This window comes from Phoca vitulina, unplaced genomic scaffold, assembly GCF_004348235.1.
Source record: "Phoca vitulina isolate PV1807 unplaced genomic scaffold, GSC_HSeal_1.0 scaffold29, whole genome shotgun sequence".
In the NCBI taxonomy this organism is placed as follows: Eukaryota; Metazoa; Chordata; class Mammalia; order Carnivora; family Phocidae; genus Phoca; species Phoca vitulina.
Window position 1 is genome coordinate 2,630,095 of NW_022589732.1, and position 72,089 is coordinate 2,702,183.

Here is a 72,089-nt window from a genome sequence, read left to right on the forward strand (position 1 = left end):
CAGATGCAACCCGATTTTAATAAGGGGAGTTTATATTGGATGTGGACATTTATTTTTGTCTGATGTCTAATTTCTGTTCTTTCATCTTGTCAAGGGAGTCCCTGAGGCTAGCCATTACACTAATAAGACAACTGAGAACTCTTCATAATATATATGTTTTTTAAATATAGCCCTTATCTGGCCATTGACAGGTAGGATCTCTTAATAGTAACTCAAACCAATAAGCCTTTTAATGGCTTAACCAAAGACATAAAAGGTGTCCAGAGAGGTCATAGATGACACAGCCCCCATGATCCACAAGTTTACTCCTAATACGAGTCAAAGAAAGCAAAGCCCTTCATCGCACAGGTGGTAAGGCTGATGCAGTGAAATCAGTGTCTCCAGTCTCCCACGAAAATGTGAGATGCCTCCACTCACAGACCCACTAATCTGTGACACCAGGAAGGTGCTTCTGGAACTTTCTAGCAATAACAAGCAACAAAGGTTGAGACAACAAAGGTTCCTATGTGGGACTTGACAAATGCCCCTGAAAGCTGGCATAGCCAAACCCAGAGAGAAACTAGGACCCCCAGTCTATTTGATTGATCACCAAGGTGCATCTCAGTAAGTGTACTCTCCGAATGGTGGATACCGCAAAGAACGTTCTCCCTGGTGAGAAAGCCAAGCTCTTAGGACATAGAACAAGACAAAAGGAAAAGTCTAACAGCTTTATTTAAGCCTTGGATCTCTTGGAGCCACACTAATACCTAAAGGGATGTGCCACGGGGTGGGAGACTGTGTGTGTATGTTTTTTTAAAGATTTTATTTGGGGGCACCTGGGTGGCTCAGTCACTGGGCATCTGCCTTTGGCTCAGGTCATGATCCCGGAGTCCTGGGATAAAGTCCCACATCGGGCTCTCTGCTTGGCGGGAAGCCTGCTTCTCCCTCTCCCACTCCCCCTGCTTGTGTTCCCTCTCTCGCTGTCTCTCTCTCTGTTAAATAGATTAAAAAAAATTTTTTAAATAAAGATTTAGGGGCACCTGGGTGGTTCAGGTGGTTGAGCGTCTGCCTTCAGCTCAGGTCATGATCCCAGGGTCCTGGGATTGAGCCCCACATCAGGCTCCTGGCTCCAAGGGGAACCTGCTTCTCCCTCTCCCTCTGCCTCTCCCCCTGCTCATGCTCTCTCTCTCTCTCTCTCTCTCTCTCTGTATCTCTGTGTCTCAAATGAATAAATAAAATCTTTAAAACAAAATAAAGATTTAAACAAAATAAAGATTTTGTTTATTTGAGAGAGAGAGAGAGCGTGCGCGCACACAAGCGGAGGGAGGGGCAGAGGGAGAGGGAGAAGCAGGCTTCCTGAGGAGCAGGGAGCCCGATGCAGGACTTGATCCCAGGACTCTGGGATCATGACCTGAGCGGAATGCAGACGCTTAACCACCTGAGCCCCCCAGGCGCCCCGAAAGTGTGTGTTGTTTTACAGTGGACCTCCAGTTTTCCTGAAGTTAACAAGTGACCTAGTGTCAATCTAACCCGTTCTGTGACCAACTTAACCTATCACGGGAGTCTTCTTGAGGTGATGAGGCCTCTAACAGCTTTAAAGTGGTCAACTTGTGCCCACCAATTTTGCGGCTTTGGCTTCCAAGATGTCCCTTAGCAACAAACAACATAAAAGACACAGACAAAGGAAAACAAAGACCCTCTCTGGGAGGAAATGGATCAGTAACCAAAGAATACTCTGCCAAATTTAACCAAAGAGTCGCCAGACTAGTTCCACGAATATTTTCCCCTGCAAATCTAAATTTAGAAAGAGAGAAAAGATTCTTATCACTCTCACTCCATCGAACTCCGCAGAGAGAGATTCCAGGAGACTGACATGGTAAGAAATCTCACCTTCTGCGGCTGTATGTCAGAAGTCCCAGGATCTCAGCTGCAACAGAGTCAGGGCAAGCAGTGTCCGGTGAGTTAAAGTACCCTGCCAACCATGCCAACTGTCGGGAGCAAGAATTCCTGTCCCCTTACAGGTCCTTCTGGCTGGACTAAGAATCAATTTGATTCTTGACATGAGACACATTAACAGGAGAAAAATCAAATGTAATAGGCATACGTGCTGGGAATCCACATAGACGTGGAAATGCCAAAGACAGTCAGGCAGAATGAGGTATATATGTCATCCTGAAGGAGAAGGGGTTAGGGGTCTGGAATTTCAGAAGAAAGGAATGCATTTCGCAGGGTGATAAGAAGAGCAGATGTTCGGTAATTAGATGTTTGCCCTGCCATCCAGATGGGTCACTCAGATAAAATTTATCTTTGTTAATAGCCCTTATTCTGGGAAAGACCTCCAATTTAGATTCTTCTGTGTGGTTAAGGGAGGGACAAAAGTTTCTCTTGAGCCTTCAGGGTTTCAAGTGCCTTTAGCTCAAAATAATCCACATGCTAAAGTGGCACATTCCAGGGACAAGGGCAGGGGGGTGAGGGGCGTCTGTCCTGAACCCCTTCACTACTCTGAGACCCTGGACAATAACTTCAACTTTTTCAGCCTTGGTTGCCTCCATTAAAAATGAAAAAGGATTAAACTATGTAATCTTTAGGGTCCTTCCCAATGTTAGCATTCTGTGATTTCACCAAAACTTTAATCCCAGCAGCTGAAGAGATAAGCCTGAGATTCAGCTAAATAAGACACATTGCCATTAACACATTAGTACAAGAAATATAGGAAAAAAAAAAAAAAAGAGCAACCAGAATATTTGAAGATACTTGGGCCCACATTCTTCATTCACTCATTTTTACATTCATTCATTCAAAAATACATTTTTGAATTCTCACAGATATTTTAATAGATGTAGTGAGAGGAATGAATCCTAGAGATATTTTTTATTTATTTATTTATTTTTTTTTAAGATTTTATTTATTTATTTGACAGAGAGAGCACACAAGCAGGCAGAGCATCAGGCAGAGGGAGAGGGAGAAGCAGACTCCCTGCTGAGCCGGGAGCCCGATTCGGGACTCGATCCCAGGACCCTGGGATCTCAACCTGAGCCGAAGGCAGATGCTTAACCAACTGAGCCACCCAGGTGCCCCCACAGAGATATTTTTTTAAATACCCAATGCATTCTACGTTCTCTAAGCAAGCAGGAAAGAAAGCACAAGGCTTGGAGTATATATGCCTGGTTCTAGTCCATAGAGTTCAGAAAGAAACATTCCTAACTTGGTACTCCTCAGAATCTGCCCAGTTCCCTTTGCCAGGATGTGATGGGTCAGCCACAACACTTTTAGATATTTAGATGCATCCTTCCTAGAAATAAAATTTAATGATATGAGGACAGTGGGGGCAACCTGGTCAACGAATGTCATCAATTATAAGACTATTTCCAATTAGACACTGCGCAGGAAGCTTGAAATGCCCTGAAATCTGAGAGCTCATGTATGAAAGAAAATTGATAGTGGTTTTCCCAAAGTAGAGAACATCCTGAAAAATTTACAGGACATTATCAATAATTAGTATGAAACCAACATAAACTTTTCTAAACAAATTCAGATCAACCTAGAGGCAAAATTGATTTCTTTCCATTTTCTCTATAGAACATTTTACAAGGCTGTTGTAAGGGTTTAGTCTCCACAAAATCTAGATTCTCCCCAGGATTTGTCAGTAGAAGAGGAATTTAGGGAAGACAAACATCAGTATAATTAGGGAAGGCTTCTCAGAGTGGGTGGGATGAGATGTGGGCTTTAAAGGGTGAACAGAGGGGCACCTGGACCCCAATGTTTATAGCAGCAATGTCCACAATAGATGTGGAAAGAGCCCAGATGTCCATCAACAGATGAATGGATAAGGAATATGGAAAGAGCCCAGATGTCCATCGACAGATGAATGGATAAGAAAGATGTGGTATATATATACAATGGGATATTACGCAGCTATTAAAAAAATGAAATCTTGCCATTTGCAATGACGTGGATGGAACTAGAGGGTATTATGCTAAGTGAAATAAGTAAATCAGAGACAGACAATTATCATATGATCTCACTGATATGTGGAATTTGAGAAACAAGGCGGAGGATAATAGGGGAAGGGAGGGAAAAATGAAGCAAGACGAAACCAGAGAGGGAGACAAATCATAAGAGACTCTTAATCTCAGGAAACAAACTGAGGGTTGCTGGAGTGGAGGGAGGTGGGAAGGATGGGGTGGCTGGGTGATGGACATTGGGGAGAGTATGTGTTGTGGTGAGCGCTGTGTATTGTGTAAGACTGATGAATCACAGACCTGTACCCCTGAAACAAATAATACATTTTATGTTAGCAAAGAGGCGTGACCAAGAACCACAGGCACTAAAGGAAAAGGAATCCTGCAACATATATATACTGGAATATTCCACAGCCATAAAAAGATGAGATTGTGGCATTTGAGATAACATGGTTGGAACTAGAGGGTCTTATGCTAAGTGAAACAGGTCAAAGACAAATACCATATGATTTCACTCATATGTGTAATGTAAAAAAAAAAAAGAATAAATAAATAAAAAGCAGACGCAGACCTATAGAAAAAAAACATAAAGGGTGAATAGAATTCAGAAATTGTTTAAGTGAATTCACAACTCAGAAAGAGTTCACAGAGCACCCCATCTCCCAAGCCATGCTGTATTCCAGGCATGCCAAATGATTGTCCTCCAGAGTGCCATCTCTAGTTGATTAGTCTGGGTTCAATGGAGAAGACTGCCCTGATCAGCTGGTGATGAGATCAGAGACGCGGGAAAGGAACCATGCGTACCACACGCTTGCCTTACCTGCTCACATCTCCCAGGGACCTGTTTTTCCACATCACAATGAGAACATTTTGTCCCAATTCAAACGTTATGTGTCTTCACATGAAAATACCTTCTCCTTAAGTTATGCCGATGCTGAGGTGTTCTAGTACCAAGATGGGAGAAGAAAATAAGAATGGGTGTTTGTTTTCAGGAAAGGATTTTTTCATGTTCTCCCCAAATTCCACTGCCCTTCAGCTGCTCTGCTTCCCGGACAGCAGGATGTGTGTAGCTGAAGGTGAGAATGTAGAAGTTTCGATATTGCGCCTCTAACACAGCCATAGAGGTCTATATGACGACCTCTAAAGGGAGGGAGAGAGGGAATCAATTTGGCAGGATGCCAAGTGAAGAGGGGCTCAGCCTAAGGGCCTCTCTGTGCATCCATTTTTACCCCCACTTACTCCCCTTCAGGCTGCAGCTCCTTTGTTTTCTCACTTCTAGAAAACAGTGGGATATATGGAAGGAAGGAGCTGAAGAAGCAGAAGAGCATCTGTGTGGGACATGGGCTGTGGAAAGGCCATAGGAGCTCTCTCATCTGCTGGGTCTTGGCTGCCATGTCTCTGGGGTTGCTGTGCTCCATGTGCAAGCCGGCCCCTTACTCTGTGCCAAACACTGGGCTAAGTACTTGGCGGACGTTTCCTTGTGGTCAGAAACAATGTAACCAAATGGGAAGACTGGCCTCAGGCTGACCTCGATTTGAATCTGGGCTCCATCAGTGATCACCTATATGATTTGAGTTGAAATAATTCATTCCTTGAGTTTCAGTTAACTTGCTTATGAGAAGGTATTACAATAATACCTATCTTGCATTATTGCTGTAGTCGTTAGAGATCCTGTCACATAGTAGGCCCTCCGTGAACAGGCTTTAGCACTCTCAGGATTATTATTATCATCATGAACTCCTGGTGAGAGAACCTGGGGGAAAGACAACTAGGCCTAAGAAGGTCCAAGAACAGTATGGACACAGACTGTATTTGGAGGTATTGGTAGATTACTGGGGCAACAGGAAAGATGGCGGAGTCGGGAGTGAATGGTTGTGCAGCTTCCCTCGTAACAGCAACAAAAAACGTCCTTCTGGCGCCTTGACCAGAGTACCTGGTCTTAAGGTAGACTTGGCAGGCACTCAGGGAATGCAGGAAGTAGGCTTGAACAAAGACTTGACTTCCTTCCAGACAGTTCCCTCCCCCTCCCCCCAACGCTAGTTCTCATGGTGCTTTGCGCTCAGCTGGCAGTCAACCCTAATAACGTGTAGGAAGTACCCACAATACGCCATGTCTTGGGCTAAACCTATTAGTAACTAAGGCAGAGTGCCTGTCAGAGACATTGCCATTTGAATAGAGAATCATGAAACTGTATTAACTAAAGAAAGGCAGCTCTCGTGTCACAAGGCAGGCAATGCGATTCATCGGGACAAGCCTGCAATTTACCACTTGTGCTCAGCTCTGTCAAAAGCTTCCAATTGGGGAACTAGGAGAACGTCACACTGGCCTAAGTGTGGTGCATGAGTCTCCTATGGCTGCCCCATAACAAATTATCACAAACTTGATAGTTTAAAGGAGCATAAATTTATTTTCTTATAGTTTTAAAGGGCAGATGTTTGAAATGAGTCTTACGGGGCTGAAATCAAGGTGTCAGCAAGCAGATTCCTTCCAGATGCTCTAGGGGAGAACCTGTCCCTTACCTTTTCCAGCTTCTACAGGCTGCCAACATTCCTTGGTTCATGGCCTCGAGTCACATCGCCTCTTCTCCCCCTCTTCTGGCCTCCTCTGTTGTCGTCAAATCTCTCTTTTCCTCTCTTTTATAAGGACACTTGTAATTACATTTGGGGCCCACGTGGATAAGCCAGGACAATCTCCCCATCTCAAAATCCTTTAACTTAATCACATCTGCAAAGTTCCCATTAGGTAAGGTGACATTCACAGGTTCTAGGAATTAGGATTTAGATATCTTTTGAGGCCATTTCTCAGCCTACCAGAGTTGTTATGTTTTAAAAATGGCATGTACTGCCCCATTTTTAGATGTGATACAGTAGAGACATTTGAGCCTAGCAAGGGAGACCAGGCGATCCTTTGGCACATCAAGTCGGGTGTGTTCCAACCTTGGGGCCGGGATCTTAAAAGGTTCCTTCCTAAGGAAGCGTTTCTAGAATCATAGAACTGCAAGGGCCCTCTGTGAAGAGATTGAGGTCCTTCATCTTAGAGATAAGACTGAGTTTTTGCAAAATGCCATGAGGTAACTTGCCCAGATTATTCAACCAGACTAGAGCCCAGATGTTTATACTCCAAGCCTCATGCTCTCTTCTCTATTTCTGAAGATAATTCTGAACGCAATTTGTTTACTTAATAAATGTCTGTAAGTTTGCAAGCTTGCAAATGTTATTTCTTTCATGGAAGGAGTATGGCAAAACAGCCTCTGAAAGCCCGTGCAAGTAAAAATTCACTTGTCTGAGCACCTGAGATGCATAGGAGTTGTATTGCTGTGCTTTTTTGTTTTTTTTTTGGGTTTTTTTGAGCCCACCTTTGTTCCCTAAGTTCTGGAAACTTTCTCATAGCCCTTTCCAAGCTCAGCTGTCATTGCTGGTGGGATGGAACCTGTCAGGAAATATTGATCTTTGCACTAAGTGGGTCCCCCACCCTTATCAGAGTCACTTGGAGGGCTTTTTCTTCTGCCCTCACACCTTATGGTTTTCAAGGTGTGCAGTGCCTGGAGCAGAGCATCAGCATCACTTGGAATTTGTTAGAAATGCAAATTATTGGGCCTCACCCCAAATCAGATCTGAAACCTGGAGTTGCAGTTCAGAAATCTGTGTTTTGGGGTGCCTGGGTAGCTCAGTCAGTTAAGCATCTGACTCTTGATTTTGGCTGAGGTCATGATCTCAGAGTCCTGGGATGGAGCCCCACGCCATGCTCCCTGCTCAGCAGGGAGTCTGCTTGTCTCCCTCTCCCTCTGTTCCTCCCCCTGCTCTCTCTATCTCTCTAATAAATAAATAAATCTTTTTTTTTTTTTTTAAGAAATCTATGTTTCAACAGGCCCTCCAAGTGATTCTGATATAAGCTAAAATGAGAACCATGTCCTTAAGACAAAGCCAGGTTTCTCTGAGTGAAGGGGGTGGTGGGCAGGAGAAGAAAGTGAGAGCAGGGCTTGCTTCCTAAGTTGAGATTGACCATGGAAATTATGATGCTTAAGGATGTGTTTTCTTCACAGGTGTGTTGGGGTAGAGACACCTCTCTTCACGGTGATCAACAGGACAAAAGGAATTGACAAAGGATTAAATCTTGTGGATAACACTGTGGAAAGGATTCCAGAAGATTCAGGAGTGTAATTTTGGGTGACAGCAAGAACAATTTCAATTTCAGTCAGTATGATAGGGAAACTTGGAATATGTAGGAAAAATGTCTTGCTTCCCAGGAGCCCAGAGATAACGAACATTTTTTTTTTTCAAGTTCTGTCTTTGAACAAAAGAGTAAGGAAAGAAAGATGGATTCCCAGCAGCAAAATCATTACTGGAAAAACTGACAATTGACCGGGTGACACAAGCAGAAATTTGTTTAACTGAGAAACGATTTAGGAGCCTCCTCCTATTGGAAGCAGCTTGATTCAGTTTAGTTATAGTGGGATGTGAGGAGCAGTGGAGGAGGGTTCCTTTCTCCTGTTAGGTCAGGGTATGAAATATGAAGAGATAAGATACAACAGTCTTCAAACTTACAAGGAGCAGAACTTCCTTCTAACACCTGAAGGGACATGGATCTAGGGCAGTGGTTCTCAGCTGGGGGCTGTTTGTTCCCCAGGGTACATTTGACAATGTGGAGGCAGCTTTAATTGTCACAGCACCCAGTGCTGCTGCTGACACGTAATGAGTCAAGGACAGGGATGCTCCTGAATGCCCTCCACAGCACAGGACAGCCCTCCACAGAATTATTCTGCCCCAAAGGTCAACAGTGCTGAGATCAGGAAACCCTGCTCCAGGGTAAGGTGTCCCACAGACTCCACCTCAGTCACACGTTAGGTATCAGGCTTCCTAGTGAAAACCTCATATTTGCAGGCAGCAAAATTTGCACCTTTGAGTATTTAAACAGAGTCAAAGTGACTGAGAACAATTTTAAGTGGTTGGGAGACCTGGGTGTAGTGACAGAGACAGAGGTAAAGACCGATGGTCAGACTCAAAGAAAAGAAAATCAAGTGAACAGGTCAGAGAGACACCCCCAGTCTTCTGCATCTGGAAGTCACCTTTTCCTAGCCCTTTCCCCATGTGTGGGCAATGGCTGTCTTCACATCAGTAACTCCAGCCTTGCAAGGGGGCGGGACCGGAGGATACATATAACTTTGGGATGGGAACTGTGCTATTTATCTACTCTGAACACCAAACAGAAATTACAACCATCCTGAATCACCAGTATGATTTCATCATTTAACTAGTGAAAGTAAAACCTATTCATTATAAAAGGAGCCCTGTAATGAACTTCTCCATGACCTTGTGTGATGAGAGATCCAAGAGGCTACTATTTTGCGTTAAATGTGTGCCAAGAATACACTGTGTATTAAACATAAAGATCTATCTACTTGCCATCCAGAATCACCCAAGGCTACCAGATATTCAACTAAGAAAGACTTGAATACAATTCACTAAAGATACAGAAGAAATAAAAATCCGATTTTACCATCTCTGGCATCTTTCCTCCAAACTGCTCATACTTAAATACCTGCCCCTCCCCTTTTTAGTCTACTTAATTAGGTAGTGATGATGTCAAAATTTGCAGATAAAATATAAGTTTATTGGATTCCTTTGTTGATTTTTACTGCTCTCCTAATTAGAGTTGTGTAACATTTCTAAGTTGCCTTGTTTTTTAATCCCTTAATTAAAATTTCCTGCAATGTAATTAACTTCTAATTAATTCCTTCACTTCACAAAGTGGTCAAGATAAAGAAATTTGGTGTATGGTTTTCAATATGTAAATTGTAATTACAGCAGTTGTAGGTTTGTTTTTTGTTTTTTCTTTTTTTTTAATTGGATGATTTGACTAGAAGACTAGATTTGACAGTCTTCTCTCAGGACACTTTTTCCTGCTTCCCCACCTGGTCACCTATTAGAGCCCCTGGTGGAAATTTTGCTTTGGCCTCAGAACCTCTGGAGACCATGAAGGATGAGACTACTTTTTTTTTTTTAAGATTTTTTAAATTATTTATTCATTTGAGACAGAGAGATACAGAGAGAGAGAGAGCATGAGCGGGGGGCGAGGGGTTGTAGAGGGAGAGGGAGAAGCAGGCTCCCACTGAACAGGGAGCCAGATGTGGGACTCGATCCCAGGACCCTGGGATCATGACCCGAGCTGAAGGCAGAGGCTTAACCATCTGAGCCACCCAGGTGCCCCAGGATGAGACTACTTACTTCCCTTGTTTTTAAAGAAGTTTTTAGAATTGGAAAGAAGAAATACCATGAATATACTTGGTTATATTTTTATTTGGTCTGATAAAATCACAAAGGCTAAAATTCTTTCTGGATAGAAAATAGACATACTTTGAAGCTTGTTAATTTTTTCCTGGTCACTGAGTAATGAGTAATAATGAGGAAATTTCTCTGGCTCTGCACAAGGCTACTGGAGTCAGAGAAAGGAATTCATGTGCCTAAGCCAGCACAGAGGAGACCGGCCTAGTCACAATTAATGCAATCACTGTTAAGAATGTCAGAAAATAAAAATGTGATCTGAAATAAGATTTAATTTTCTACTAAGTGGAACTATTCCTTTTTTCTCTGATCTTACACAATCACACAGGCTTGCTTGTGTGTGCTTACGCATCCACTTCTTGCACACAATTTCTTTCTTTCTTTTTTTTTTAGAGAGAGATTGTGCAAGGGGGCCAGTGGGGGGGTTGTTGCAGAGGGAGAGAGAGGAGAGAGAGGATCTTTTTTTTTTTTTAAGATTTTATTTATTTGAGAGAGAGAGAGAGAGCCCAAGTGGGGTGGGGGTGGGCAGAGGGAGAGAGAGAAGCCCACTCCCCACTGAGCAGGGAGCCCGATGCGGGGCTCGATCCCAGGACCCTGGGATCATGACCTGAGCCGAAGGCAGACGCTTAACCATCTGAGCCACCCAGGCACCCCTGGAGAGAGAGGATTTTAAGCAGACCCCACGCTTAGCGGGGAGCCAGACACAGGACTCCGGGCTCCATCTCCCAGAGATCAGGACCTGAGCCAAAATCAAGAGTCAGATGCTTAACCGACTGAGCCACCCAGGTGCTCCTACACACAATTTCTAAATCCCCATTCTCCTGACTACTTTCATTGATCCATCCACATATAAATTATTAGGATTCTTAACAGGGAAGTCTTTTCTTAAAATTGTTAAGGGGTTGCCTTGACATCAAGCTCCTAAAAGTATTGCCTGCTTTACTCTCCTTCTGCCCACCACTTACTGTTAGCTCCATTCTTACTTATCCTTTAAAACTCAGCTCAGTCACTGCCACCTCCTCTGGGAAGTCTTCCAGGATGCTCCACTCTCAGTTTGGAGGGAGTGGTTTTCCCTCTGGACTCCCTGGCGACTTGTGTAGCCCTCCATCTCCATTGTAAAGATGTGACTACTGGGGACACCCTCTCCCCTGCCTTCTGCCCCAGCCTATGAGCTCTGTTACAACTGTCTTTTATTATTATTATTATCTTTGTACAATTGGTGCCTAGGACAGATCCTGCTACATGCTGGGTACCAATACATGTTTTATAAATTTTTCTTGACAGGCTTAGTGATAGAATAAAAAAATCATTCTTCAGCTCTACAGTACAGGAATGCGTAACAATCAAAAGCATGGAATTCACAGTAGCAACATTGAAGAGAACCAACCAACATGATTAAAAACTGCCACACGAGATGATACCCAGAGTTGCTACAGTTGAACAACTACTCCAGCTTAAAATAAACTCATTCATTCATCCAATAAATATTTGGTGTGTGTTAAAAGCCAGGGGCTGAGCAACTGTGCAGGGAACCAAAGATTAAAGAGAGTGTCAAGGGTGCCGAGACTGTGCAGTCGTAATGAAGTGAAATAAGAGCCAGTAAAGGTGTGCAGGAGAGGATTGCACAGTGATGAGGTCAGAAGCTCCAGACTCAGTGTCCAGGTTCTAGATCCTCACCCCTGATTAGTATCCATGTGGCCTGCCGGGGTACGTACTCTACCAAGCCTTGCGATCCTCACCTGTAGAATGGAAACCTAATAACTCCTGCCTCGTATTGGAGTTCTGATTATTAACTAATCCTTCTAAAGTGCTTACAACAATGCCTGGGACATGGTGAATAGTCAATGTCAATGTCAGTGCTTTGCTTCTGCGACGACTTCAATGGTATAAAATAAGGAAGGACATCCTACTCATGAGAGAGAGGGACAGTGAGACGTGATCTTTAAAAACCTTTTATTTATTTAATACATTAGAAAAAACCTATTACTTCACTACATTAGAACACAAAGTTTATACTAAAATCTCCTGTATTCTCAAATGAACATTTTGGTGCGTGTTGTTCTTCAATGTTCTATTTCCATATATAAAGATCGTACTATACATACTATTTTGTATGATATTTTCCCACTATTACTGTCCATAAATATGTATTCATATCATAACCATTAGTAGTTCCATGTGTTCATTGTATAATTGCAAACTATTGCATTCAGATACTTGTCTGAGTTTTCTTTGTTCTATTAGAAACAACACTGTAATGAACATTTCCCTCTCTCTCTCCAGCCTCCCTCTCCCCGAATTGTCTGATAATCAATTGTCTGGTAATTTCTTTCTGATTTATTTCTGGAAGGTAGCAAATATACAGAAACAACTAAACTTATTTTATTTTATTTTTTCAATAGATAAAACATTTGCATTTTCAAACATGAAAACAATATAAAAAAACCAAATTAAGATATCTTACTAACACTCTGAATCCATTCATCTTGTTTCCCATTTCCTTCCATCATTGGAAACCATTTTAACTAGGTTATTATGTAAATTTTTAGTGTTGTTATGCAAATATTAGCAAATACTCCATATTTATTCATATTTTTCCCATTTCTAAAACAAAAGCTAGCATAGTATGCTCAATGTTCTGTGTTCTTTTTTCCCATTGGAGATGATACCATTTTTGCACATAAAAAACTTTTTCTTTCTTTTTCCTTCCTTCCCTCCAGCTTTCTTTTTTAAATAGTAGCATAGATTACATTATGGGGAGATATCATTTAAACAAGTTTCTTATACATTGGCTCCCTGTTCTAATCCCCAGGATAGATTTGGATAAATTTGACCCTCCCCTCCACCCCACTAGTCCCTCCTTACTGAGTAATGGAAGGATGGAAGAGCAAGCCAGTGAGCAAACTGCCTGGATTGTTCCAAACGCATGCGGGACAGTGAGTGTCTACCATTTCCCCATTTAGGTTCTTGGTTTCTGGGGTTTCCTTCCAAACAGAAAAATGTGATTAGACTATGAGAGACATTTACAACCACATGCTTTATAAGTTTACACTGACTCTGACCAAAAATAGTGGGGAAAACACAGGTGTATGATACCAGAAAGCTCTCCCAAGCACAGGATCAAGTTAATCCTGTATATACATAAACCCTTTCTTTCCCCTCCATGACTTCATTCTTTGTTTACAGCACAGACCCCTCCCAAAATCATCCCCTGACTTGCTTCCAAGAAATGGTAACTAGTTCAAGATCCCTAATTACTGTTTATTTCATTTGCATGTAGATTTTATTCATTATGGTACAATTACCATTAGATGATGATCCCATTGCCAGGTCAACAAGAACTGGATAATAGACAATGAAACTTGAACTAATCACTCTATTTCCTCTCCTTGCCTCCCACCCTCAAAGCTGCTCTCTCTCGTGTTCTGGATGACCTTCAGTTTTCTTGAAATTACTGAATATATTGCTTCCATTTCTACCAGCTAAACTTGAGGCCTTTCTCCTCTTCTCAGCCAGTACATTGGCTGACGCTTCTCACTCAACAAAGTGTCAACAAAGCAGGTAGACATTGCAGATAGAGAGAATGCAATATGATATGTTTTGAAGAATCACAATTTCTTTGAACCTCCAGGACCACAGAGTAAAGCATGGGGGATATCAGGAGATGTGATAGATCAGATAGACTGGGACTGTGTTGTGATGAAAGTGGAGTAGTATGCTAATTAGCTAAGGCTTTCTTATCTCTGTGATGGAGAACTCCTGAATAATTTTAAAGAAAGTCATCACATGGCTGTGGAGAATGACAAGAGACTGGAGGGAGGACAACCAGCTAGGCATTTATTGAAATGGTAGACCTAACAATTGATGAGAGCCCAAACTAAAAAAGTAGTAGTGACAATGGGAATAAACGAAAAGGTAAAATGAACATGTTGAATTAGGTGTGGCTGGGGAGGAAAATGTCAGGATCAACCTTGAAACTTCTGGAGTGGGTGGAAATGGAGAGACTGTACTTGGTTGAGGAAGACAGCTGAGGTTAAGATGCCAGTAGGAGGACCAGGTGGAGCTATTCAGTAGATACAAGACTGCAGCTCAGAGGACAGGTGAGGATTAGAAATGTGCACCATCAGATAGGTGGTAGCTGTGACCTTGGGGTTCAACAAGATCAAGCAAGCAAAGAAGATAGAGTGAGAAGAGAGTGCCTGGGATAAAATCCTGGGAACCATGAGAGAGAGAAAGAAATCAGCCAATGAAAGACATGGGGAAGCCGAAACCACTGGGTAAGAGGAAAACCACTCACCACAAGAAGGCTGGTGTTGGGAAGGATGCATCTTTTAAGACAGTTTCAAAAGAAAAAGTTTTGCCAACAGCATCGAATGCCTCATAGAGGTCATATAAAATTATGTGTATGTTTAGTAAATAAGTACTTTTTGTCTGACTTTTCTGTGTGTATGAATAACAAACCAAATAATTTCTGTTTCTGTAAAATAACCTAACGGATCTAATATTTTTTTCAAATTCCCTGTATAGACTTACCCTCTACCTTCACTCTTTGTTAGATAGCCAATATGTATTTGTAGTCAATATGTAAATACCATCCTTGTGCCACCCTCAACCAATTTATCTCTATTTCACTACAAAATTATTTATTGGCCCCTTACCATGAGTTAACCCCATCCTGTCCCTGTGGATTCAGAGATAAACAGTCTCTGAGTCCAGGCTTACATAGTGTGTATTCTCTTCATCCCTTCTTGTCACCTTACACTGAACAAGTAGAAGTCACAAGGACGCTGTGGGGGAATCCTGGACCAAAGTGCAGCACACAAGAGCTCTGCAGGTGGAAGCGAGAAAAGAGTGGGAATCAACCTGTCTGGAGCGGGTGCTTCCCCACTGCTCCCCCTTGACACTCCCCAGACTCACTTACCCAGGCTAAGGAGTACTTCCCTTGAAAGCAGACTCATCCTGCCTTTCATGGAGAGAGAAATAATTAATTGTGAGACTTTGGTGCCTGGGCTCTCTACCCTGGGGCGTAGCCCGCTTTCCAGCACCCAGTCAGGGATGAACTTTGGCATTTCCCAGCACATGAAGGAGGCAATACTTCTAGGAGAGTAGGAGCTCACAGGCTAAAATAACCAGATACCTATTTAGAAAGAAAAATAACAAGTGATTACCAATTTCCTTAGAAGCATATGTTAGAACAACAAAGAATTTAAAGTAAGTCTAAAACATACACATACAGAAAAAGAGGGAAGAAAAATAAAAGTGTAAAAAAAGAAACATTTTAAAAAGAAAAACAAGTGCAAAAAAATTGTTATGAGAAATACAATCGATGGGATAAATAACATACTAGACGGGATAAATATTAAGAGGATCCAGCTGAGGAGAATAGCATATGGGAAGATCATATTGAGGAATTCTCAACAAAGGAAGAAGGAGAGAAAAAGGCAAAAGAAAGTATAAAAATAAAGCCAGATGATATGAAAGAATATAATTGGGTGCCTAGCTGGCTCTGTTGGTGGAGCATGCAACTCTTGATCTCGCTGTTGTGAGTTTGAGCCCCACACTGGATGTAGAGATTACTTAAAAAATTTTTAAAAAGTCTGAAACAAAAGAAAGAATATAATTGCTAACATATGGGTCTAAACTGTCATCAAAATAGAGAAAAATAGAAATAGGGAGGAGTAAATATCTGAAGAAATAATGGAGACAAAATTTTCAAGTCAAAAAGCCCATAAAGCCCGAAAATAAGGGAAAAAAACCCAAAAAACAAAAAAAACTTCACCTGGATCTATTTGAAATTTTAAAATGTCATATGAAAAAGAAATTCTAAATCTTGCAGGAAGAGTGAATATATATTTTTTAAAAAGGAAAAAAGATTAAGGATCTAGAATTTTTTAACAGCTAATGGTAAAAACTTTCTCAGATGTTTAAGGCCTCAGAATATTTACAACAGAAAGACCCACCCTGAAAACAGTTTTAGATAAAGTACAAATAAAAGGAAACAAGTCTAAAAAGTATGAGATATATAAAGATCTTCAAATATTTTGTAAAGTTTGTGTTTACTTTAAAATATCTATATTAGGGGCACCTGGGTGGCTCAGTCACTGGGCATCTGCCTTTGGCTCAGGTCATGATCCCCGAGTCCTGGGATAAAGTCCCACATCAGGCTCTCTGCTTGGCGGGAAGCCTGCTTCTCCCTCTCCCACTCCCCCTGCTTGTGTTCCCTCTCTCGCTGTCTCTCTCTCTGTCAAATAAATAAACAAAATCTTAAAAAAAATCTATATTAGTTTTCCCTTGCTAATATAACAAATTAGCACAAATATAGTGGCTTAAAATAACATAAATTTATTATCTTACAGCTTTCTAGGTTAACAGTACAACACATGTTTCACTGGGATGAAGAGCAAGCCTGCATTTCTTTCTGGAGCTCTAGGAGAGAATCCATTTCCTTGTCTTTTCCAGCTTCTAGAAGCTGCTACTGCATTCCTTGGCTTGTAGACCATCTTCCAAGCCAGCAACCTTGTATCTCTCTAACCATCCTTCCAGATAGTCATATTTTCCTCTGACTCTCTGACTCCTTCCACTTTTAAGGACATTTGTTAAGGACAGTTGACTAGATTGAGCCAACCTGGATAATTCAGGAAAATCTCCCCATCTCAAGGTCCTTAAACTTAATCACATTGCAAAGTCCTTTGTGCCCTGTAAGGGCAAAACACATTCATAGGTTTCAAGGATTAGGATGTGGACATCTTTCGGAGGCCATTATTCTGTCCACCATAATATCTATATAGTAGGGAGGAAAAGAGAAAGAGTATCCATAGATACCCCAAATTTAATATTCTAGATATTAAAGGCATGTAAGAGCATGCCAAAATGGCAAGATATATAATGAGAGGGTTAAAAGAAGCACAGAAAAAGGGGGTAGATTTTGAAATAATAAATTGCAATTATAGAAACAGATCATTTTAATAATTAATAATTATAATAAATATAAGTGAACAGAACTTGGCAGTTAAAAGAGGTTATCATATTGTATAAAAGCAAAACTGAAATCTAGAAACCTTGTTTAATCAAATATAACATGCCATTGAATCTAAAAGGTATATTATATTTTGTAAATCTAAGTAAAAAAGAAGAAATGCTATCAATTAAATTATGACAAAAGCTTTCTGATCACTTAGACTTTATTTTATGCTAATTTAAAGAGCTCTTTTAGATTTATTTAGACATGTAATTTATCATACATAACTATTATGTGCATATAAAAAGTAAAATAGAAGCAAAATAAATTGATTAAAGTGTTTCTAAAATTTCATCACATTTACCCAACCCTCATGAATCACCTTTCCATTTGGCAATATCCATACAATATTATGGTTTGTGCCATCAAGAGCATTGGTGACTCAGCATTTCCTAAAATAATCCAAAAAAGAACTGAAAACCACAGTTCTGGGCTCTTAGGGCAGCTTCGCAGTTATGTAGAAAGTCTATTTTGTTTACTCTTATTTTGTGAATATTGCCAAACATGTCTGATTCACACCTTCTCCACTCCTTTCCCACAACCATTTGTTTCTTAGGGGCTAAAAGAGAGTCCCACTATGCTCACTTGGGATTTGATTCTGAGACACTGACATCTATTCTTCAAGTTTTGATATGGGTACTTTTTGTTTGTTTGCTTGTTTACATAAGCTCTAGGCCCAAAGTGGGGCTTGAACTCACAAACCCAAGATCAAAAGTTGCATGCTCTACCAGCTGAGCCAGCCAGGCTCAGAGATGCAGGTACTTTTGATGCGTGTGCATGTTCAGACAATGACAACTATGGTGCAAATACCACCTGGATGACAGAGATGTTCATTCTCCATTGATTGTAAGGTGAATCCTGATTTCAAAGTAGTTTAAATGACAGATTTTATATATATCTTAAACTCCATAAATCAATGCATATGGCTTTTACAAGGACACAGGGCTCAGGAATACAGAATGTTTCAAGGTAAAAGAGGAAAAAAGAAGCTACAGACAAACATTAACCAAATGTAAGCTGTTACTCCGATGTAGACCTGCATTGTCCAATATGGTGGGCACTAGCCACATTTGGCTCCGGAGCACTTGAAATGTGGTTAGTCTGAATTGAGATGTTCCATAAGTGTTCTATACACACCAAATTTCAAAGACTCACCACAAAAAATAAGAAATGTATGGTATCTCATGAATAATTATTTCTATAATATGTTTAATTGATAACATTTTTAATATATTGGGTTAACTAAATGTATTATTAAAATTGATTTCAACTGCCAAGCAAACAACTTCCTCAGGGAATGGGAAAAAATAAATAAAAAATAAATAAAATTGATTTCACCTGTTTCTTTTTACTTATTTATTTTGTTTTTTATCCTTGTTTTTCTTTTTCTTTTTTTTTCTTTCTAACCTTTCAATGTGGCCACCAGAAAATTTTAAAGTACATATATTTCTCATATAAAACTTTCATCAGTTTAAGAGCAAAAGCATTGTTAGGAAAAAAGTATGGTTACTATATAATGATGAAAGTTTCCATTAACCAAGATGTAGTATAACTAAATATGTTAAGTACATAATAAAATATCCTCAAATAAGATAAACAAAATTTGATAGAATTGCAGGTAGAAATTGATAAATCCAACTATCATATTGAAAGATTTCAACATATTTATCTCAACTATTGATAGATATGGCTGTCAAAAATTCAACAATGATTAAAAAGTTGGGTAAAAAACACCATTAATGAGCCCGAATTTAATGAATGTATATATAAATCTACATCTAAGATTAGAGAATACCCTGCTTCCTCTAATTCAAATGGTACATTTACAAATATTGATCCTGTACCAAGCCAATAAAGCAAACAACAAATTTCAAAGACCAGATATCATTTAAAAATAGGTTTTCTGTTTTGTTAAAAAATTTACTTTGAAATGATAAATGAAAAGTCCTTACATATTTAAAATTTTAAAAACCTACTCTTAGATAACCCTGGGTTAAAGAGAAAAATCACACTGGAAATTTCAGAATAAGACCTAGAACACTGTAGGGGCTTCTTCGTGGCAGCCTGGAGTAAACTGAATTTATCCTCCCACCTAAAACACCAAAAGATAATAAAAAAAATAAGATATATGAAACAACAGTTCTCAAAACCCTGGCCATCAGGCAACTTAGGACAGTGATCCATGAGAGATTGGAATCAAATGGGATGAACCCGGTGATTGTTCCAGTCTGCTGCCTTGAGAGTTTCTAGTCGGTGGTGCAGGGAGCGGAGACACAGGTGGAGACTGGGAGACTCGCCGAATCCAAGAGGCAAAGCTGGGAGTCCTGGGAGTCAAAGTAACACAGCTGGCGTTCCCAGGACCGAAGCCTTGGCAGAGAGACATGCACAGAGAACCCTGGAAATCTGCAAACGGTCTCCCTCAAGGATTCAGGAGAATATTGATGGCACATGCATGTGCGGAACCCATGAAAGGGCAGGACAAGAACCACCGTGATGCTTAACTTGATGTGTCAACTTTACTGGGCCACAGGGTGCCCAGTATTGGGTCAAACATTAATCTGAGTGTATCCGTGAGGGTGTTTCTGGGTGAGATTCACATTTGAATCAGTAGACAGAATAAAGCAGATTGTCCTCCGCAATGTGGGTGCCCATCACCTAATCAGTTGAAGGCCTGAATAGAACAAAAGGCTGACCCTCCCCAAAGAGGAATTTCTCTCATCTGACTGCCTTCATGCTGCGATATTGGTCTTCTCCTACCTTCAGACTCAAGTTGAAACACTGGCTCTTCTTACATCTTTAGCTTGCCAGCTTTCAGACTGGAATTTACACCATTCAATCTCCCAGGTCTCCAGCTTGCTGACTACAGATCTTGAGGTTTCTCAGCCTCCATAATCATGTGAGTCAATTCCTTATATTAATAATATAGTTACATAATATAAAAAATATAATTAAATGATATAATTCCTGACAATAATAATATATATCAGTACATATATAGTCCTATTGGTTCTATTATTATTATTGTATTATTACTCTATGTTATATAATTGTATTATTATTGTGTACAATAATACATATATACAGCATATTGGCTCTGTCTCTCTGGTGAACCCTAACACAACTATCCAAAAGGATCAGAGGGTTAAAAGGTGCTCACCCAGGCACCACCAGACTAGAAAAACCTCATAATTTCTGGGACAACAGGAAGAGTACTCAGAGGGACTTTGCCACAGTAGTGGGGAATAATTAGCCCCAGACTAAACACTGCTCTGGTCCTGCCTGACAAACCATAAAAGCAGCCCTGGAGAGAATCAAAATGTTTCCAAGGAACTTATCTGCAGCCTAGAGCAAAGCTCAGAAATATTCATAGAAATACAAAAGTATCGAGCCCCCAGCAACGTAAAATTCATAATGCTTAACACAGTAAAAAATTACCAAGGCATGCAAAGAAACAGGAAAATACAACCAATATTGAAGAAAAAAATGAACTAAAAACAAAATAGGACAGACACTGATATATTCTAATTATATAGCAGACAATGACATTTAAACAGTTATTTTTACTGTATTCCATATGTTCAAAAAGTTAAAACACTATACGTTGAAGTTTATAGGATACAGAATTAATGATATTATGAGGGATGATTTTTTTGTTTTGTTTTTTAATTCTAGTATAATTAATGTACAGTGTTATATTAGTTTCAAGTGTACAAGCGAGGGACATTTTATTTTTTACTTATTTTTTATTTTTTTATTTTTTTAAAGATTTTATTTATTTGACAGAGAGACACACAGTGAGAGAGGGAACACAAGCAGGGGGAGTGGGAGAGGGAGACACAGGCTTCCCGCGGGGCAGGGAGCCCGATGCGAGGCTCGATCCCAGGACCCTGGGATCATGACCTGAGCCGAAGGCAGCCGCTTAACGACTGAGCCACCCAGGCACCCCTCTTTTTTACTTATTTTTTAAAAAGATTTTATTTATTTCTTTGAGAGAGAGAGAGAGAGCACAAGTGAGGGGAGGGGCAGAGGGAGAGGGAGAAGCAGACTCCCCGCTGAGTGGTGAGCTGGACTGAGGACTCAAGGTTTGATCCCAGGACCCTGAAATCAAGACCTGAGCTAAAGTCTGATGCTTAACTGACTGAGCCAGCGAGGCACCCCGAGGGACATTTTAGATATTAATACTTGTATTAGAAAGACCAGGTGCTAAAAGTTAATGAGTTAGGAAGAAAGAAGTAATATAAATGAGAGCAGAAATCAAAATATAAAACAAAGATTAATAAAGGGCTGCCTGGCTGGCTCAGTTGGTAGAGCATGCAACTCTTGATCTTAGGGTCATGTGTTTGAGCCCCACATTAGGTGTAGACATTACTTAAAAAAAACACACACACACACACAAAACAGACTGTTAAAGCCAAACATCAGTTCTTCAAAAACAAGTAAAATAGATAAACATCTGACAAGATTGTACCAGAAAAAAAGAGAAAAATCACAAATAGTACTGTGAATTAGAACAATCTATAGAAATATTGGAGATATAAAATATCATAACAGAACACTATTATCACCTATGCCAACAGTTTGGAAAATTGGACCCAGTAAACAAATTCCTTGAAAAATATAACTTAATAACCAAATCCTGACAGAGGATCCACTTCCAAGCTCACTTACTAGCAGGACTTCAGTACTGGCTATTAGGCAGAGACTTAGTTCCATCCATGGCCTGATGGTCCCCATGCCATGGCAGCTATGGGTAGGGAATTAAGATCTATCTCATGAGCAGAAGACTATCAAAGAATTTGTGGTCATATCTTTAAAAAAGAAAGAACTAAAAGTTATCAATGAATGAAGTGAGCTACCGGCATCATGTCCCTCTTCACACGATGCAATGTGAAGTGCACAAGTTCATTATGAAGTATCCTTGCCGAAAATGTGTAACCTGAATTTTTTTTTAAAGATTTTATTTATTTATTCATAAGAGACAGAGAGAGGCAGAGGGATAAGCAGGCTCCCTGCTGAGCAGGGAGTCCGATGCGGGACTTGATCCCAGGACCCTGGGATCACGACCTGAGCCAAAGGCAGACTCTTAACCATCTGAACCACCCAGGCGCCCTAACCTGAATTTAATCAAGCTTCTAGATCTAACTGCCAGGTACAGAAGATACTTTATATAATAATATATACTAGATCTAACTGCTAGGTACAGGGAATATTGGAACAAGGTAAATGACACCATGAAGAAACTATCAGATGTATCATGTGGACACTGTCTCAGGACAACTGGCTTACAAATAATATCATCAAAAACAAAACAATATGGAAACCGTCCAGATGTCCATCGACTGATGAATGGATAAAGAAGATGTGGTATATATATATATATATATATATATATATATATATATACCCCATACACACACACACACACACACACACACACACACACACAGGAATATTACTCAGCCATCAAAAAGAAAGAAATCTTGACATGGATGAAACTAGAGGGTATTATGCTAAGTGAAATAAGTCAGACAGAGAAAGACAAATAACATATGATTTCATTCATATGTGGATTTAAGAAACAAAACAGATGAACATAGGGGAAGGGAAGGAAAAATAAAATAGGAGGAAAACAGAGAGGGAGACAAACCATAAGAGACTCTTAATGATAGGGAACAAACTGAGGGTTGCTGGAGGGGTGGGGGTGGGGGGATGGACTAACTGGGTGATGGGCATTAAGGAGGGCATTTGAAGTAATGAGCACTGGGTGTTATATGCAACTGTTGAATCACTAAATTCTACCTCTGAAACTAAATTGAATTTAAATAAAAAATAAAACAAAAACAAAAACAAAGTACACCAAAGGCAGCGTTAAAACAGACTAAAGAGACATAAATGCAATTCCTATGTCTTGATTGTATTTCAGATTTTTTTTTAAATCTTCAAAAGATTTAAATTTGGGGGAAAATTATAGATATTTGAAAGCATATAGAATATTAGAAAGTGTTATGGAAAGTATTAGTGTTACTTTCTTTAGATATCACAATGGTGTTTGGTTATATAGGAAAACATTCTTAAGAGATGCATGGTGAAGCATTTGGGGTAAAGTCATGGTGTCTGTAATTTATGTGAGAATGAATAACTCAGTAAGGGGAAAGAGAGACAAGGAGGGAGGGAGGGGTGAAGGGAGAGAAAAGATAAGATAAAGCAAATTTGGCAAAATAATAATAATTGATGAATCTAGGAGAAGGGTATATGGGTTTTATTATTATTATTCCTAACTTTTTTGTAGGTTTAAAATTTTTAAATAAAAAATTGAGGGGAAGCACATATATACACTCTCTTCGACACCATATAGATAAGATAAAATCAAATAAAAATATCAGCAAAGGAAATGATGATTCAGGATGGCAATTACTTGGGGTTGAGGTGGTGGCAGAACAAGATGACAGTGGAAAGAGGATCACATGTGTGTAGAGTACTGTTAAGTCGCAGGTTTAATGTTGGGTTATGATTTCATGAATATTTATTACGTATTACTATAAATTAATAATTACATGAATAAAGAGGGTCATAAATGCACCAATGATGAGACTGTGTCATGAACCAAGCATTACATTATTCCACATTTGTGTTCATAAGTCACCACCAGCCTGCTCCCCCAGAAACACTGAAAATAACCATGTACCCTGAGTGGAAAATTCTAGTGATGGGAGAAAAGCTGGATGTACAGCTATTTGAGAATGAGCTCTGAATTTTTCATCCCTTTCATCTGAAGCTAATAATTGGAACAACTATTTTAAATACTCTACCATTAACCAATGATTCAACCTTGTTTAATCACATTCTTATTTAAAGAAAATGATACACTTCCACTGTTCTTTAAGGAGACACTAGTAGGGATGAAATTATCATGAAGATACACAGTATAAGAAGACTAAATATATAACTTCTATTTAACAAAATTAGTGTTAATAATATTTCCAATAATTTATCATCTTAGAGTGTATATTTATTTTATTGCATCTAAGTGGAAGACTGCACGGTGGTAGAGAAGCTGTGCTTTGGAGTCAGAAAATCCTTGGATTCAAGCCTCCATTCTACCTCTTATTAGCTGTCTGACATGGGGCAAATATTAGATCTCTCTAGAACTCAGTTTCCTCATCTGAAGCAGAATCTTTATCAGCAGGATTATTCTACCTTTAAAGATAGTCCATTTAAAGTTCTTAGCACAGCTCATGGCACTGCTGAATGTCTTAAATGTAGCTATTGTTACCATACTGAAACATTTAAATTGATTTACTTTATCTGTCTATTGATCTACACACACACATATTTTAATATATACATATGTGTATTTCCTACATATGACAAAGTTACACTGTTTATTATCAGGAACTTAAATAAAATGTGAAACTCTGAACATTGGTAAATGTAAACACTGAATCTCCTTAACACTGTTCATTTCTCATTAGATGATCTCTAATTCTCATCGACTCTACCATTTTACTATTTAAAAATGCTATGATTATTGCCATTACAAGTATTTAGAAGCCATTAAAATGAAGATGAGTTTATTTTTAGTTTTGGAGTTTATGTTTTTAAAGATGGAAGAGGATGTTCAACTTGGACATTTTCATGACTGAACAAGTCTGCAGAGCTTCTGCTCCTACACCAAGACTTGTCTATTTGATGTTGAAATACAGAGAAATTTCATTTTATTTATTTATTTTTATTTAATTCAAGTTGGTTAACATATGGTGTATTATTAGTTTCAGGGGTAGAATTTAGTGATTCATCAGTTGCATATAACACCCAGTGCTCATTACTTCAAGTGCCCCCATTAATGCCCATCACCCAATTATTCCTCCCCCCACCTTCCCTCCAGCAACCCTCAATTTGTTCCCTAGAGTTAAGAGTCTTTTATGGTTTGTCTCCCTCTCTGTTTTTATCTTATTTTATTTTTCCTTCCCTTCACCTATGTTCATGTGTTTTGTTTCTTAAATTCCACATATGAGTGAAATCATATGGTATTGGACAAATTTAAAATTTTTAAATTTCTGTTTGCTCTGCTAGCCTTTTTGTATTCCTTTCCTTAAGCTATTGAGGAAGGTATTCACAGATCTTTTATTTATTTATTTTTTAAGATTTTATTTATTTATTTGACAGAGAGCGAGAGCACAGAAGTGGGGGGAGCAACAGAGGAAGAGGGAGATGCAGGCTCTCCACTGAGCAGGGAGCCCGATAGGGAGCTCAGTGGGATCATGACCTGAGCCAAGGCAGATGCTTAATGGACTGAGCCACCCAGGCACCCCCACAGATCTTTCTCTTTTTTTTTTGGTGAAAAATTTTATATTTAGATTTAGCCAGCTGGACTCAGTTTAGATGATCCCAATTTTGTTGGCAACATCCAAAGCATCATAGTCAGGAGCCAGTGGAACATATGCCTTCTTCTCTCCCACAGGCCTGATCAAGGTGTTGACCTTGGCCACATCAGTGTTGTAGAGCTTCTTCACAGCCTGTTTGATCTGGTGCTTGTTGGCCTTGACATCCACAATGAACACAAGTGTGTTGTGGTCTTCTATTTTCTTCATGGCCGACTCAGTAGTCAGGAGTAACATGATGATGGCATGGTGATCAAGCTTGTTTCTCCTGGGGGCGCTCTTTCGAGGATATTTGGGCTGCCTTCTGAGACGCAGTGGGAATGTAGGTGACGTGCGGATCTTCTTTTTTTTGTGACTATGGACGCCTTCAGCACCACTTTCTTGGCCTTCAAAGCCTTTGCTTTGGCTTCGGTTTTGGGAGGGGCAGGGGCTTCCTTCTTAGCCTTTTGCACCATCTTTGTAAAAGGGCCCACAGATCTTTTAAAATACTACATTTTAGGGCGCCTGGGTGGCTCAGTCGTTAAGCGTCTGCCTTCGGCTCAGGTCATGATCCCGGGGTCCTGGGATCGAGTCCCACATCGGGCTCCCTGCTCAGCGGGAAGCCTGCCTCTCCCTCTCCCACTCCCCCTGCTTGTGTTCCTGCTCTAGCTATCTCTCTCTGTCAAATAAATAAATAAAATCTTTAAAAAAAAAATAAAATAAAATAAAATACTACATTTTACCCCAGAGATATTTTGTTTGTAGATAAATAGCAGGTATATTCTAGAAGTCTCATTTTAGTTCCTTCCTTTCTCCCTCCCTCCTTCCCTCCCTTCTTTCTTTCTTTCTTTTTTTTTTTTAAGGTAACTGAAGAGAGTTATTCTGATTAAAGGTTTAATATATAGTGATCTTTACACTGTGAAGCTTTGAAAAGTGTTAGTTAAATGGCAGTACCTTGAAATTATAAGTAAAATGATAGTGGCAGCATATTCTTTCCTTTTGGCGTGTGGTCATTGTAAAAACAACACAAAACTAGTTGAATGGCAATGTTTTTAAATGACCACACATCCCATTACCCTAAGAGAACAATCTGTGTCTATTTCCTTCTAGTATAAGTTCATGCTCTTATAAACTTGCAATCACAGTGTATGTGTCTGAGTGTGTGGTATTTGATTAAGGGAAATACCATAATTTATGTATTTAACCATTTCCCTATTAGACTTCTAGGTTGGCTCTAAATTTTTTTTATTCTAGAAAATGTTCTTACAACATAATAAATTTTTTTCAGGTATATGACTTATTTGTATAGAATTATGTCCTTATGACAAAATAATGTTAGAGAAATATTAAGTTTAAAAAAAAACAGTATGAGCATTATGGCTCTTCATTGCTGTATTACTTTCCAAAAGGAAATGTGTGTGTGTGTATATATGTGTATAAAATATAGCAGTATATATTTTAGGATTTTATCTGAAAATGAGTACACCAAAGATATGCTTTTTTCAACTTATATTATCTAACCAAGAGTACATATTGAAATTAACTTTACCAATCCTACTTTTGTCTTCTTCATTATTGTCATCTTTTTTTTTTTTTTTTAAGCACAATCAATTAAGAGACTTGGATGTACTGTTCAAGATTCAATTTAAAAGGAGAGTTTCCATTCAAGGCCATAATGAGATATCGGTTATTGTTAAAAGGCTAAATGCCAACTAGTTTTCCGGTCTGGCCAATTCAGCTTTATTGCCTTCTGAAAATGGATATGTTGAATTTATTAACTTGTCTAGAGCTACAACCTACTAAATGTACTTGTCATATTTTTCTCAGTCATGGGATAACTGAATTAAGCTGCAACCTTTACAAAATATGGACAAGAAGAAAAATACTTGGTTTGTAGCAGGTAGGGATGAGAGCGGCTTCATCTATTTTACCAGTTTGTCTCTACTACCCTCTAGTGGTATCACAGTCACAATATCCTTTATAGCATTGCCTCCAGATTACTAATACACCACGTATACAGAGATTTATAAGTTTCAGCTTTATGGAGTTGGTCCCAGCGTTAGATATGATAAACTCCTGGAGGGAATTACCTTTCTGCTGGCATTCTTGCCCTCTCTTTCCCACACTCGTCCTTTCTGTATAGTACTGCCAGATTAACCTGTTTAAATACAAAATGTGATCCTATCACTCCCCTGCTCAATCAAACCAAGAAACCTTTAGTCCTTCCCCTTGTATTGTTGGAAGTGTTGTAGGTAAACTTCCCTGCAGTGACTTCTAAAACCCTTCACAATAGGAATCTAACTCTTCTTTCCCCTCTTCTGTCTCTTTATCTCCTATCCCACTTTACCCTCCAGCCAAATCCAAACCTGCCCCCCTGTTTTTCCTCTTTCTGCCTAGAATGTCTCCCACCTAATCATTCCCACCAACGTCCTTCTTCCATTTCTCTTTGCCAAAGTTGGGTTTATATTTCAAGAATTAGTTCAAATGCACTCTTCGTTCAGCTTTACCAAACTCCCTCCATCAATCCCTTGCACGCCAGGTGCCTCTTTGACACTGTGCTGTTTGTTGCATATGCTGTGTCCTTCCCAGATGTTCCGGGCAGGCTCCTCTCCTTCAATTCCCATTTAAATGGATAACATCAGCTTTTTCTAGAGAAAGAATGAGCACACAAGCAGGGGGAGGACCAGAGGGAGAGAATCTCAAGCAGACTGAGCGGGAGCCTGATTCGGGGCTTAATCTCAGCACCCTGAAATCATGACCTGAGCCGAAATCAAGTGTTGGCTGCTTAACTGACTGAGCCACCCAGGCGCCCCAACGATCCTGAACTTTTAACTACTGTGATGGTACAGCCATTCCTGGAGGGCTTTTTGTTGGGAGAGCACAGCTTCAATAGTTCTCCTCCTGCCTCTCATTCTTTTTGCCACAATTTTTTTAATTTAAATTCAATTAATTAACATGTAGTGTATTATTAGTTTCAGTGGTAGAGTTCAACGATTCATCAGTCTTATATAATATCTAGTGCTCATTACATCACGTGTCTTCCTTATTGCCCATCACCCAGTTACCTCATTCCCTCCACCCCCTGCCCCTCCAGCAACCCTCAGTTTGTTTCCTATGATTAAGTGTCTCTTACGGTTTGTCTCCCTGACTGATTTCATCTTGTTTTATTTTTCCCTCCCTTCCCCTATGCTCCTCTGTTTTGTTTCTTAAATTCCATGTATGAATAAAATCATATGATAATTGTCTTTCTCTATTGTATATATAAGCCACATCTTCTTTATTCATCTGTTGATGGACATCAGGACTCTTTCCATAGTTTGGCTATTGTGGACATTGCTGCTATAAACATTGGGGTGCAGGTGCCCCTTCAAATCATTATGTTTGTATCCGTTGAATAAATACCTAGTAGTGCAATTGCTGGATTGTAGGGTAGCTCTATTTTTAACTTTTTGAGGAACCCCCATACTGTTTTCCAGAGTGGCTGCACCATTTTGCATTCCCATCAACAGTGTAAGAGGGCTCCCCTTTCTCCACATCCTCACCAACATCTGTCCTTTTCTGATTTGTTAATTTTAGCCATTCTGACCAGTGTGACATTCTATCTCATTGTGGTTTTGATTTGTATTTCCCTGATGCCAAGTGATGTTGAGTATTTTTTCATATGTCTGTTGGCCATTTGTATGTCTTCTTTGGAGAAATGTCTGTTCATGTCTTCCTCCCATTTCTTGATTGAATTATGTTCTTTGGGTGTTGAGTTTGATAACTTCTTTATAGATTTTGGATACTAGTCCTTTATCTGATAAGACATTTGCAAATATCTTCTCCCATTCTATTGTTTGTCTTTTGGTTTTATCAACTGTTTGCTGTGCAAAAGCTTTTTATCTTGATGAAGTCCCAATAGTTCATTTTTGCTTTTGTTTCCCTTGCCTTTGGAGATGTGTTTAGCAAGAAGTTGCTGCCTGGGTTCTCCTCTGGGATTTTGATGGATTCCTGTCTCACATTTAGGTCTTTTATCCATTTTGAGTCTATTTTTGTGTGTGGTGTAAGGAAATGGTCCAGTTTCATTCTTCTGCATATGGCTGTCCAATTTTGCCAACACCATTTGAAGAGAGTGTCTTTTTTCCATTGGATATTCTTTCCTGCTTTCTTGGAGATTAATTGACCATAGAGTTGAGGGCCCTACCTCGCATTTTGAGTCTGTGGTTTGGGATGGGCTGTGGAAAGACTCAAATATGATCCCTGGAGTAGGAACAAGTTTTTGTTTTGTCTGTTGAATAAAATGGTCTACTTCCCTCTTTGAAAATTTTTTTTCTTTTTACTTGTTTCCCCATCTGGACCCTGAAGCTTTGAAAGGCAGGCTTGGGTCTGATTCTTGTTTGTATGCTCATTATTTAAGCCAGCACTTGGGACATAGTAAGGGCTCCATATAGTTACCAAATGTGGTTGAAACAGCAGGTATCTTTCCCTTTTTGTCTATCTGGATGTGACATCACTTTACTTTGTATTCCCTTAGTACTTAGTTCAAAGTATCAGCTGAAGGAAGATATTTAACTAGTTAATCTAAAAGAAATGCCTCCTCTCAAGCTCAAGGAGGAAAGATAGTCTAATTCATCTTTGTATCTTTAGTGGCCCCCAAATAATGCCAGGTGAACAGAAAACACTCAAATATTTGGTGAGTGGAACTGAAAGAGTTTAATTTCCTGTCATCCCTGGGGTGCCTGGGTGGCTCAGTCGTTAAGCGTCTGCCTTCGGCTCAGGTCATGATCCCAGGGTCCTGGGATCCAGCCCCACATCGGGCTCCCTGCTCAGCGGGAAGCCTGCTTCTCTCTCTCCCACTCCCCCTGCTTGTGTTCCCTCTTTCGCTGTGTCTCTCTCTGTTAAATAAATAAAATCTTAAAAAAAAAAAATGTCCTGTCATCCCTGAAAGTGCCTGCCTCATTTTTGAAGAAAGAGTAAATTATGTTTCATCTGTATCATTTTAACAGTAGGAGTGTGTTATTGCCATTCTGCTCTTTGGAATCTGTCAATTATAGTAAACATTTACAATGAAGCAGAATATTCCAGGTGAAACCCCAGGCCTGTATCATTCTAGATGACAGTTTATTGAGTTAAATTAGAACTTCATTTGTTTAACACCATTAGAAAATAAACTTTTATATTAATTCCTTAACTTACTGATCCATAATCCTTTTGCCCTGGGACAACTTTACAAAGATCAAGATTTTTTTTTTTTAAAGATTTTATTTATTTATTTGACAGAGAGAGACCGAGAGAGGGAACACAAGCAGGGGGAGTGGGCGAGGGAGAAGCAGGCTTCCTGTGGAGCAGGGAGCCCAATGTGGGGCTGGATCCCAGGACCCTGGGATCATGACCCTAGCCGAAGACAGACACCTAACAACTGAGCCACCCAGGGGCCCCAAAGATCAAGATTTAAAGAATTACTTCTCACTGTAAATTTTTAGTCCGGCAGAAGGGCCTATTTTAGGCATAAGCAGTATTGTGATAAAATTTAAGGAGTCCCTAAAAAAAATTATCAAAAACACCTCAGAGATTCAACTAAAACAATAATCCTGATCATCTCAACAGCCCCACTCAGTTCTCCTGGCTCCAATTATGTTTAAAATTGTTTGCAGTTTAACAGTTAGACTCACCATGAATCTCATGAAGCTTAAGTGTCAGGATCCTGCCTTAGCACAGGCCCCTTCCAGGGCTCTGAGACAGGTGTTCACATAATCATAGATTTTTGAAAAATGCATAATATAAGGTAGGTTAGCCACAGGTCTTTAAGGCTGTTGTTTCTTTCCAGTTCAACTCCCCACTAGTCGCCATTTCCCCACCTGCCCAGTGGTACTGGCGGGACCAGAACATTGTGGGGATTCAGCTCAGGGCAATTTGAGCTGAGGATACAGTTAGTTGAGGGTTAGCGGTATCTAGTTATTCATCCCCAGCGCTTCCAAGTCTTTGCCAGCAGTCCTAATATAGCAACAGCTTCTGGAAATACTCCATCTACCCATTCTGTGAATTCTCTTGGCATGTGGAAATAAAGGTATAGGGTCAGAGATCTTATCTGAACTGGAAGTAAGTGGGTCGTGGGTAATACAGGAGAAGCTAACCTGTGAGAAATTCTTCCAATTAGCAGATGCGTAAAATTATATCATTACCTCATCCAAACTGAACTTCTCTTGTGTCAGGAATGCACTTATTTTTTTTTTTTTTAAAGATTTTATTCATTTATTTGACAGAGAGAGACACAGCAAGAACAGGAACACAAGCAGGGGGAGTGGGAGAGGGAGAAGCAGGCTTCCTGCTGAGCAGGGAGCCCGATGTGGGGCTCGATCCCAGGACCCTGGGATCATGACTCTAGCCGAAGGCAGACGCCTAACGACTGAGCCACCCAGGCGCCCCAGGAATGTACTTATTAACACAGCATGAACAACTATAAATGCATCAGACAATTTTTGGAATCTGGAATCTTTAGAATGTAGGGCATAAGCTTAGAGCAGTCACAAAAACAGCTCATATGTGAAAGAAACTTGATAAATGTTTTTTCAAATTTAATAGAAATTCTAAAAATCTACATGATGTTATCAATAATGAGGTAAGAAGTCATAAAAACTTTTTTGAAATAATTAATCATAATAAGAAGCCAATTCGGATTAACCATGTTAAAGGAAAGACTGAATTATCTTTTTTCTCTTCATAGTAAATATTACAAAATTATGTTTCATATAAAGAGACAAAGATAAAGAATTTGCCAGCCAAAAGGATGAATAAGCATTTAAAATATGGATTCCAAAAATTGTTGCTCCCCAAAAATGTAGGACAAAAAGCATTATAAGGGATATGTCAGGCAATTAATAAAAATATAATTTTCTATGAATTTTGTGATTTTATGGCACTTTTCAACTTTTAAAATTTTGTAATTTTATAATTTCTTATTCTCAAAATATATTGCCTATCGCACTGAATCTAGCATTCTTTTTCTTTAAAAGGGTCCCCAAATGATAAATACTTCAGGCCTCCTGGAACCTACATCTACCTTTGTCCATCTGCGGCCACATGGATATTATATTGGTACCTCACAATCAACATGCCCAAATCAGCATTCCCCCCGCCCCACTCCCTGCACTCCCTCCCCACCATAAGTATCCCTCAGCCTCTCTCCAGAACTATAGTGGCATCCACCCATTGTCAAACACATACCCTAGTCATCCCTCATGACTCTTTCTCCTTCAGTCAACACACCCAATCCACCCCTCAGGTCTTATAGTTCTAGCTCCTCAAAATAGCTCATCATCATTTCCTCCTTTTCAAACTGACCACCACTGCCCTAGTTCAGCCCGTGTTGGGATAGATGCAGAGCCCTCCACTGGTCTCCTGGCTCTGATGCTACCTCATTGTCCCTCCTCAGATCTCTTCAGTGGCTTTTCCCTCCTAATCCCACATCTGACTTTGTCACCCCCTACTCACATTTTTTTTTTTCAATTCCATCCTCCATCCAGATCCTTTGGTGGGACCCTGAAAGGCCCTCCCAGGTATGGATATTGCCTAACTCCATAACATCATTTCTCTGATCCTTTCTCTAGCCCCCCAAACTCCATTTATGTTCCAGGAATACTGAATTAATTTCAGTCCATCAAACATGCCTTATTATTTCTTCTCAGTGGACCATAAATCTCTCTTCATGCATGTGTCTGCTTGGCAAACTCTTCATTCCTCAAGACTCAGTTTAGAACCTACCTCTGCTGTGAAGCCTTGCCTGACTCCTCTGCCCTCCACCACACTCACAACTACTCCTAGCAACCACCATGTTCTGCACAGAGCAGCCTTTACTTATTACACTGTAAGCATTTGCTCCCCACCTATATGGGATGACACCTATCTGATCACCTGTTGTCTTTGATCTTCATTGGTTGATGAATGAATTTCTCCTCCCTACCCCATCCCTGGTTCCTGAATTTCCAGTGAAAGATTGAGATAAGTTGACACAGGTGGATTTAAAGTATGGATGCCAAAAGCTTACCTGTGATTTCTCTTTCTGTCTCTTTAGTTGGAGGAATGAGTGTGGGAACATGGAGGTTATATATGAAAAACTTTTATTACGGAATTGTTTGAACATTTTACAAAAAAATACATTACTTTTCTAATTACAAAAATGCCTAACTCAGGAACAGCCGTGATAGTTCCATGTTTTCAGCTGTGATGAAAAGATCTTGAAACTTCATGTCTTGCTTTTTTCAACCACTTTACTTTCTGAATTATGTAAAGGGAGATCAGTCTTCTCCTTTTGAGTAAGTTTTTCAGCAGCTTCTATGAATTTTATCCAGTAGCAAAAAAGAGGCTTTGGCCTCATCCATCCATCCATCCAACCATCCATCCATCCATCCATCCATTTTTAGGCAAGGTGATATATTCCCATGGTTCAAACTTCAAAAGATAAAACATTCTCCCTCCCCACCTCTGTGCCCCAGGCACTCCTCCTCCAGGCACATTGTTATTTGCTGCATCTCCTTCCAGGCTATTTTATGTATTTACAAGCAAATGTTTCTTAACATTTTTATCTGAAAAAAATACTTGTTTTAGTCAGCTTGGACTGTCATAACATAAACTGGGTGGCTTATACATCAAAAATGTATTTCCTCACAGTTCTGGAGGCCCGAAGTCTGAGACCAAGGTGCCCACATGGTGGGTTCTGGTGAGGCTTCAGGGCTTATAGAAGGCGCCTCCCTGCTGTGTCCTCACAAGGAGGAGAGAGAGTGACCCAGTTCTCTGGTTTCTCTTCTAATAAGAGCACTAATCCCATAGTGAGGACTTCACCCTCATGATCTCCTTTAAACCAAATTATCTCCCAAAGGACCCATCTCTAAATACTATCACTGTGAGGGGTGGGGCTTCAATATAGGAATTTGAGGTGGAGGGAGACATAATTCAGTCCACAGCAATATTGGTTTCTTTTTTTTTTTAATTCTTTTTTTTTTTTTAAAGATTTTGTTTATTTATTTGACAGAGAGAGAGCCAGCGAGAGAGGGAACACAAGCAAGGGGAGTGTGAGAGGGAGAAGCAAGCTTCCCGCGGAGCAGGGAGCCCGATGCGGGGCTCGATCCCAGGATACCGGGATCATGACCTGAGCTGAAGGCAGACGCTTAACGACTGAGCCACCCAGGCGCCCCAATATTGGTTTCTAAAAACAAAACAAAACAAGCTTATATGCAGTGCCAACTGCTCTTTTTTTTCCCTAAATGGAGCTTACCAAAATATAAATACGACATTCTTTGTAGCACATCGCTTTCCACCCTCTCCTCTTCAGTTGTTTTTTCATAGCACTTAGAGAATAGTTCTAAAATAGTTCTGCACCTCTCCTGTGCAACCCCTTAGGACAGTATTCAGGGCTCTTTTAAGATTCTCATTCCAAACTCTCTTCCCTGCTTAACACTGGGGGACACCCTGCACCCTCCAATGGCGGCGCACCTGCAGATGGCATGCACCCTCCAATGGCGGCACCCTGAATGCCCTGGGCAGACTTTAAGTGCTTACCTCATGGAATTTCCTCTGTTTGGAAGCTCCACCCCACAATTCTTTCTCCAATGTCTGTTCGAATTAGTAATTTGCCCCTCTATGTTCTCATTTCACTTTATAGCATAATTTACAGTGCCAGAATAAAATTCTAAGTAATCATGTGTTCTCCCACCTCCAACACTTACAGCAGGAATTGTATCTGATTAATTTTGTGTCTATAAAGTACTTTAGAGACACTAAATTCAAGTTGGCCCGAAGAATTAATAAACTGTATTTGCGAAGACGATAGCACGAATTTACAATAACCCCTGAAAGTTTAAAAACAAAGGTAACTGAGTTAAATTGAAAAATCTAGCATCATAGCTGTGGAAGCTTGTGGTCTTCTGTATGTTGAATGTAGAATGGATATAATGAATTACTAGCTGTTTTTAGATGCTATAAAATGAACGCCTCGCTGAGGCATACCAGAGATGAATATATATATATGCACTCATTAAAATCAGTACCCTGAACTGACAGAGAACAGTCTTCTTCCCTAGAGCACTTCTCTGGGGTAGTCAGTTTTCATTTAAAATGTGAATTTGGGATTTTAAAAGTAAATTTTAAAAGTTCTTAGGTTCAGGCAGAGATTTCAGAACCCCCTACTTCCGATGTGAATCCCAAATATTCTCTGTCACCTAGGAGCATAAAATTGTTAAGGCCATGCGTTCATACCACAAATAGTGCCAGATGACAAATGCTGCTCCCTGTGTAAAAGGGTACTAAACACTTAAATGCATGTGATATACTAGCTCCCTTCTTTATCCTAATCTGGGTCTTTTTTTTTTTTTTTTTTTTAATGGAACACTTCACCAATTTGTGTCATCCTTGGGCAGGGACCAGGCTAATCTTCTCTGTATAGTTCCAGTTTTACCAACTGTGCTGCCCAAGCGAGCACCTAATCTGGGCCTTTTAATAGTATTTTGTAGAGTTCATGGTAATCAGTCTTCGTCCTACATCCCATTAAGGGTGGTGCAAAGAGAAGCCCTTATTAGGGGACTCTTCTTATCATTTCTATTTTACTCTTATTTTCTTAAAAACTTAAATAATGATGTTCAAGCACAGACATCTCTCTTAAGGTTATGGTGGAAGGCAATGAGAGAGAGAGTTTTTGATACTCTTATTATTTAAAGAATAATTTAGATCCCTTTTTTTTTCCTCTCCTGGAATTGTGAATTTTGTGTTTTAAAAAACAACTAAAATTCTGATGTGAAATATTTTAAAATTTAAAAATGTGAAATTTTGTTTTTAATTTTTAAATAAGCAGAATTTTTATTTTTTATTTTTATTTTTTTAAAGATTTATTTATTTATTTGAGAGAGCGAGAATGAGAGAGAGAGAGAGAGCACATGAGAAGAGGGAGGGTCAGAGGGAGAAGCAGGCTCCTCGCTGAGCAGGGAGCCCAATGCGGGACTCGATTCCGGGACTCCAGGATCATGACCTGAGCCGAAGGCAGTCGCTCAACCAACTGAGCCACCCAGGCGCCCCAATAAGCGGAATTTTTAAATAAATAGAATTTTAAACAAAAAGTTTAAAAAGTAAGGTAAAAACAAAGTATATATGTGTGTGTGTGAAATGTGCTCCTTTGGCCCAGCCGGAAAATCATCCACTTAGAAAAACATAAATATACAGTAGCTTTAAGTATTAGAAGTGAAAATAATGGAATCTGAATGTAAATGTAGTATCAGTGTTGTGATGAGAGATCTTTGAGTGCAGTAAGTTTTAATTGTGTCAATACTGGAAGGGGAAAAACCCGACCCATGGCGAACAGTAGATTTCCGACGACCAGAAACAGTAGGACGACGCTCTCCTGCGATGAAAGAAAGCGCCTGCGCTCAGACTCAGTTGGCGCCCGCCCTCTTGCTTTTTCTCCAGCCGCCGTTTCCACTCTCTTTCGCGCTTTAGCCACCCGGGAAGCCCAGCCCCAAGCGTCGCTGGGCTCCGATTGGCTCCTTTGAAAGTCTACGGACTACCTGATTGGTGGGCCCCGGACCCTTTAGCGCGGTGAGTTTGAAACAGCTCGCACTTAGCTGCAAAGCTGGCTCTTGGAAGTTGAGGCAAGAGCGACGCCGACGTGGTAGCCGCCGCCGCTTTCGTCGCGGGATAATAAGCCGGGTAGAGTTGCTGAGGTCAGGGTCATGCCTACGGGGCGTCCACTCGGCGGGGGCCGGCTCGGAGACCCCGGAGAAGGAGTATTGAGGAACCGGGTGGTATTAGGAGGCCGGACTGGGCAGCAGGGGTCTGCGCGGGGCCGGGCCTCTGGAAGCTAGGCCGCGCCTTCACTCGGGCCCCGGGGGCCTGGGCGTGTGAGCGACGCCGGGGCCCGGCTTTCCAGGAAGGCTCGCGGGAGCCCAGACCCGGCGGGCATACCGCGGGGAGGGCAGGGGCTGCCCTGGCCTCGGAGTTGCAGTCTGGGGTCGCGGTGGGCAGTTCTCGCGAAGAGGCCGCCGACCTGGCTGAGGAGATTTTCGGGTCCTGCGTGAAGCCAAACCCTTGCACTGGTTCGACGACGCGGATTTCCAGGCTCCGTCCTAGGCCCTGCGGTTCCGGCCGGTCCCGCGTGCGCTCTGCTCTAGCCTCCGGGGGTGGAAAGCCAGACCGCACCTGGGTCAGGTACCCACGCCGGTTCCCAAAGCCAGGCCGTCCCGGAACACCGATCGGATGAACTGACTTGTGGGCCTTCTCGGACTTCCCTCCGTGCCCAAGGCCCTTGTGCTCCCAGAGCTTTTAAGAACACCTGGCCAAGGATAGAACCAGAGGGAATCTGGATTTTTTCGTTTTTATTTTATGCTTGGTGACTGTTATATACTATGCAAGGTGGAAAGCTAAGAAATGCCGAGAGATACGTATATGTGTGTTTTAGTATCCCTTAATTTTTGTTTAATACTAGGGTTACCGATGTGCACGTCTTGCTTCCTTTAAAGACCTGGAGGTCTCTACATAGGAGATGAAGCTGTTGGTGTTTTACATACTGCTGCTAGTAGTACAGAGCCTCAGAAGGCATTCAAAAGGCATTTTAAAGCTTCATCCTTTATATTAAATTGTTAGAACAGGAAAATGGAGAGAGGGTAATGAAACCCAGCTTTGAAATTTATTGTTCAAAGTGAGCTCAACAATTTTATTGTTCTTTAGGCATAGTAAATCTGGATATTGTAGAAAAAGGTGATTATCCTAATTATTGCCGTTTTGTAAAATTAAAATAAAAAATATTTAAGATTGGCACTCATGGCCAGTGTAGTGCAATTTTGTTCATTTAAAAAGATTTGTCTCTACTTCTGGAATGATTTTGAAGATGACTGTGAGAAATAGAACTTAAGTGTCAATTACTCAGTGACCTTCATATATGATTTTAGTGATGAGTGTGTTAGAAAATCAGAGTAATTATGCTTGGGCTTCTGAAGATGTTTCAGTGGCAAACTTCTCAGCTGAGGAAGTCTTGAATGTCTCCTTGTCAGCATTTCAACTGACATTTGAGCAATCTTGCTAATGGGTGAGCAGTGTGGCCACATTAGCTCTCTGTTTGTGTCTTTAAGTATTTTTCCTTTTGAATTTTCAAAAAAAATGTAAAGTACAAATTAAGTCAAATAACATTATTTGTGGAAGTGTTTGGGTATAACTGACACACATTGGTGCTCCTTAGAAGTATTACATAAAGAAAACATACTTCTGGTTTTTGTTTGGAAGGGATAGATAAGTTGATAGCTGAATTTGAGGGTTAATTTGACTGGAAGAAGCTAAATATTACGCTGGTTAAGATATACAAATCTAGTGTTTTAAGAGCTAACAAAGATGGAAAAATCTTATTGCAGAACTCCTTTCCTTTGTAAGTGTTGTTTTAACATAACTAATATTTATGGAAAATTAATACTGCACTAGACACTGGAAAATGCTTTACATGTTGTATCTCATTAAAAACTTAAAACCACCTTTTGAGTTAGTGGCATGAGATCAAATCAGCTTTTCCTCTCATTTTAGGATCTACCAAATCTGCTGATTAACTATGGAAGATTATACCAAAATAGAGAAAATTGGAGAAGGTGAGTGGTTTTAATAATAAAGTTTTTAAAAAATGATTTAGTAATGCTGTAAATCTGGGACATGAAAACATGTAAATATTTATTAAAATCCAATCTTTAAGGTATCCTGTGCTAATGTGCATTAATTATATGTTCTTTACATGGTAACTTGTAAAATATTCAGATTTTAAGAAAATTGAAATTATTCTGATATGATTCCCTGTCTACCCTCTCCATCCCCCTAATAGTCTTACATTTTAAAATACTAAACACTTAAACCAATATTAGTATTTTGAGAAGACTATTGATACCTTGTATGTGTGTTGGTGGGGAGAGGTTAGGGCAGTAGAATTATGTTAAGTTTAATACTGTACTTTTAGTCTCATACAATTATTTTTAAGATCAGTATTTTTACCTAAACTTTGTAAATTAGTACAATAGACTATTAAAGCAATTTAAATAAATTTTCTATTTAGTTTCCTTAGATTTAAATGACCTGTTACGTGTACATGTTTAAGCAAATCTAAAACAAATAACTCTTGTATATAATCATTCATTTCCTTTCTGTGGTACTTAAAGTTTTTAAAGAATGTTTATGTGGCATAAATGGAAGAGTAAAAATATCCCTTTGCCTTTTTTTCCAACAGAATATCTAAGTTTCTATTAAGTTGGTATTTACATTCTACACTCTAGGAACAAATGGTACAACTTGTACAAAGTAATTTGCTATTAGAGTCCAATTTAGATAGGTTCTGTTTGAGGAACATTTCCAACTAGTATATTTTTAGTGTGTTCCAAAACCGTATTTGTATAAGGAATACTACTAAAAATCCAGGGGCGGAGTACTGGAAAGAATTTAGTGAGATAGTAATGATAAGTTTAGGTGGTGATTGGTTTAGAGATCTATTCTTTTTTTTAACTTACAAATATTATATGATATTTTTAAAAATCACTTAAATACTTTGTAATACCCGCTCAACTAAGCTAATTTTGTCTCTGAGTTGAAAATAAGAAAATATCTACTGTCTTCTGCTTTGAGTTTTTCTTAATCCCCAGAGGATTAAATGAGTGCTGATTTTTAGTTTGGAACAAAAAGTTATTCTTAAAGTGTAAATGTGTTTTTCTTTAAAACTCTGGAACTCCTAACATGCAGGAGACTACAGATTTGACTCTTGGGAAGAGGTACTCTAATTGAAATACAAGCAGTAAAGAGTATAATTGCAAATGTAGTCTTATTTCCTGGAGTTAAAAGATTCCATTCTACTACATGACGTCCTCATATTCCCAATTCACTAACCCCTGGGCTTTTGGCAATGGCTGTTCTTTCACCTTGAAAGCCACTCTCTGCTGCCTTCACTTTCATCTCATTGTTCTAGTCCAAGTGCATTTTGTAGTTCCCTTTTTGTTATCCTTAATATCCTTTTTCCTTACTACATTGTAAGTAAGCTTTATGAAGTTTGGGATTTTGTCTTGTTCATAAGTGTTTGAACAGGGCTTGGCAGTAGTGTCTAGCACTATTGGAGATATTAAAATATTTGATAATAACATTATCTATTTTCCTTTGTGTGTTTTCCTCTGTTTCTTTTTCTGGTTTGTATTGTCTTGACTACTCCAGTGCCTGGCTGTTTTGGATTTTGTGGTGGACACGCTTTTGAAAAAATAAATTGTATGAATAATTTAAGGCCTAGATGATACCTTTCACACAGTATTTTCTTTTGGTTTGCCAGATACCTGGTCAAATTCTACTAGCATTAAAGTAACAATTTGAGAAGTTAAATTTCTTTCCCTCAACTTTATTTTATTTCCAAACATAGAGAAGTTGAAAGATAAATTCAATGAACCTGTAATACCTTTTACCAAGATGTTAATTTTGTCACATTTACTTTATTATCTGTGTGTGTTTTTAGCATTTTTTTTCTTTTGACCCATGTAAAGTAAGTTGTAGAGATGTGCTTTACTACTAAATACTTCTGTATGTATCTTCTGAAGAACTAGCCAATGTCATGCATTTCATTTGGTGGCTAATGTCTCCTTAATCTTTTTCTAATTTAGAATAGTCATCCTGACTTTTCCACCTTGACACTTGAGTTTTTTGACAACTTGATTCATTTCTTAAATACATCTAGACTTTTCTTGTTTTAGTTATTACAAAGGTGTTCTCTGGTTTCTTCTGAATTACAAAGATCTGAGTGTTGTCACATTCTGTTATAAGAAAACGTCTTTTTGGATCATAGAGAGTAGCTATATCCATGATGTGGGACCTAACTTGGCCTTTATTCACTCAATAAACATTTGATTAAAGTTTTTGTGCTTACCATTTAGAGTCTCCAGAACCTGACCATAACTAACATTATTTTTTTAATTTAATAATGTGTAGTTCAGGGTGGTTGGGTGGCTCATTTGGTTAAGCATCTGCTTTTGGCTCAGGTCACGATCCCAGCGTCCTGGGATCATGAGTCCCACATCTGGGTTCCTGCTCAGCAGGGAGCCTGCTTCTCCCTCTCCCTCTGCCTGCCGCTTCCCCTGCTTGTGCTCTCTCTGTCAAATAAATAAAATCTTTTTAAAAAATATAATAATGTGTAGTTCATTTCAGAGTATATATTATGCATTTCATAAATAATTTTTGGTGCTTAACCAGCAGAATCATTCTGCTTTGTTTAACTAGAGCTCTGTACTAGTAGTTATAAGAGTGGTAATGGTTCATAGAGTCAGAAGAGAGACATAGAGCATTGTGATGTCTAAAATTGAATAAATACTAAGGGTTAGATATAAGTTAGTTAATTGTTATGAGTAAATTTTAGGCCCAGATGAGATTGTACAGGAGAGAGAGAAATAGTAGGGGAAAAAATTAGTTCTGAATTTACCATTAACTGCTTATTATGCAATTGACGAATCTTGAATTTGCTTTAACAGTGTGCCAGGTAATTGTGCTACTGACTTACCTACTTTTGTGTTTTTTGATGCAAGAATAATTTATATCCAAAAAATGGACAGACTTTAATTGAACAGAAGGTTATTTTTAAGGATGGTTGTGAAGATCAATAAAATCAGGGTTTTGTGTTTTTTTTTTTTTTTTTTAATTTTATTATGTTATGTTAGTCACCATAGAATACATCATTAGTTTTTGATGTAGTGATCCACGATCCATTGTTTTCGTATAACACCCAGTGCTCCAGGCAGTACGTGCTCTCCTTAATACCCATCACCGGGCTAACCAATCCCCCCTCCCCCCTCCCCTCTAAAACCCTGTTTGTTTCTCAGAGTCCATAGTCTCTCATGGTTCATCTCTCCCTCCAATTCCCCCCGCCCATTTTTCCCTTCCTTCTCCTAATGTCCTCCATGTTATTCCTTATGTTCCACAAATAAGTGAAACCATATGATAATTGACTTTCTCTGCTTGACTTATTTCACTTAGCATAATCTCAGGGTTTTTTAAATCTGGAATAACTTTGGTTATCCAAAAGTCACACTTAACCCAAATTTAGTCAAAATAATGTAAAATTTTAGGCTCTTCGGTCAATTATGTCTTTAAAATCATACCAGTATTTAGGAAGGCAGACTATTGTATAGAATTTCTCTGTTTAAAACAAAATTAGAACAAAGTTTATGTAACATCACCAAACCATCCTTAATATTCTAATTAAGCCAGGAGATAATTTGATAGTAGTTCTTAGCCTTTTTTGAAATATTGCTACCTTTGGAGAAACTGATAAAACTATAGATCTCCTTAGAAAAATGGACTCTAATCACTTTTGAAGTTAAACCGTTGTACAGAGAAATAGCAGGTTATTCAGAATTTTATGTAGTCAAGAAGTTCAAGATCTCCCTATATTTTCCAACCTGAATTTAAAATTTTTATTTATCTGTTTATTTATAAAGATTATATTTAGTTTTTAAGTAGACTCCACACCCAACATGGGGCTTAACCCCACGACCCTGAGATCAAGGTCATGCTCTGCCTACTGAGCCAGCTAGGCACCCCTCCAACCACAGTTTTAAAAAGCACTTATCTCGGGGCACCTGGGTGGCTCAGTCGTTAAGCATCTGCCTTTGGCTTAGGTCATGATCCCAGGGTTCTGGGATCGAGCCCCGCATTGGGCTCCCTGCTCTACGGGAAGCCTGCTTCGCCCTCTCCCACTCCCCCTGCTTGTTCGTTCCTTCTCTCACTGTGTCTCTCTCTGTCAAATAAATAAAAATCTTAAAAAAAAAAAAAGAAAAGGAGCAGTTATATCTGGGACTAAATGTATCCTGTATATGAATTTTTTTAAATTTAAGATTTATGCATATTTATTTTTGGGGGGGGGCAAGAGTGAGCATACAAGCAGAGGGCGGGTGGCAGGCAGAAGGAGAAGCAGGCTCCCCGCTGAGCAAGGAGCCCAATGCTGGACTTGATCCCAGGGTTCTGGGGTCATGACCTGAGCTGAAGACAGACCTAAACCGACTGAGTCACCCAGGCATCCCATTGTATATGAACTTTTTAAACTAGTTCATCTCCCTTAATATTGCCGCTTCTGTTCTCTGTATCCACCCTCCTCCTGCCCAAGATTTCTTATACTGACATTGTTGCTCATTATCTGAAGCTTATATATCAGAATCTGTGTTCTTGTTAACTTCCAAATGGGTGTGAGGCTTTCATACTATATAGTAGATATTTTGAACTTTATTAAATTTACTAAATTTGCTAAATATTTCCCAAATATTTGGTAAAATATTTTAGCTCCATTTTTTCTATTTGAAATGCATAAAACTCTCTACAGTTTTCTGAAAGTGTCACAGTGACTCCTATTAATAATTCCTCAGCCCAAATCATCTTCACCCTATATTTTATGCCTGCTTTATTGTTGGGTGGGATATTTGAAAGGAGATAAATCTCAATCGGCAAAGGATTCATTTTCTTTTCTTCTCTAAAATGTGCTGGGAAATTATTGGTAATTTAAATGTATGGGAAAATTGTGAACTACATAAATTTTATTTCTAAACTATAGACATGATAGCTTGTAGTTAGCCTCAGTTTCTTTTTGGAAGTGATGAGGGTATAATTATGAGTAAGACACTTCCTATCTGGTCACAGTAGACATTTCTATCATGTGACACTTAATGGCATCAGTCATTTTTTAAAATCTTAGTTTGTGGAGGGTTTCATATAGTAGACATTTACTTTGTCTGTTTCAGGTACCTATGGAGTTGTGTATAAGGGTAGACACAAAACTACAGGTCAAGTGGTAGCCATGAAGAAAATCAGACTAGAAAGTGAAGAGGAAGGGGTTCCTAGTACTGCAATTCGGGAAATTTCTCTATTAAAAGAACTTCGTCATCCAAATATAGTCAGGTATGGTATATCTGAATTTAAACCATTTTCCGCATACTATTTCAAATGTGAATTTCAATGTGGAAATTTTTACATTTGCTTAATATCTGGTCTAACTTTGCTGAGCGGAATAGAACCCTACTATTTTTGTTCAGTGGGAATGCCAGGCATAGGAAGAATAGGCTTAAAGCAGGAACAGAGTTAGAGGAGCTTGGTAGTAAGAGATTTGTGTTGGGGGCTGGAAAATCAAGGTAAACTGGCCAAGGGAGAAAAGGAAATCCTATTTCACAGACCTTTATCACCTATACCAATCTGAGCTCTGGTCCTTGAAGACCCCTTAGTCAGAGTCCTAAGACAGGTAGCTAGGTCAGATGAAAAAAAATTTTTTTCTTTAAGTATTTGGATTGGTGTTTGGGGATTTGTTTCCTAATAGTCCAAGTTAGGGTTTAATTGCATTTTTCTGGGGCTGGAAATAGTGAGCAACTGTTAAGGGTTCCTAGTAAATTTTAAAATTTATTTCTATAATTTACTTCATTGAAAAGACAAGCTCTGAGCAACAGTCAACCTAAAAACGTTCTAAATGTCTTTTTTTTAAAAGAAATGTTCTTTTGAAATATAAGTGATTTAATAGTTAGCACCTTCAGCATAATATGACTTAATTTTCATTTGCTGCCCTGAATGTCCTTTCTCAAATTCTAGTTTAGTACTAAAGGTTTTCACTACTAGGGAAGCTACCATCTTTTCTTTCCCCAACCTATGTATTTTTTGTTATAGAAAATTTCTTATAGTCTCACTTTCTGTGATAGCCATTGTTAAATTTATGGAAGTTTTATTTTGTGAGAGGTCAAAAGTGTTTGGTAGATTTTTTTTTCCACATGATTATTTTATTCTCTAGTCTTCAAGATGTGCTTATGCAAGATGCCAGGTTATATCTCATCTTTGAATTCCTTTCCATGGATCTCAAGAAATACTTAGATTCCATCCCTCCTGGTCAGTTCATGGATTCTTCACTTGTTAAGGTAAGAAACTTATTTAATTTTATTAGTATTTATCCACTTACTAAATTTATTAGTATTTATCTTACTTAATTTTATTAGTATTTATCCTCTGAGTGTAAAGGGTCTACTCTAGAAGTTCTGTATTTTGGGGGAATATGCTTAGAAAAAATGTTAGTAGAAAGAGGAAGAAAAGAATATTTTTCTTCCACAGTGTATAGATTAAAGTTACCCTTTTTATTAGTAGATAGTGCTTCTAGTTATAAAGTGAAAAGCAGTGCCTGGGATAACATAAAACCATTAAGTATGTATTCCGTTGTTGGAAACTAGGATATTTTGGTCTTTATTTGGCAGTCAGCTGTGTGTAAAACAATGTAACAAGCTTGGTAGGGTAATGACAGCAAGTGGTTTTATTTTATTCTAGTTTTGAATGTTTTAATTTATTGTTGACATTATATTTCAGTTAAATTATAAATGTATAATTTTTTTTAAAAGCATTGTAGTCTATAAAGTAGATGTGTCTTTCCTTTAACTGTACCAATACCAAACCACTCCTCAGGGGTAGGTAGCCATTGTTAGTTTTTTAGTAGTCTTACAGATGCTTGTATGTCAACTTTGTATATACACATACACTGTTTTACAGAACGGTAAAACCCTTTTTCTGTGAGACATTCAGCATAGGTTGCCCATCTATCTAAATGTTTGATCTAATTATTTATTTTTAAAGATTTTATTTATTTATTTATTTGAGAGTGAGAACGAGCAGGGGGTAGGGGCAGAGGGAGAGGGAGAAGCAGACTCCTTGCTGAGCAGGGACCACCTCCCCCTCCCCCAAAGCAGGGCTCAATCCCAGGACCCTGAGATCATGACTTGAGCCCTGAGCCAAAGGCAGACGCTTAACTGACTGAGTCACCCAGGCACCCCTGATCTAATTATTTAAACCAATTCCATACTGATAGACATTGAAGTTGTATTCCAACTCGGTGATTTATGCTCTCATGAACCATGCCCCAGTGAATCCTTATGTTTATTTGTGGTCATTTGCAACTTTATAGAATAAATCCTATTTTTTTTTTTTTTTTTTAGATTTTATTTATTTGATAGAGTACCAGCGAGTGCACGAGAGTGGTGGGGAGGAGCAGAGGGAAAGGGACAAGCAGACTCCATGCTGTATGCGGAGCTGGACTTGGGGCTCAGTCTCACAACCCTGAGATCTTGACCTGAGCTGCAACCAAGAGTTGGATGCTTAACTGACTGAGCCACCCAGGTGCCCCTAGAATAAATTCTTATAGCTTTAATCAGTGAGTTGAAGATGTTCATTTACATTTAAAATCTTGATAATGCCAGTTGCCCTCTAAACAATGGTAGCACTTTACTCATCGTGGTGTGTGACAGTTATTTTTTTTAGCACCTACTTCTATCAATCTTGTAAATATTTTATCAGTCCATTATGTGAAAAAAGCATATTATCATTTTGTATCTCATTTAATAATTTTTCATTTTTAGCTATTTATAAACAGCCTATACGTAATTCTTTTTTAAAAATATTATTGTAAGTAATCTCTACGCCCAATATGGGGCTCAGACTCAAGAGTCGCACTCTGTTCTGACTGGGCCAGCCAGACGCCCCAGTCAATTCAGTCTTTTTTTTTTTGTTTTTCTAACAGTTGATTTTATGTATTTGTAATTTTGAACTTTATAAGTCAATACTATTACTATGTGTACTTTATATTTCTGTAATACCCATGTTGCTTCAAATGACAATTACATTGTCTGGCAACACCTGTCTTATACAATATTTTTCTCTGAACTAATAAATAGTATGTTATGATAATTATCTTTATTTAAATATATAATCATAATATCCTGTTTGTTATTTCTTTTGGAATCTATGACTAGTGTTTCCAAAGAAGAAATTAATACGTAATGATAAGAAATAGAAATGGACCAACCTTATTCAAAATAAAAAGAATTGCTATAAATATATAGACTAAAGTTTAAAAAACTATCTGTGGGGCACCCCGGTGGCTCAGTGGTTAAGCATCTGCCTTCGGCTCCGGGTCCTGGGATTGAGCCCCGTGTCCAGCTCCCTGCTCAGTGGGGAGTTGGCTGCTCCCTCTCCGTCTGCCCCTCCCCCTCCACTTGTGCTCTGTCTCTCACTTTCTCTCTCTCTCAAGTAAATAAGTAAAATTTTTAAAATAAAAAACTGTACAGAACTTAAGAATTGGATACAAAAAATAGTAGAAGACTAAATGAGTTCATATGGATATGGATGTGTCCTTAAGGGAAATATCTTTGTCTCAGGTATACAAACATGATACTGTATATCAGTGGGCTTCCCACCCCCAAATGCTGCTTGTTAGTCTCAAATGCCTGAAAGCTTTTGTGGTCGTTAAATTATTTCCCTGCATTATAATTTCTTATATCTTAGAAACAAACCCACCAAGATTATTTAGAAAATCATTATGTGGGACAGTTAAGTTTCTAACTAATTTCCTTCTTCCAGAGTTATTTGTACCAAATCCTACAAGGGATTGTGTTTTGCCACTCCAGAAGAGTTCTGCACAGAGACTTAAAACCTCAAAATCTATTGATTGATGACAAAGGAACAATTAAACTGGCTGATTTTGGCCTTGCCAGAGCTTTTGGAATACCTATTAGAGTATACACACATGAGGTATGTAGAATAGTGTTTTTTGGTGCTTTTGAGTAATTGTGATTGCTGGTTTGTTTTCTGTATTTGTTCATTAAGTCAAACACTCAGTAAGAAAGATTTCCATCCTGCCAGCATGAATTTATTGCCTCTCAGCTCCAGACTCACTCTTCATTGCATGCTATGTGAAAATCTAACGGGGCCTTTAAATATTCTTTCTTTGCCCACAAGCGTGATGGCTGTAGCAGGTGTGGGGAGAGGCACTGCCGGAGGAAGGGGTTTTCCTTGCTACAGTTCTAAGAGTTATTCCTTATTAGTTAGTCTCTTTTTCTAACCCTCTTTTGTTTAATAATCCTTCTTAGTAAACTTTCCCCAAGCAGATCACCGTGTAGTTTCTGACTCCTGATTGGATCCTCTCTGGTACACAGTCAAATTGGTAAAAGAGAGGTTTTGTTGCTTATGGGTTACTGTTTCAGACATATTTAGAAACTACTGAATATAACAAGTTTTGTCCATGTTCCACAGATGACTTGGCATTTCATTTGTTACTTCCAGAGGGAAAGGGAGTGTTGACTTCTATAGTAAAGGACTTCTGGAAGATGGTTTTCTGTGGCATTGTCTATCCCTGAGCCCAAAGACTATCTCCAAATCAAAACTTATAACATTGTTCATTTGGTTAGATGTATTGGCTTATTTTCATCATTTTTCCTATGGCTGTATAAAAAAGTAAAGATTATTTGGTTCCCATTGGCTTAAACAGTTGCTACTGACCTCATTAAGTTAGAGATGATATTTTTACCATCGTGATAAATTATAGATACTAAAATAGTAGATCAGCTCTGACCACTAATAAACTTATTTGACTTGCTCATGTTTTTAGCATGTAAGCAGTGTATGTACGTGCATTGTACAGTGTCACACCCAAATCCATTATCAGTGGCTTTTTTTTTTTTTTAAGTGAATGCTGTCTTGACTGTTTTGATTCTTGGACTTTAATGATTTGAAAAGCAAGAAAAGAGCTGGTATGCTTTTATCTGATGTTTGTTTTGTTTTTTTTTAACCCCCTCGTGAATAGAACTTACAAATGAAATATTTATCTTCCATTTACTATTTTGTGTATAGTTAGTTGACTTTCAAGCAATATTATCAGAGGCAACCATGGAACCTTTTAAAGGACAGTCCTACTGAAATGTAAAAGTGTATATTTAGTAATTTAATGCACTGCATTTATTCAGTGTAAAAATTTGCTTTGTAATAGGTGGTAACACTCTGGTATAGATCGCCAGAAGTATTGCTGGGGTCAGCTCGCTACTCGACTCCAGTTGACATTTGGAGTATAGGCACCATATTTGCAGAATTAGCAACCAAGAAACCACTTTTCCATGGGGATTCAGAAATCGATCAACTCTTCAGAATTTTCAGGTATTTTGTCTTTTTAAGAACTTTAAAATTTCAGGGGCGCCTGGGTGGCTCAGTTGGTTAATCAACTGCCTTTGGCTCAGGTCATGATCCTGGAGTCCCGGGATCAAGTCCCTCATCGGGCTCCCTGCTCAGCAGGGAGTCTGCTTCTCTCTCTGACCCTCCCCCCTCTCATGCTCTATCTTATTCTCTCTCTCAAATAAATAAATAAAATCTTAAAAGAACTTTAAAATTTCAAGTGAAATAATAATGAAGGCAACATGTATGTAATATTAAGATTATATTTATGCTTTAACTAATAATTTCTTGTTTTGCTATACCCTTTTAGAGCTTTGGGCACTCCCAATAATGAAGTGTGGCCAGAAGTGGAATCTTTACAGGACTATAAGAATACATTTCCCAAGTGGAAACCAGGAAGCCTGGCATCCCATGTTAAAAACTTGGATGAAAATGGCTTGGATCTGCTCTCGGTAAGGAGACCCTTTATACTGACTTCAGCATTTTTGATTCTGAATGTGCTCAATTCATTTCCTTTACCTGGGAAATAGAAAACCAACATATATTGAGCTAGGCACATAACTATTATGCCTGTTATGTTTATTGTATTACTAGCTCCATTTTAGATTCCAAGAAACACGAGTGGTTTTGAGAGGAGGTTTTAGCATTAGTTGTTGTTTGTTTGAGTTTTTAATCTGTTAGGTAGCTACAGATGCTCTGTGAAGGAGAGGCCAGGGTTAATATGCCTTAATTGTTTTTAAGTAGCTGGTTTGTAGTAGCCTTCCTTTCTAACTTTTTATCTCGGTGTTTCCAACTTTTTAGTTTATCTGAGACATAGGTGTTTTCCTTATTGCTTGATATTTTTAGTTATTGAAGCCTTTTACTGCATGAACTCATGAATTTCTCACTTTGTGCCTCATTTGTATATCAGAAAGGTTAGTAGAAGGACTAACGTAGTTCTTAAAAATCTTTCCCCTTTACTACATTGTCATTCCCAAGTAATAGTTGTTTTCTTTAAAAGTAAGACAAAAAAATCTATTAGGATAAAATAAATTGTCCTAGGTAGGCCTTTAAGAAGGTAAGCTTTAAGAAAATTGTTTTAGAACAGTATTTAAATATTGAGCTTTTAGACAGAACTAATTTTTATGAATCTCAGCTAATGTAATGACAGAAGAAAATAAGGTTTGGGTAGGTTACTGAACAAAAAAAATATGTATATTGCTCTATTATCCTGTAAAGCTTCTAATTGGTCTTTGGGCTCCTTTCAGAATTTATAAATCATTATGCTACCAAATTCAGCTCAGATTTCCAAATTGCTTGCAGTGAAGTCCAAAGTCCTTTATCTGTCATTCAGATATTTTATATTATCAGTTGTTGATTTGACTTAGAAAGTGTTCCTTATCCTGGGCCCAATCTGTCTTTTTTAACGTCTGTAATTCTTGAACACAAAGAATTTCACTTCAGTCAATGAAACAAAAATCAAATACTGTAAATCATGGTTCCTTAGTCTAGCTGGTATTGACCTCTTGGACTGGATCATGTTTTGATACTAGGGGCTGTCCTGTACATTACAAGATATTTAACAGCATCCCAGTCCTCCATCCCATAGCTACCAGGGTCATATTCCTCTCACTTGTGACAACCCAAAATGTCTCCAGACATGTCAAATGTCCCCTGACAGGCAAAGTCTCACCCAGATGAGAACCACTGCTGTAAATCCTCAGACTTCATTTTAGATTTAAACTCCTTAGTTCTAAGAACTTGGGCAAGTTACTTAACCCTTGAGCCTCAGTGTCCTCATTGTAAAATGGGACCAGTACTTAGCTTTTGTGGTGAGGATTAAGTAACATCATATGTGCCAAGCACTTAATATAGTGCTTGTTACATGATAAGAGCTCAGAGGGTTACTAGATAGTAAAAGTATAGCTAGTCTGCTTATTGATTTGGTTTTCTTTAAGATTAATGTTTAAGATAAAATTTAAGATCAATATTAAACTTTATACAGTCTTTTCTGGTGATGTGTAAATTAAAACTTTAATACTAGATTGTCTGACTATAATTCATTTACTGACTCATTTTAACTATGTTTATAACACATTGTGCTCTGGTTTTGTTTTTATTTGGAACTTGCTGGAAGCTACATTAGAAACCACTATAGTTAATTGCCACCATTTCAACAATGTTATAAATAACTCAGATGGCCATTAATTCTCAAAGTAAATATAATTAACTAGATATCTTTCTTAAATTTATGTCCTGGTTTTAAAGCTATCTCTGAATGCTTGTGTCTTAAAGCATGATTTGTAGCAAAAAGAGGTTGTTGAGATATCTGTAATTTAAGGAATAAGTTATTCTAGAGCTAGAGGGTGAAGTATGGAGGATGAGGCATTTATGTGGTTTGGTATTGAACTAATGGAAATGTTCATTTAGTTGTTTTTTTTATTAAAATTATTAACTTATGGCTTATTGGTAGAGAAATTAAGGCTTTATGGAAAATTTTTTTATGGTTCATTTCTTAAATAAATAAAAACCTTTTTTGCTTTTTATCTCCCCCCCACACCCCCAGAAAATGTTAGTCTATGATCCTGCCAAACGAATTTCTGGCAAAATGGCACTGAATCATCCATATTTTAATGATTTGGACAATCAGATTAAGAAGATGTAGCTTTCTGACAAAGAGTTTCCACGTATCAAGAACAGATAGTTATATTTTTACTGCTAACTTTGTCTGTTTTTGTTTTGTGTATTTTTCTTTTCTTTGTTGTAAACTTAAGCTGTACTTCATCTTCTGATTTCAAAAGTGTAACTTAAAAATGTAAATATTGTTCTATATGAATTTAAATATAATAATTCTGTATATGTTTATAGATCTCACTGTAACAACTTTGTTACCATAATAAAACTATAAATCTAGTTTTGATGTCAGGAATTGCAAAAATTTTGAGTTAATTTAAATCATCACAAACTTTAGAGTCTGGTTTTCCTGTAGTTGGAACCACTAAAATTTAGGAAAGTGTGCTAAATTCAAAGTTCATAAAGCTTTGAAGTGTTTTGATACTCTGAGTGTTTGAATTTTGTCAGTTTCTTGCCAATTGGTAACTGTTCAACCTGCCTAAAGATGAGTTTTTTCTGCTGGTATTTCAATTTATGACCTAAATGTTTAAGCATTCAGAATGAGAAGACTATCCAGATTTGAGAAATGATGCTAAATTTATAGAGGTTTTCAGTAACTTATGAAACTAACATTAGAGCATGCCAAAGTTTTCTAAGTTTTACAGTCAGAGATGAAGGGCTGCTCACAGCAGGGAAGAACAGTTTAGATAATTTATGAACTAGCCTAATTTTAGGTAGGTTATGAAAGTTATTTGTCTAAGTGAATTCTTATGCCTTGGTCAGAGGTAATAACTAGAAAAAGGAGTTGCTCATCTTGGCTTTCAAGTCTGACTTAAAATCTATTTGCAAATTTTGACATAATTTTGCCTTTTAGCAGCCTTAGAAGGTTCTAATATACAAGTATTTAGCTAAAATCACTAGCTTTAGGAATTGTTAAATTAATAATGCTGTTTGTTGTGATTCCTATCTATAAGGAGCCTAATTTAAATTATTTGTTATAGCCAAGAGAAATTTCTATAAGAAGTTTTAAACTTTTTTGTGTACATCTATCTGTTATCTAACTATAACCATCTATTTTTCTTCCCGGTTACCTAAGGCTGGAATGGGCATTCCTGTGTTATTGGTTGCATATGTAATGTGTGATCTACTTAATCTATATTGTCTTGGAATTTTTGCACTCTGTAGGAGAAAGTGTGGTTATTTTCTTTGGCAATGGGATTTGTAAGATGAGAGGTTTGGTGGCCTTGTTCTAGGTCCTTTGGTAGAAGCCAGCCTGCAATAAGAGAATGCAGAACCTAGAGATGGAAGTTGTTTGGGGTCACGTTGTAAAGAGTTACGATTTCATGGTGGGAATTTGGTAAATGAAAGGTCACACAAAAGATTTAATTGAGATCGTGAAATGACATACCTACAGACTTGAGTTTTCTTACCTATAAAGTGTTGAACTGGCTCTGTTTTTCAAATTGTGGATTGCAATCCTATTGTGGTTCAGGACCATTCTTAATCATGACCCTCCCCGGTGTAGACTAGAAACTCAGTGTATCTTCTATAATTATTTCTTGGTACTTTGGTTTCAGTGATGTATAGATACATGAGGGTTACAAGTGTTTGGGGCTTTGTGGATTTGGTAGAAGCAGCATGCAGCCTCACTGTGATTGCTCCATGAAAGTCAGTAAGTCGTCAATTTAGAACCGACTTTGTGGACCAGGGAAATGAGATGGTAGAACAGTGCGATCAACTGCTATAATGAGCATCCTACTTATTTGTGGAGTCCAACGAAAGTGTTTATGTCAGCTTCAGTGGCTGGGTGAAAAGCTACTGAATTGGGTCCTCCCTCATCTCATGCATATTTTTTAATTGGCTTGTGCTATGGTACTTCTGATTAATTTTAAAATGGAATGTGTCTCTGGGCCAGTAATTCTTAAATCTGTTGTACACTAGAAACACCTGAGACTAATTCTAGTCCTCCCATGAACAATTCTGAAGTTGAAAACTGGGAAATGTGTCCCAGAAACTATTTTTTTCAGAAGTTCCCCAAGCTGATTCTGATGCCAGTTATCAGTCGGTGGGGAGTTTAACGAATTTGGACCTACATCTAGTTTTAGTTGTCTTAAAACTTCATGGCATCATGCAGTATCTTTAACTTGTTCTATTTCTGTTTCAGTCTGTACTCTTTAGTGAGGGGAGATGGCTATATATTTTGTCACCAGTGTAAGATTTTCATATACTTGAGTATAGCACTGTGACAATTGCCATATGTTAGCATTGTCCCTAGTCTTTACAGGAGGGTTTTTTGTTTTGTTTTTAGTTTTTTAAGTTTAAATATATAAGCAGTTAATACAGAGGTTAATACATAATGTACAATAAAATCTTGGGGACATACATATATAAACTTAATGTTTTGGGAAAAATGATAGAATTTTAGAGTTGAGTTAATAAGATGACCCAATAAGAGGTCTTTTGGGTCCTTGGATTAACAGGCTTAAATAACTGTTAATTAGCAAAATAATTTTTAACTGGAAAATTCTGTTGAATGGAACAAACTTTTTATACCGGTGCCGTTAGCAAACTGTACTTTATAATAGGGTCAACTTCAGGCCCATCGCTTAAGTAATTGCCACATTCAAACTGGAGGCATTGCATAGGACCATAGAGACATTTTGCAGGTGGATGGAACAGAGACAACTAGGAATGTGTGTGGAGTGAAGAGAGTAGTGGGCATTGTTTAAATAGGTTTGGGCCAAAATGGATAGAGTATTGAATGACTAAAGGGAAAGGGAAGGATGGAGGGATAAAAAGTAAAAGACCTAGAAGAGGGAGAAGTATTTCTGACTTAAAAGTAGTATCTAAAAGAAGGCAAAGTTGGGGTAGTAATGGTATTGGCAAGCATTTTAATTTTAGTTCATTTGGTGAAGTTTAATGAGGTGTTTGGAAGCAAAAGTGTATCTTTTAATCCTGTGCCTTAGTGTAAATTTCAACTTTTTAAGATATCTTAATTTCAGAAGAGGGGCGCCTGCGTGGCTCAGTCGATTAAGCGTCTGCCTTCAGCTCAGGTCGTGATCTCAGGGTTCTGGGATCGAGAGCCGCGTCATACTCCCTGCTCAGTGGGGAGTCTGCTTCCCCCCTCCATCTGCTCCTCTCCCCACTTGTGTTCTCTCTCTTTCAAATAAATAAAATCTTTAAAAAAAAAAAGACAAACTTCAGGGACGCCTGGGTGGCTCAGTCAGTTAAGCGTCTGCCTTCAGCTCAGGTCATGATCCCTCTCTGACAAATAAATAAAACATCTTTTAAAAAAAACCCCACAAAACTTCAGAAGAAATGTATTGCAAGTCATACAGTTGGTTGTTGAAGAGGAGAAAAGGTATCACAATAGTAATATTCCTTCAGAATGCTGAAGGTCTGCTTTAGCAATTTGCATTAGGATCTCCTGGAGAGCTTGCTAAAACCGATTTCTGGTCTATGCCCAGGTTTCAGTAGGTTTTGTGTGGCAATGAATATGCTTTCTTAACAAGTTCCCAGGTGATGATGCTGATGGTCCAGGGACCACAGTTTAAGAATCACTAATGACTAGTACTCAGAATTGCAAAGAACTGAAGAGAAGCCACCTGTTTGGCCCACGTGTTGGATTTGTAGAGGGAAGTACAGGAAGTGCAGAAGGAGAAATGGACCTAAAGCCAGGCATACATTTAAAGGTCGAACCGGAATTTGAACCTAAACCTTCCATTGTCATTGTTGACAAAAGCGAATGCTGTGATGTAAAGAACTGGAGAGATTAGGGTTTGGCTCCCAGTTCCGCCATTTCTGTTTGTGACCTTGCATAAGTTACTCAGTGTCTGAGTCGGTTTCCTCACTTGTACAGTGGAAATCACAGAACTTATTTATGTAAATATATGTAATATATTTATATAATATAGAAATAGGATTGTAGCATTGTCAGGAATAGAGATGGGCTTGCCAGGCATCCTGCATATATAGGACATGTCCATTTTTGCCAGGATGCCCTAAATGTCCTTTTTTTTGATATATTACCAAAAATTGGGCAGTTAGTGCTATTTTTCTGCTACAGTAATTGCTGCTTAAATCTATTAAATAGCAACACTAGGTGGGGGAGAGGGTGTAGGTGAGGTTCCTAGCACGTGGTAATTTCTTTGCACGCTTAATTAGCAGTTTTTCTCGTTCCCTCTTAAAGCACTTATTTTACTTTCTCCTTCACTGAAGTGTAAGTCCAGTGAGGGCAGGGGCCATGTCTTGTTCTTCATCCTCCAGCCCTTGGTCTAGTGCCTGGAGCATTAGACATGGTTCCAGTCCTTTAAGTTTGCCCAGAGGCAGTGGCACCTCGGCTTCAGTAATAACTGGACGTGTGTTGTGAGCAGCCACTATGCTTTACATACATTTCCTCTGCGTTTTCACAGCAACCTTGTAAGGGAACAAGCATTCATTTAACAGATGGTGAAACTAAGATTTGTAGAACCTGCCGAAGTAACCTACCAAAGACCACAAGGCCCGTAAATGCGAGAGCAAGGAGGGATCTGGGCTTTTGGCTTCAAACTGTTCTCTTTCCATGGCATCATGTTGGTTCCCAGATAAATCCATAAAGAAAACATGTATCTCGTTTCAAACTTAAGAAATCACTGAAGATAAATAAAATCTTAAAAAAAAAAAAAAAAAAATAGAAATCACTGAAGAAGGCAGGCAAATAACTAAAGCCAAGGCGGCCGAGATGCCAAGAAGCGCCAAACTCAGGGTTGTCAAAACCAACACGATGGGCCTGCAGGTCTCTTCATTAGCACCAAAGCTCCTGACAGGTTATCCGAAACCTCCATGTCAAGGTTGAAAGGACCAAGGTCACCAGAGGAAGATAACAGCTTTCGATCTAGTCCATTTTCCTATCCCATTTTAGGTGGCAATATCCCCTTGTATTGGGGGAACCCCACTACTGTAGCATGTGGTCCTATTGGGGTTCTTAATTCTGGCTTTCCACTCCTTGTTCATAAGGATGACCCAGATTGGATCAGCTACAGTATGCCACAACCCAGCTGCAGTAATTGGTTCCAGGAGTGGACAAGTGGCCTAAACAAGACCCATCAGGGTCCCTTTTGCTATAGAAACCTTGAGAGAATGAAGTGCTCTTTCTGCTGGTATTTTTAACTTGGGAGAACATGACTGGAATCCTGAGCCATCTTCACCACAACTCGAGCTACCTGAGCTGACAAAGTGATAAATAGATTCCTGGGACCATGATGTCCCTGCTTCTGGTCCTGAAGCCCTGGTTCCTGCAGGGCTGCTTTAAAATTGTATGAGCTACTCAGTATTCCTTGTAGGTGTAGGGACTGTGGGTTTTGTTTTGTTCTAGCTTAATCTAGTTTGAGTTGGGCTTCTGTTGTTTAAACCTCAGAGTCCTGACTAATTCCCCTGTCAATATAAAGGCAACTGGATGAATAATTTTAAAGGAGCCCTCAATTTAAGCACCCTTGTAGTTATAAATTCCTGCATAATTAAATATCTTCCTTCTTTGAAAGCTCTTTATTGCTCATAATCATAGTTTTCACTGCAGCTTCTAGTACTGGTTGTGTAGGATAGTACTGATATAAATGTATGCCTATTGACCTTTCAAAAAACCTATAAACTTTGGGGAAATGTTTATGTTATGGATATCTACTCTATCAGGAGTAGAAATCTGTAAAATCCACTTTTCTACAGGCAATCATTCTTTTCCTTGAGATAGGATTTCACAACCGTGCTGTACTTCTCTGTTAAGGAAATAATGCAATAACAAGAGTAGAATGTATTTGGAAAATTTATTTGCTAATGAGTGTTAGTAGTTCCTTATATTTGCAAAGAGCTTTATAGTAATTAAGTAGCATATGCTATTTCACTAGACAGAAGCTTCCTATACTATAAAAGTGCCCTGAACTATAAAACCACAAGAATAATTATACCATAACACGTTCTTTATAATACAGAGAGAAAAGATACATTTCCCAGCTGAACATAGCCATTTGTCTCAATGGTTCTGGTATTATGACAAACATATTTATGTGCAAGAAAATATAAATGTGTTCTTCATGAAGTGTGTTCACTGCTTCAAGGATCCAAATGGGAAGCAGAGCATTTGCTCCATCTTAAATCTTGCTAGAATTTGAACATAGTTTTAGAAGTGCTCTTTGGCTTCTTGTTTGAAATACTTCTCATGCACAGGCACTAATGGAAAACGGCTCAGAACATAAAAAAGATTGCAAATTCCCAGGTGAGCACAGAATGTTTTTTTGACCCGTCAACATCAGTCTGAAGCCCCGTGAACTGGATGACAAATGCAATGTGAATTATATGTTGGGAGCTCTTAATTAGCCATGCTAACTAGAAGGTCATAGCAGGTTGGATATCTCTAAAGAACAAACAAATCTCACCTTCCTTGCCCCAAATTTTGGCATTCACTGTGTGACCCACCCACTTTAAGCAATGAATTATATTAATTAGTTAGTGAAATAAACTTGTAGAATTGAATGGGATCTCTCAGACATCAATTTAATCCTTATTTTCCCCAGGAGGAACCTGTGGATTTTAGCAATAGAGTGAGAATTAGAATGTAGGCTTTCTGATTTCCAGTTTAAGGAGATTTCTACTGTTTTAGATTGGCTCTGATAGTGAATTTGGTCAATAATGGAGTCAAGAAAGAAATGTATTTTAAGGATGAAATATTCAGGCAGGAGAAAACCCAAGTAATCAGGAGAAAATAGTAAGTTGGATCAGAGAAAGTTACATACATTTTCACTTCCTAGAAATTAGAAGGGAAATAGCCAACAATGCAAGTAGCACATGCAAGCCAAGCACACGGTGCACGATAGGAACTGAGTGTTGTTTGCAAAAGCAATAGCAATTCTCATTCTCTACGCCCCTTCAGAGGATAATCTGGGACTTAACTCAGATGCTACGGGTAATTTTAAGTGACACTTTCTAAAAACAAAAAACTTGATCCCACTGCAATTTAAGTATAAGATAAACATTGTGCTAGTTAATATTACATATTCATAAAGGTCTCCGGCACTGGAATAGCTAACATATATTAGCTGACATGTATAATAAAAGAAAAAGGCAAAGAGCTCAACTTCATTTCTTTTACAATTTTTCAAGAGAAATATCTCATGTGTTATCATGTTTGGAATATTTCCTAACATGGCCCACAAGTGAGGAATAAACAATTCAATGTGCCTAATGGCAAAAAATAAAAGAATTATTCACAAACAGACAACTGGACTTTTGAGCAGATGTTTATTTAAATCCAAACAGCAACTCCTACTTTTCCTGTTATCTCCAATTATGTGATGCAACATATTTACCAGAAGAAGCACTTTTTAAAAACAGCCTTCCGGGGAGTGAATAAACAATACTATATTTGGCTAACAGCTGCTTTTGGAAAATGAGATGTCAGCAAAGCTGAATGTTGTTTAAAGAAAACTAATTATCCAACTACCTTTGACTTGGATCGGAGTAAATAAAGCACTTCCCTATTTGCACTGAAATGTTTTGTCTAGGATTTAAATATTAGGTATTAGCCAGATATTTTACTTCCTCCTTTTGCCATGTGGAGCAAATGAATTTAAAAAAGTATTCCTGTGTTTGATTTTGCTGCCAAAACCACTTTAGGTCATCGGGTGCTGTACAAGGCTATTGCTTCTTCGCTTATTCACCATCCGCTATTTATGGTCTTCAGTTTAAAGCAGTATTTATGGACACATTAAAACCCAGATAACCTACTGACATACACTGTGGTTGTATTTGTGTGAATTTATGCAAATGTCAAATACTATAAAGTTATGTTTAAACCCGTGTGGAATTTGAAAAAATGCAAATACCCCCAATTTTTGAAAATGTATCTTAAGGTTGGCAAGCCGAGTAAAAGGTAAGAGTGATTTATGATCTTGCTGCACCGTGCTCTGGCTGGTAGCACAGAAATACATGTGGCCCTTTGTCAGTGTCATGTGAGCCAGGCTGGGTCTCCCTGAACTAGAACTCCTGCCGGTGGCGGTGGGAGGTGGTTATGATGCTGTACTTACTTGAACATTTACTGTTTATAATTTGAAATATTTCTACATCCTGAACCAGTCTCATCCACGCACTCATTAAATGGGGGTCCGTGGCTGGCGCTGAAAAATAGGCCTAAAAATTAGGCATTTTGGAATGAACTTGAGACATGCTTTAATGTCACCAAGAAGGCCAAACAACTCCCATGGTACATTTTCGAGCAAGTATTCCATAAATTGTTAGTGGTACTTTTGAAAAAATACAAATAGTTAAAAATATTAGTTGTAGCTTTTGAGGAAGCATCTCCCCACTTTACACTTATTTATGTGGAAAAATCAGTATTGTATTATGCAAGTTCTTCAAGAATATATCCTCTGTATAAAATCCGGCATACGATTTTCACATAAAGTTATTAGGTGTAATATTTCATAAATGTTCCTCCAACAAGTACTTACTGAACATATATTATGAGCCAGATACTGAGCTAGGACATGAGGACACAGTGACTTTACATTTCCTTGTTGGGAAGACCGATTACAAGCAAGTAAGTAGTGGAATGGGACATGAGAATGGGATTCTTCCTGCCTGGTGTGACTTAGGTCAGTAAGATAGCTATCCGCTATTGGAGTAGTCGTCAGAACTCCATTGCTGATAGCAGATTTATGAGGAAATGGCTCTCAGAAACTCCCACAGCTCCTAGGCCCGGGATAAGCTATACAGTTTCCGGGGCCCAGTGCAAAATGAAAATGCAGGGTCTCTTGCTCAAAAATTATTAAGAAATTCCACACAGCCCCAGCAGAGCCTTAAACAAGCTCAGGGCCCTTAGAAGTGTGGGGTCCTGTGTGACTACACAGGTCACACGCCGGTGAAGCTGGCCCTGCTTAGATCTAGCCAAAGGAAAAAAGTAACAAGGTTTGGACTGGAGAAGAGATTTGGGGATGGTGATTTTAGAGAGCTGTGCCATGCTTTGGGAAGGCTACCGTCTCACCCAGGCCTTATGGAGGAGAGATGAGCTCTGGAACGTGTTTCTTGCCATCGTGAGACAGAATCAGCGCCTGGGTGAGGTCTCACAAAACTGAAGTCAACTCACTGCAAGCTTAGCTTCTACCCAGAATATCTACAGGATAGCCAGGAGAATACCACTGCTGGTTCCCACCTGCATGTCTAGAGCTTACAGGGGCAACGGTTGATTGTTTGCCTAACTGGATTGGGTTCGAGCGGGAGAGACAGCTGGAAGTGGGTATCTTGGGCTGGTCTTGCCAATGGCATCCAGCCCTGCCTCCAAAAGAAACATAATGAATTGTCCTCCTGCCGTTTAGAATAGCCAGCTCCATATTGCTCATACTCCTCCAAGCTCCTTTGTAAGACTAAAATTTAATGTATTAGGAAATATTTTTTATATAAACTATAAACAGCAATATACATTGCCCCATGTATACATCACCCAGTGTCATTATTATTACATTTGAAACCTTCAGAGTATCTCTTCCTGTTCACATCTCCCTTTCTCCCCACAAAGCTTTTCTTTATACCTGTACCATGTATCTTTATCATCATCATCATCATATTGCATGCTTTTATGCTTTATATAAATATTAAAGATTCTGAAATTTATTTTGTTTGGCTTCATGAGATTCATCCGTGTTGATAAATGTAACTATAGTTCATTTGCTTTCACTTCTGTGGAGTATTCCATTTTATGACCCTACTACAGTTTATTCCTCTCTTCTCTTAATAAACAAGTATTTCTCATGTTTTGCTTTTATGAACAATGTTGCTGTAAGTTATACTATATGTATCTCCATTTGCTTGTTTGCAAGGGTTTTTGGTTTGGGGTTTTTTGGTTTTTGTTTTGTTTTTGGCGGATCCATTCCTTGTCCTTTCCCTGCTCCGCACTGTTATCTCAGGGACCTGACCCACATAGGTTGTCTGGCTCAACTTCTTGGGTCACCTGCCTGCTTTCTGGGTGTAGCCAGTGGGAGGCACTGGTGAGACAGTGGGAAGGGAGGGAAGAGAGAAGTGAGAATGCTCATCGCCCTCATGCTCAGACTGGGTCCCTTTTGCTCCTCCAACTCCCATTGCCCACGTCACCCGGGTCCTTGCTCCTGCCCAGAGCCAGGCTAACTCCTGGTCTTCGGTGGCCCCTATTGTTCACCTGTAGCTGGGGTGTCAGCAGGTTCCTCAAGTGGCCTGTCCCTGGCTGCGTCATTGCTTTTTGACTTCTCAGGGCTTTTAATCCCCAGGTAACCAATTCCTGAGATTAAATTCCTTCTTTCAGTACTTGGAATGGTTTTTGTTTTCCTGTTACATCCTAATATGTAGGTTGTGCATATCTTATCTTCATATTGCTCTCCAAAGTGGGTGCACCAATTTCTACTTCTAACAACAGTGTATGTGTTCCCATTGTTATCATCATAACGAATATTAAGTCTTGTCTAGCTTTTTAAATTTTGCTAATCTAATTGGTTTGAAATAATATTTCCCTGAAGTTTTAGTTGCCTCTTCTTGAGACTGAGGGTCTTTCTATATAGACCATTAAGATTTTCCTTTTGGTGAATTGCTTGTTTACCTGTTTTTAGATTGTTCGGTTCTTATTGATTTATTGGAGTTGCTTATGTCGGCATCCTAATTCTTTGTTGGTTATGTGTGTACCAAATATCTTCTCACATTCTTTGTCCCATCTTGCCATTTTTCAGTGGATGGGTTTTTTTCATGGACAGAAGTTTCTAATTTTAATGTAGTTCTCACAAAATTGTAATGTTTCTCTGAGCTGCATGGAACATCACTGATAAGACAAGATCCACTTTGAGAAAGAAAGGAAGGAAGGAAGAAGGAAGGAAGGAAGGAAGGAGAAGAGAAGAGTGAGAAAAGAAAAGACCTACCAATCATGAGCTAGGTTGTACAAGCAGATGACCTGTACTTGACAAACGTCTGCAAAGAAAGAAAGAAAGAAGAAAAGATCTACCAATCATGAGCTAAGTTGTACGAACAGATGACCTGTACTTGACAAACGTCTACAACCCAAATCCCCCAGATAGGGCGTGTGCAAAGAAGTGGCTTGCAGCTGGCCAGTCAAAAACCACACTCAAGGTTTCCCTTTAGACTAGATGGATGGACTCAAGAGAGGAGGTATGAGGGTGTATTTGCTGCAGACCCTAGCTGGAGCCTGGAGAATGCAGGCTTCACTGGGGGCACCTCCCAGGCTTTTCTAGCCCGACTGTACTTCAGACTCATTTGAACACAAGCCTAGTTTCTTTCAGCTTAGACTGAGCCTGGCTTGGAAAGTTTATTGGACAGGACAGGGCAAGTCCCTGAAATGTAACCAGCTAGGTTCAATGTAGCCAACTGGCAACCAAGAGCATGCTGGGTTGGAACAGACAACACACAGGCAATGTGGAGCAGAGCCTTGCACTGCCCCAGGAAGCAGATAAATCCAAGCACAGCTACTCAGCAGGCTGAGGAAAATGAGCTCAGGAGCAGCCTGGCACTTCCCTGGCCCCACAGGCCTGCACAATTATCTCTCCACTGGCAATGGCAGCCTCTCGCACAAACCCACTGTGAGGACTGACTCCCCAGAACAAAGGTCAGGAGCTCTTATGATACTTGTATTTTAGAATAGCTACTACTTGCATATGATATTTTAAAAATTTAAACAGTATAACAAAAAGTACACCAAGTCTTGCTTTTTATCCTCATATTGGGGTTCCTATATCTCATACCCCTCACCACCCCTCTCTGTAAACATTTCAAGCAAAAATGAATGTATGTTGTTACACCTGCCTGTTTTTACACAAAGATAGAATATTATGCAGTTTTTTTAAACAACAGATCTAAGAGGTTTTGATCAAGAATTTTTATTTTATCTGTTTATATTTTTTAAAGATTTTATTTATTTGAGAGAGAAACAGAGAGAGCATAAGCAGGGGGAAGGGTAGAGGGAGAGGGAGAAGGAGGCTCCCTGCTGAGTGTGGAGCCCGATGTGGGGCTTGATCCCAGGACCTGGAGATCATGACCTGAACCAAAGTCAGGCAACCGACTGAGCCACCCAGGCACCAGTGGGAGGCACCAGTGAGAGAGTGGGAAGGGAGGGAAGAGAGAAGTGAGAATGCTCATCGCCCTCATGCTCAGATTGGGTCCCTTTTGCTCCTCCAACTCCCATTGCCCATGTCACCTGGGTCCTTCTGCCCGGAGCCAGGCTAACTCCTGGTCTTCGGTAGCCCCTGTTGTTCAAGAATTTTTGATCAAGAATTTTTAAATCAGGTTTTAATTTAATTAGATGTTTCCTACAAATTGACTATGTCATCTTGATAAGTTTTTCCTTACCTTATCTCCTACACAATTTTTTTTCTCCTACCACAATTTTAAAAGTCTGTAGTCAGCCACCCCTCCACAGGTGATTTTTTTTTTTTTTAACATTTCAGAATGAGAAAAAAAGGTTATATGTTGTGTTTATTGAAGAAAATTTGGAGAATAGAGAAACACACAAAGAAGAAAATAAAATTTAAGAGTAATTCTATTACCCAGTAGTATTTCAGTGACAACTATTATAGTGTTTAGGAGCCAATATTTTGTAATAGATATAGTATATGTCCAATAAAACACAAATACAATTAGCATATACTTTAAACTGTTAAGTGGAAAAGGATTCATCAATACTTGTTTATCTACCTTAAAATCATAAAGTTCAAAATTTTCAAGTTCATTAGTGATAACAATGTATTGTGTGGATGTATGTGTTAACTTGATCTCTACTTTTTAATTTCTTCTCTATATGTTCTCTCTATAGATGGTATTTTTTTTTTTTTAAGATTTTATTTATTTGACAGAGAGAGACACAGCGAGAGAGGGAACACAAGTTGGGGAAGTGGGAGAAGCAGGCCTCCCGCGGAGTAGGGAGCCCGATGCAGGGCTCGATCCCAGGACCCCGGGATCACGACCTGAGCAGAAGGCAGACACTTAACGACTGAGCCACCCAGGTGTCCCTATAGATGGTATTTTTTAAAGAAGGCTTAAATAGAGGCACATACTGATTCTGAAAAGAATTATATCCCCTCTCTATTCAAAGCATTCCAACAGGTATTTATTCCCTACTTGAATTATAATTGTAATTCCTTACTTTTCTATATAGTATCACAGTTTGCAAGTCTTGTCTGTTCTTCTGAACATCGCTTTGAGGCAAGTAGTGCTATGCTCATTGGCTGGCTGAAGAAACTCAGCATCACGGAGGTTTGCCTTGTCCAAGTCCATCTAGCTAATTAGGTAGGAGAGTTGGGTTGGAAGTTTGGAGCCTAAGTCTAGTTTGTATTCCATCAGACCATTGTGGGGACAGAAGAAACACCCTACTTTTCCAGACCTCTGTAGTTTTATAATGTAGTTGATGAGACACGTTGTAAAACCATTAGACACCCAGAGAAGAAAACACAGCCTAAGAGAGGCAAACATGGCCACCCTCTTTAGACCCTATGCATGTTCTACTTAGCCCATTTCCACCACCTCTCCCTGTTGCTTTAGCTGGTCTTCAGGAGTCTGTGGTACTGCCTAGACCTTGAAGACCTTTGAAGAGTGCTCTTGATGAGAAGTTAGAAAGAACTTGAACTGAGTTAAAGGCAAGGCAGAAGATGTGCTTTCCCCCAGTCATGGAGATATTTCACTGCCAAGTGAGAGTTATACCTTAATTGTATTTTTCCTGTGGCTTAAAAATGTTTTTCACGTATCCATTTAATGTGTTTAGTCATTGACTCATTCATGGTTGAATTCAACAGGCATCACTGAGTACCCAGCATGTCCTCAGTGTAAGACACCCTCTTAGCCCTAGAGGAGGACAGATAAATAAAACATGACTTATCCCCTGAAGGAGCTCTGTTTCCACATGATTCTTCTGGTTACTTGGGCAACAGACTTTGATAGATAGCATGCAATCCACACTTTCAACCTAGACACAACTGGGGGACAGCTCTGTAAAGGTATCTCTTAGCTAAAGCACAGGCCAGGAGTTTTCATCTCTTTTTGATACCAGAATCACTCTTGTGAAGACAAGGTCTCTTTTCTGGGACCAGGATTGAAGGGAATGGTGGCCAACATGGGGGTGTAAAAGACAACCCATTTGGGGCACAGGAAATAAATATTTTGATGTATCCTTGTAACATTTCTTTTACTGGGAATATGTTTTATATGATCTAAAATGTGTTAGTATTATACACAGCAGCTCACATACGTACTTCGTGAATCAATAAATACACGTATGCGCTCAGTAGTATTTTATTGATGGGGCGGGCAATCAAGAATATGGGGTTCAGTGCTCTAAAGCCAGAGCTACACTGCTTCTCCTTCCTGCCGAAAGGCTCCTTCGGGAAGCTTTCCCAAGTCACTGGGTTGGGATTTGGCCTGATGGCTAAGAAGATAATTATACAAGGTTTCTAGAGTATAAAGTTCAAGTAAGTTCCTACAGACTGTGCCAGACTATGTCTCTAACACAAACAGATGGGGGAGAGATTGCTTCTTCCCTCAATAAGCCCTTCCTTCCCGTCAGGATCCTGAGCTTTCAGAGCATACTTTTTCCCCCTCACACTTGGAGTAGCCACTTTGTTTGCTGTTGGGGCTCTTCTGCAGTTGCTTTTCACCTCTTTTCCCAAAGAAGTGCCCTTCACTCCTCGTTCCTCACCTCACTGGAGTTGGAAGAAAATCAGTTGGAGTCCTGAGTTCCCATCTATTCTATTGCCAGGCACTTCCGTTTGGTAACAGATGTCCAGCAGGGCCCCCCATGTGTCAGTTCCAGAGCATTCTACCAGCTTCACTGACAAGTGTAAATTCTCGTTAACCCAGTGTCTGCACACGGAACACTCTGCCGCTTTCTGGCCTGGGAATCCTTTCTGCTGTACCACGGGGCATTTCTGGACTGCAGATTGTTTTTCGCTTTTATCTAAGGGTTCTGTTTTCTTCTTTCTCCATCCCACCTCTGCTTGCATCTTGTTTATCATTGAAATCATTGATAGCTTATGCAGAGTATAGGTTGTGTTTCACTAAAAAGATTACCAGTCTGTGATAATTCAAAAAGTACTTAGGGAGTGTGGATTGTGATTGTTTGAATTGCAGAAAGATCTTTAAAGACAGATTCTTTTTTATCTTCTTGACATATGATCAGTTTGATAAAAATTTCAGTTTTGTGTGTTTCAGAAACCCATCTGTAGCATAATATGAATTTTACTCGGGGGCGTCCTTTTCCTCCAGTTCTGGTGTTTACTAAAGTCCTTGCATAAAATGTCTGTGTTTTGAGATGGAATTTGGAAGAATTGCTCATCTACATCAGAGGTAAACCAGATGATCCTTGCAAACATCCACACCTGGCTTCAGATAAGAATTCTGAGCTTGTCAATTACTAGAGCCTCCTGAGGGCAAAGACAGGCTGGCAAAATAGTTTTTGGGTAGGTAGGCCATTCTGGGGGATCTTTTCTTCCAAAGCAAATGAGGGATTCTTGTCCTTGACGCTAGTGTCATGACATGTGGATGATGTCAATAGTGAGGTAGGGAAGGCTAGCTGCTCTAAGAGACAGACCTTATGGTGTATGAGGGCTTAAACACAATAGTTTATTTCTTGTTCCGATGGCAGCACCGGGTAATGAGAAGTTATGACAGAAGGGCTTTCCTGAAGGCCATCATTCAGGGATCCAGGCTCACAATGCTCTCGTATCTTCAGCTCATGGTTTCTAGAATTGCCCTAGGAGGCATCTCCATTCCAGCCATCCGGAAGGCAGACACAAACATGGAGAGATGGGCATGGCCAGGTCTGGATGTGGCACACCTCACTTCTCGTGTCCTGTTGGCTAGAACATAGTCACATGGCCATGCCTAACTGCAAGAACAACAGGGAAGTGAGGGCTGGTTGTGCATCAGAGAGGAAAAGGAGAATATGGGATCAGTCTCTGCCACCACATACTTACCCTTTGCTTCATGGAAAAGTTTATTTCAAAGGCCCCCTTTACCAAGCAGTGAGAATCAATTGTGTATTCAGGGGTAGCTCTGGGATCCCTTTCCCAGGCAAGGAGGTTGCGCTATCATTTTATAGAAGATGACAAATCCCTTCTGATAGAGTTAAATGACACAGAGTGGATGTGGGTGTTCTGCAAAAGGTTTTCAGGTGATCAGCAAATTTCATCTGGAGGAACAAGCAGGGGTGACCTCTCTGGAACCGTACACACAAGTCTGCATATCTATCTACCTCCTCTCTGGAGCTCGTGACCCAGTGTCCGAAAAGCTGATATTCTCTGCCTTTTCACTTGATCAGGGGAAGTTCGGGTCATATCTTTGCAAATAAAAATAATTCTTCCCCTGAAATTGCCTACTTGTTATCTGCAAAGACAGCAGGGGTTCTTTAGCAAGGAAGGCCCCAACCTGCCTTGAACATGGGCCAATCAATGGTCTGGGCAAAGGCTGGGAGGCTTTCATCTTTTGGAGAAATTAATACATAGGGCATCAGCTGAGTTTCCATTTCAGTGCAACTTAAGCCTGAGTGATAAAGGCAGCCGTGGTCTGTGAACCTTGTATTACATAACCCTCATGTGATCGAGGGCTGCTATTTATAGTTTTCCATTGTGTGGGGCTCTGCACTGGGTTACAGGATGCAGCTTCCTTCTTCTCCAGCCTCCCAGAGGAGATCAAAATGACTCTGCATTTATCTTGAACTTCCACCTAGCCCGGGTCTTTTAAAACTGTTCTTGTCTTACTGTTAAAAATAATTTTGGCTGCTACCTTCCCCTAAAGTTCGCTCATTTGTTCATCTTTGATCCATCTATTCATTCATTCATTCATTTAACGTTTAAGGAATGCCTTCTAGGCACCAGGGATACAAAGTTGAGTGAAACACATCTGGAGTGGAGGTAAGGGGTTGAAAATTCTGATTCCTAGACTCCATCCTAGACCAGTTAAAACACAGCATCTGGGGGGTGAATTCTGGTCATGGGTGTGTTTTAAAAATCTTCCAGAGTCCAGTGTGCAGCTAGGCTTGATAACAACTAGAATTTGTAGACATTGCAGCCAAAGGAATGTATAAGGTTTAATATGCCAAGGAAAAGGACCAGAAAGAGAACCAAATAAAGACAGGGTCCTAAGTGGGTATTGACAACAGTGTAGAGGGAATTGGCAGTTGTTAGATACAGAGAAAGAAAGAATGATCAATCTGTGGTAGAATTTCAGCCTTTCTACTTTTTAGCTTATGTAATGCTGGACAACATTTAACCACTCTGAGCCTCTTCTTCCTCATTTTAAAAATGAGGATAGTAATAATCTTTACATCCTAGGATTGCTGTGAGCATTTAATCAAAGTACCTGCTGTGCAACAAATCTGTTATTTTTGTTATTATTTGGAATTCAAGAGGAAATATCAAGCATAAAAAGGTGGGTAGTTAAAGATGTGCCTATATGGGGCGCCTGGGTGGCTCAGTCGTTGGGTGTCTGCCTTCGGCTCAGGTCATGATCCCAGAGTCCTGGGATCGAGCCCCGCATCGGGCTCCCGCTCAGTGGGAAGCCTGCTTCTCCCTCTCCTACTCCGCCTGCTTGTATTCCCTCTCTCACTGTGTCTCTCTCTGTCAAATGAATAAATAAAATCTTTTAAAAAAAAAAAAAAAGATGTGCCTATGTTGGTGAATTCTACCAAATAGTCAAAGAAAATTTAATACATCCTTCTCAAACTCTACCAGAAAATTGAAGAGGAGGGAACACTTCCAATCTCGTTTTATGAGACCAGCGTTACCTTGACACCAAAACCCTACAAGGATACCACCAAAAAAAAAAAGAAAAGAAAAGAAAAAAGAAAAAAAGGAAAATAGAAAATTATAGGTCAATATCCCTGATGAATATAGATACAAAAATCCTTAACAAAAAATTGGCAAATCAAAGTCAACAATACATTAAAAGGATCATCCACCATGATCAAGTGGGATTTATTTCAGGGATGCAAGGATGATTCAACATTTGCAAATCAATCACTGAGATACACTGTATTAACAGAATGAAAGATAAACACCATATGATCACCTCATCGATGCAGAAAAAAATCATTTGACAAAATTCAACAGTCGTTTATGATAAAAACTCTCAACAAAGTGGCTATAGAGGAAATGTACCTAAACATAATAAAGGCTATATATGACAAACCCCACAGCTATTATCATTCTCAGTGGTAAAAAGCTGAAATCTTTTCTTCTAAGAGCAGGAACAAGACAAAGATGTCCACTCTTGCTACTTTTATTCAAAATAGCATTAGAAGTCCTAGCCACAACAATTAGGCAAGTTAAAGAAATAAAAAGCATCCAAATTGGAAAGGAAGAAGTAAAACTGTCACTATTTGCAGATGACATGATACTAAAACCTTAAAGACTTTACCAAAAAACTGTTAGAGCTAATAAATGAATTCAGTAAAGTTTTGGGATACAAAGTTAATATACAAAAATCTGTTTTGTTTCTAACACAAACTATCAGAAAGAGAAATTTTTAAAAATCCCATTTACAGTTGCATCAAAAAGAATAAAATACTTAGGAATAAATTTAACCAAGGAGTGAAAGACCTGTATGCTGAAAACTATAAGACATTTATGAAAGAAATTGAAGGAGATACAAATAAATGGAAAGATATTCTGTGCTTATGGAACAATTTTTTTTATTTTTAATTTTTTTTTTCAAAGATTGGTTTATTTGCCAGAGAGAGAGCAAGCATAGGAGCACAAGCAGGGGGAGTGGGAGAGGCAGAAGCAGGCTCCCCGCTGAGCAAGGAGCCTGATGTGGGGCTCGATCCCAGGACCCTGGGATCATGACCTGAGCCAAAGGCAGACGCTTAACGACTGAGCCACCCAGGCATCCCAACAATTAACGTTTTAAATGTTCGTACTACCCAGAGCAATCTGCAGATTCAATGCAATTCCTATCAAAATTCTAATGGCATTTTTCACAGAGCTAGAACAAGTCTAAAATTTGTATAGAATCTCAAGAGACCCTAAATAGCCAAACCAATACTAAGAAAGAAGAACAAAGCCAGAGGATTCACATTCCCCGATTTTAAACTATACTACAAGCTCTAATAATCAAAACAGTATGGAATTGGCATAAAAACAGACACATAGACCAATGGAACAGAATAGAAAGACCAGAAATAAACCCATGCATATATTGTTAGTTTAAAACAAAGGAAGCAAGAATATACAATGAGGAAACAACAATCTCTTCAATAAATGGTGATAGGAAAACTGGACAGATACATGCAAAAGAATGAAAATGACCACTCTCTCACATCATACACAAAAACTTACTCAAAATATATTAAAGACCTGAACCTAAGACCTGAAACCATAAAACACCTAGAAGAAAATATAGACCATAAGCTCTTTGGCATTGGTCTTAGTGATGTTTTTTTGGATATCACTCCTAAGGCAAGAGCAACAAAAGCAAAAATAAACAAATGGGACTACATCAGACTAAAAAGCTTCTGTCCGGTGAAGGAAACCATCAACAAAACAAAAGGCAACGTAATGAGTGGGAGACGATATTTGCAAAGTATATATCCAATAAGGGGCTAATGTCCAAAATATATAAAAAGCTCATTGACTCAACAACAAAAAACCTGCCTGATTAAAAAATGGTCAGAGAAACTATATAGATATTTTTCCAAGGAAAGCATACAAATGGACAAGATACATGAAAAGATGCTCAACATCATTAATCCATAGGGAAATATAAATCAAAACCATGGTGAGATATCACTTCATACCTGTCAGAATGACTAGCATCAAAAAGACAAGAAATAAAAAGTGTTGGCTAGGATGTGGCAGAAGGGAACGCTCGTACGTTGTCTGCAGAAATGTAAATTAGTGCAGCAACTATGGAAAACAGTATGGCCATTCTTCAAAAAATTAAAAATAGAATT

At 39.0% G+C, this 72,089-nt stretch overlaps 1 protein-coding gene, 1 non-coding gene and 1 pseudogene across 5 annotated transcripts; 1 reads left to right on the forward strand and 2 right to left on the reverse strand.

Moving 5' to 3' along the window:
• Window positions 1–25,618: 25,618 nt before the first annotated feature.
• Window positions 25,619–26,076, reverse strand: LOC116644186 (annotated as a pseudogene).
• A 9,872-nt stretch (window positions 26,077–35,948) lies between these two features.
• On the reverse strand, window positions 35,949–36,053 carry LOC116644430. The gene has a single exon (XR_004301748.1). It is a non-coding gene; the product is annotated as a U6 spliceosomal RNA (small nuclear RNA).
• A 981-nt stretch (window positions 36,054–37,034) lies between these two features.
• Window positions 37,035–52,953, forward strand: CDK1 (cyclin dependent kinase 1). 4 transcript variants are annotated; one of them, XM_032423805.1, is made up of 8 exons: window positions 37,035–37,159; window positions 39,131–39,192; window positions 44,344–44,500; window positions 45,375–45,498; window positions 47,981–48,151; window positions 49,386–49,549; window positions 49,875–50,016; window positions 52,110–52,953. In XM_032423805.1, exons 2-8 carry the CDS (start codon window positions 39,156–39,158, stop codon window positions 52,206–52,208), a joined length of 894 nt encoding a protein of 297 aa, XP_032279696.1. In that variant the 5' UTR covers window positions 37,035–37,159; window positions 39,131–39,155; the 3' UTR covers window positions 52,209–52,953. The 4 variants fall into 4 exon arrangements, with proteins under 4 accessions (XP_032279696.1, XP_032279695.1, XP_032279698.1 ...); XM_032423804.1 differs by lacking the exon at window positions 37,035–37,159 and adding an exon at window positions 37,164–37,284 and having other exon boundaries at window positions 52,110–52,659; XM_032423807.1 differs by lacking the exon at window positions 37,035–37,159 and adding an exon at window positions 37,220–37,270 and having other exon boundaries at window positions 52,110–52,659.
• The last annotated feature ends 19,136 nt before the right edge of the window (window positions 52,954–72,089 follow it).

Coding starts and splice junctions, on each gene's coding strand:
- CDK1 (XM_032423805.1), top strand. CDS start 39,156: ATGGAAGATTATACCAAAATAGAGAAAATTGGAGAAG. Junction 44,501..45,374: donor CGTCATCCAAATATAGTCAG/GTATGGTATATC, acceptor TTTATTCTCTAG/TCTTCAAGATGTGCTTATGC. Junction 45,499..47,980: donor TGGATTCTTCACTTGTTAAG/GTAAGAAACTTA, acceptor TCCTTCTTCCAG/AGTTATTTGTACCAAATCCT.